This window comes from Sarcophilus harrisii, chromosome 5, assembly GCF_902635505.1.
Source record: "Sarcophilus harrisii chromosome 5, mSarHar1.11, whole genome shotgun sequence".
NCBI classification, from domain to species: Eukaryota; Metazoa; Chordata; class Mammalia; order Dasyuromorphia; family Dasyuridae; genus Sarcophilus; species Sarcophilus harrisii.
The window spans coordinates 269,004,739-269,076,827 of NC_045430.1; the positions used below are offsets into that span (position 1 = coordinate 269,004,739).

General features: G+C 40.7%; 1 protein-coding gene across 2 annotated transcripts; it reads right to left on the bottom strand.

Moving 5' to 3' along the window:
- Nucleotides 1–4,182: 4,182 nt before the first annotated feature.
- On the bottom strand, nt 4,183–32,995 carry ABHD5 (abhydrolase domain containing 5). Of its 2 annotated transcripts, none has more exons than XM_031940457.1 (7): nt 32,811–32,995; nt 18,224–18,309; nt 14,799–15,171; nt 10,880–11,034; nt 10,012–10,123; nt 7,764–7,950; nt 4,183–6,758 (listed from the first exon to the last, which is right to left on the bottom strand). In XM_031940457.1, the coding sequence occupies exons 1-7, from the start codon at nt 32,849–32,851 to the stop codon at nt 6,669–6,671; spliced, it is 1,044 nt and encodes a 347-aa protein (XP_031796317.1). In that variant the 5' UTR covers nt 32,852–32,995; the 3' UTR covers nt 4,183–6,668. The 2 variants fall into 2 exon arrangements, with proteins under 2 accessions (XP_031796317.1, XP_031796318.1); XM_031940458.1 differs by lacking the exon at nt 32,811–32,995 and adding an exon at nt 29,897–30,225.
- Nucleotides 32,996–72,089: the final 39,094 nt, after the last annotated feature.

Below are 72,089 nucleotides of genomic sequence, written 5' to 3' on the forward strand. Positions count from 1 at the left end.
TAAACCTCCCTGAATCTACTCCTGGAAGCCACGGTTTTCTATGGTTCGCCCTTTTAATGCTAAACTCTTTGGAAAATCCATTCCTTTGACTCCCTCTCCTTCCTGACCTCCACCATCTGGCTTCCAACTCATCATCCCACCCAAAGTTGACCATGACCAGTAACTGCCAGATCAATGGGCTCGCCTCTCCAATTTTCCCGTCCTTGTTCCTCTGGTCTTTCTCCTAACTACTCCTCCTCAATCGTTGCTTCATCCAGGCCCCTTCCCCAGGGGGGGTTTCCCAAGGTTCCTGACTGTCTAGTGTCAGGGATGCCGACTTAGCCTATTTACTTTACACATTGTAGTTCTAATGAGATAACATGCCCTGCAAACCTTCAAGTGTGAGCCTCCTATTTCACTTGGTGACTTCATCACCCTCCAGCCTCAATGAGCTCTAAGTGAACAGCTGCCAAATGGACTTATCCAGCCCTAACTAGTGCCCTGACCTCAAGTCTCACATCACTATGACTTGAACTGGACATCACGCCCCCCCCCCCCATCTTATTCTTGACAGGCCATCAACTGGCCTCTGAGCCACCTTGGCTCCCAGGCTTGCTGCCTTCCTCATCCCCTCACGCTCTCTGACCACTCTGGGCCTGCTCTGTTGCCAAATCTCACTGATTTCCCTTTACACGCTCTCCTACAGGACATGGGCTTTTTCATGGCCATTGCAGGTCCATCCCATGGACCCGACTCCTGTGTGGGCGACCAGAGGGCCTATCTGCCTCTAGTCTCCCCCTATTCCATCATCTTCTGTCAGGGATCTTCCCAAGGGCAACCTGGCTCGCTTATAGACCCAGTAGAAAATCCTGTTGGTCTTTTTTTTTTTTTTTAAATAGTTTTTTATTTACAAGACATATGCATGGGTAATTTTTCCGCACTGACAATTGCAAAACTTTTTGTTCCAACTTTTCCCCTCCCATTGGTCTTTTTAAAATCCTTCCTCTCCTTCCAGTCTTCCTCCTTACACCACATATGATCCAAAGCCTGTGACAGCCTTGCTTTTTTTCATACAGAATCTTTTCCAGGACCAGCTCGGTGACATAGTGGAGAGAGCAGCAGCTCTGAAGTCAGGAGGACCTGGGTTCAAATCTGGTCTCAGACACTTAATACTTCCTGGCTGTGTGATCCTGGGCAAGTCACTGAACCCTGATTGTCTCAGGAAAAAAAAAGGGGGCGACAGAATCTCTCCCAAACCTGGGACTTCTCAGCAGCTCTCCCCTAAGCACAGAATGCCTCCTTCCTCGGCTCTCCCAAATTTCTTCTGCCAAACGAGCTCGACTCCAACCTTCTACAAGAGACCTTTAGGATGTGGGCTCCTTGAGGCACTTGTCAGTAGCACTGGGCACACTGTCGGTGGATACACTGTGAATACTGGCTGCTTGTTGACCTGGGACTAGACGCCTAGCACTATCACTAAACTGATTTAATCAACTGAATGTGAGCAGAGGATTTTTCTTCTGCTGCTTCTTTTTGTCCTTATGATAGTACTACATTTCATCCAAAGATGTTCCTTAATATGAAGTATTTTTCTTCTGTGGCTTCTTTTTGTCCTTTCTATATTACTATATTTCACCCAAAGATCTGCTCCTCAACACGAAGTATTTTTAAAACCACAAAGTCAGGAGCCACTTATATGCATTCTTCACATCTGCATTTCAGGGACAATTCCAGTTGTTTTCTTAAAGCCCTAGCTTCCACATCATCCACCTCGCTTTTTTATTGTCTGTGTGCCCAAGGACCAGCTTCAGGCTCTTCTCCTGGAACGTCCCCAGCCCCTACGATCCCAGATCTTACTTTCTGACCAGGTCCGGCTCACCAGCACTCACACAAGCACCAGGGGCGCCCCGCTTTGCCCCAGCCCCAGTTCCCGCAGGCCCCACGGCTGCTCTGCAGGACTTGTTCTAGGCCAACCCCAAGAAAGGTCAGTTGGCGCTCTCGAGGACATTAGAGATCCCTGACTGATAAGGGCAGCAGAGCTGTTAGCCAGTCTAAGCCTGGCTGCTGGGAGAAGGGCGTTACCTTAGGTTACAGAGGAAGTAGGGAGAGCCCCCGGGGCGGTCAGCAGGGCAACATGACTTGATGAGATTAAAAGCCTTCAAAGTGCCGCGCAGAAACAACCAGCATCAATTGGGAGACAGATAACATGGCCCACTAAAGCCCTCTCAGGGCTCCCAGGGGCAGGAAGCTCTAGTACTCGACGTCCTTTTGTCTAATCCACACAAAACAAGGAGCCAGACAGGCTGCTTGGGATGCAGCCCCTAAGGGGAAGCAGTCACCCCAACTGTACCTTCTGGGGGGCTGCAATCGGGCAGGTGGGCAAGTCTGTCCCTGCTTCTTCGCCTGCTTGTGGCACTGCATCCTGGGAGGGCAGGAACTTTCATCACACTTCCAGCACCCTTCTGGAGCCCTGGGCTCTTCCTGGGAGTGGGGGGTGGTGACTTATGGGCACAGGCATGGAAAGAACGGTGCCTTTCACCAAGGGGCCAGTCCTCAGGTCACCTCTGCCTGGCTTCAAACAGAGGGGGGCGTGGGGGAATTGGCCGGCCTCGGAGGGGATGCCCTCGCTGCAGTCTGGGAAAGGACTTCCAATTGTTCTCACTGGAACAGGTCTAGGAGCTTGTCTCTTAGTCACGTCCCATAAAGCACATGGACAGACAGCAGGTCACACCTAGGCCGTCAGCACATCACCGGCCCGAAGTCTTGTCCTGTACATCCTGACTTTACAAATGAGGCTCGGGAATAGTTATTAAACCACCTAGGGGGGGCTCTCACCACTTGTATGATGGGAATTAGAGCCCTCGGCCTTCAAGTTGCAAGACCCGCCGTCCGGCCTGCCAGAACACAGAAGCATCTCAAAGGGAACACGATCGATGTGCCTTTTTATAATGCTCTTCAGCCTTCAAAGATTTTCTAAAAGAAGTCTGAAAATACATCCGTCTCACAAACAACAAAAAACTGCTTCTTTCCTTTGAACCTTTTAAATGTACTGAGAAAGTTAGATTAGTTCTAATCATAGGACTTAGCAGCTTTCTAAGAGTGTCCTCTGTTAAGACTTCTAAAATCGATTTTTGGAACCCCAATCTAAGACTCAACATTTCTTTCTATTAAATCTAACTTAATATACTAGTCTGGAAAGACCTTTTTTGATCCTACCCACCAGGATCTCTCCCCTGCAAGTGGAATAATAAGCCCATTCTGTGTCTTTACCTTAGTCACTGTTGAAGGACAAGCTCCCAAGGATCCTTGTCTCTTGGCCAAGGTCAGCTCCCTGGGGCACTTCCAAGGGGCCAGCTTACATTATGACATGGATTCAATTATTGATATCTGGAATTTGGTCACGCAACCAGTTCCTAATTCTTGGTCATTCACTTTTCCCACAAGAAATGTGCTGCTAAAATCTAGATGAACTTCACTGATGGCATTCCCTGATCTACCAAATCCAAAAACCTCTCCCAAAGGGAAATGTGCTTAGTTTGGCACTAACTTCCTGATAAATGTGGCTTTATGTGGTTACAATTTCATCTTCAGGTGTCCAATAACTGCTTCTTTAAAAGTATTTTGCCAGGCTTGAAATCATGTTGTATAGCCTATGGTATACAAGACTCCCTTCTTTTTAAGAAATATGGACATTTCCAACCTGCCATCTGAGGGAGAGGGTGGGGGAAGGAGGGAAAAATTGGAACAAAACAAAAGGTTTGGCAATTGTCAGTGCTGTAAAATTACCCATGTATATATCTTGCAAATAAAAAGTTACAATAAAATTAAATTTAAAAAAAAAAGGAAATATGGACATTTCTCTTTCTCCTATCCTAAAGGGCATCCCCTATTGGCCACAATATTGCAAAGATCGATGTTAGCCACAATATTGCAAAGATTAATGTTAGCAGCTCAGGATTCACACTGGCTGATTACTTTAGTACCCTAATATACAGGTCAACTAGGCCTGGGGACTTCAACTTCTCAAGAAAAGTAAAGTGTTCTCTCAACTCCCCCTACTTATCTTGGGTAAGTTCCCTGATAGCTATGAACCATTACATATATGGGGCAAGTTCTAAATGTTTGGCACTACATCAAGTATTTTAAATAAATATTTTTTCGTTATACTTCAGACCAAAAAAGTATACAGTTTTAGATAAGTCATATCATATTTAATAAGGTAAATTTTACTTAATTTAATGAGACAAAATATATTAGAAAACCGGGACATTTCCACTTCCGGTCCTACATTCTTCACATTTTCCACAATCTGTCAAAAATCATTAGCACACAGAAGAAATTAAGGAAATCGAAGATGCCTTCTTCAGAAAAAGCATCTGTGTAACTGGTTATATATACATCAGCAAACAGGATAAGTTTAAAGTAACATTAAAAGGTTAAAACAGATTTAGCCAGTTTGCACATAATCACTTCCATTTAACAAGCAATCCAGGAAAAAAATAACCCCAATTGCTAAATAGTTCCTGGAACTCAAAGGCAATATGCAGCCTTGCTCCAAACTGTCAAAACTTTTAGAATATAGTTCTAACTAGTAAGAGATGTCACACAGTAAAGTTTAATAAAGTGAATTTTTTTTTTGGCACGTTCTTATGTCCTAAAAAAACCCCCAAAACCTTAAAAAAACAAACTCCCAAACCTTTCAAGATTGTAAATAGTAATCTGAAGATCTAAGATGATGCTTCAAAATAATAATCCTATATTAAATTTTTCTTGAAAACAAAACTTATCCTGTTCTAACCTTTTTTCACCCATTTTATTAGAAAGATGGAAGGAATCACTGATCATCATGTCACTCACTATATTTCAAATTAACCTACAAAGTTACTTGTTAATACTGAAAAACAGAATAATCTGTTTGCTAAGAGGTACAACCCAACATTTAATTATTATTAAAGGCTATAATCATTTATATGAAGGCATCACTTGTTATTTTTCAAGTCTTTATTTAAATGTGCCTTTCCTTAAGGTTTAATACCACATCTAAATAAAGTCCAAATATATGTCATCTAGTGTAACTCTTCCCCAGTTTTTTTTGTTTGTTTGTTTGTTTCCTTTAATAGGAATATTTTGGCAATCAGTTATTACATAGTCCTAGCCATCAGTTTCAATAAGATTTAAAAAAAAAAAAATCATAGCAAGAAAGTATGGCAGCTATTTTAAGATTTGGGGCATTAAAAATGCATGTTTTATTTGTGTGTGTGTGTGTGTGTGTGTGTGTGTGTGCTGAGAGAGAGATGTGCTCAGACATACACACACTAGGTACAGTTATACAAATTTTTCAAGTATTCCAATGCTACAATTACTAATTTTTAAAAAAAATTTAGACAGACCCTGGATTTTCACTACAGGAATCAAAGCTACACTAGAGGTTGCTGATGAAAATGTGATATCATTTATTATAATACTATAATTAGGCTGCAGTTCTAAGATGAATGCCTTGATTTTCCAAGTGAAGAAAACCTGTTTTGGGGACAGTTGTTGAAACATGGGCAATTTGGGCCCATTAATGAATACATTATCTTAAAAGAATCTATTATAACAAAGACAGGTCTGTACAGATAAATCATTTAGCCCTTCAAAACACTAAAGTATTAAAACCCCAGTTATTAGGGAAATGTAATAATAATAAAAATTTATATTGCACTTTCTAAGGTTTCTCAAACATTTTACACACTTTCTTATTTGATGGTCCTGGGAGGCAGGTGTTTTTATAATCTCCATTTTATAGATAAGAAAATTGAGACTCAAAGAAAATAAGTAAATTGTTTAATCACAGCTAGAAAATGGGATTTGAACCCAAAGTCCTCAAGGCTCTAAGTCCAGTGCTCTTTCCACTGTGCCACAGGGTCTTTCCTATGTGCTAGCTGGCATTAATGCCTTAAACAATGACTTTCAGGAGGAGTTAAGTAACAAATGACTGTGCTTAGAATGGGCTCAGCAAGTTTTAAAGAAACAGGCACTGGCAAAGTCCCTGATCTAGTGGCCTGTTAGCCTCAACTATTGTCTTCTTCCAGTCCAATGCTCCTTTCTTTTGGCCCCTTCCTTCTCTCCCTCCCCTCAGAAGCTTCCCAGCCTGTCACAACATCAAGGACTGTGTGAGAACTTTTGCTACAAAAATTTGTTATTTCTCAATTCATGTTGAGAAGGGACATGGCTAACCCAAAGGCAAACGCATGTTAATCATATGAAGACATAAATAAAATAAATTGCACCTTTATAATACATAACACAACGATAAAGCAATGTCTTTATGGTGGAAAAGTAGATTCCAATATAAAAAGTATTCAATATAGCAAAGTTATATCTGAAAAACATCTTCCAGTTAAAAAATTACAATATTTCCACTATGTCAGGGAGGCAAGAAAGCCTTTATTTAAAGGTAGTAGTTTCTGAGATTTCTGTAGTATTCAAAAGGACTTTCTATTTAAAAAGGAGATCCCCTCCAAAAAGGCACTATGTGGTGTAAGTGTGCAAGTGACTTCATGGAAGAAATGCCAAATGTGCAAAATCAGAGCCAAGAGGACTGCTCAGTTGCTTGTGTTGGTTTCCTGATTCTTCATCACATTTTCTAAGTTATCACTGAGAAGCCGAGTCCGTCACTAGGCCTTTCCATCCAGATCCGAAGGGGGTCAGTCCACAGAATCACAAATCTCCTTTACTTTCTGGTTGAATTCTTCCGGTTGGTCAGCATACACGTAATGTCCAGCACCAAGAATAGCCTGGGTGAGAACAGTGGAAGTCAGTGGGCATTTGATGGAATAAGGTCTCCTGAGCCCTGGCTTGGGGCAATACGCTAGCTGGCTACCAATCCCCTTAATAGAATCCTTGTTCTGTGTTCTGGCTAGAGGCAGCAATAAACTCCAGGGCTCTCTCTGTATCCAACTTAGTTATCTTTACCAGACCTGTACCTTCCTAGGTGCAGGGAGCTCCCAGGCAGGAAACAAAGACAAATCAACTACTGCCACTGGGCCGCTGCCTATTTCAGAGAGATGCCTGGGACAGAGACCAAAGGCTTCCAGTCCTCTGCCCATATGGACGTGCTGCCCTTCCAAAAAAGATGAGTTCCACTTAAATGTAATAAGGACAAAAGAGAACTCTTGCCAGATGTAAAACCACCCTGGGTACTGTACTAGAACCTTGAAAATCATGCCGAATGTGAAAGGGCTAGCAAGTCAGCCTCGAAGATGGACCAGATAGTCTCTATGGATGAGACAGGAGGAAACTTAACAGAACCATCCAATGGATACATTCCCAACAATAGGAACCCCTCTCGGTGAGACCACATATTCACTGAAGAAGTAAAGTATCGGTAAAGGTCTGTTTTTATGCAGTTGAAAAGTGGGTTTTGAAGTGGGTGAGTCCTAGAATAAGTGGATGAGTCCTAGAAAACTTTTTTTAAAGTCATCTTTTAGGTGTTCTTTTGAGTTCCAAAAAATAAGATTAGAAAAAGATCTTGGCAGAAGGATTCTCATATATAGATCCATAAAAGAAAAAGATATTTTTATGCCATTTCTTCATAATAGTGAGGGAAATGATGTCATCACTTCTTAGACCACAGTTTCCCCTTCCAATTAGAGTGAGTACCCCATAAAGGTTGCATCTGCCTCACTTCTGTACCTGGACCTTGACATGCAGCCTAATTAAGCCCCAGTAAGGATTTTTTAATGCTTGCTAATTGACCCATAACAATTATACATCACATATAAAAGAAACCAAACACTTACTATAGTCTTCACATATGAATGTGGCCGTAAGGACTGGATGGTATTGCCAGAATTGCCATCTATGCAAGATCGAGCTCCATAGATTACAGAAATTGGAATGTCCGGGTCCATCTTACCAATTCGCAGAAGCATTGGTCTTTTTGCCCATCCATAGGGAATAGTCATATTTCTAAAAGCAGTTTCACCACTTAAAAGTAAGGGAGAAAGGCACTAGATGTTAATTAAATAAATGTGAATAAAGGATCCCCCAAAGAGCATGAATTTAGCAAAGATAAAAGGCACATACTACTGGATAGACTTAAGTTACCTAGAATTTTATTAATTAAAAATCAGAGCTATCTCTTCTATTCTTTCTGAATTAAAGCAGCCTGTCAAGCTCCAGTAAATATCTATTTAACGAATTGCCATAGAGACAGAAGAAACATTTTTGATATATTAATTCTGAGCTAATTAAAAATGTGCAACTTTTCTAAGAACAACATAAAACATTGTAATTGGTATTCCAATCTGATAGAAAACCTGAAATAATGTCATTTACCTTTTGTTGTTAAGAAAGATAGCTCAGGGGCAGCTAGATGGTGCAGTGGATAGAGCACCAGCCCTGAAGTCAGAAGGACCCAAGTTCAAATCTGGTCTCAGACACTTAACACTTCCTGGCTATGTGACCCTGGGCAAGTCATTTAACCCCAAATGCCTCAACCAAAAAAAAAAAAAGATAGCTCATAGCATCACAGGATTTTGAGATAAAAAGGATATCAGGGATCATCCAGGACTGTCCAGATAAGGAAACTGAGTTCCGGGAAAGTAGTACAAGGGGCAAGCAACAGATAGAGCTGGGATCTGACCCCTACTGTTGACTCCAAATGCAAGACTCACACTCACTCTCTCTCTCTCTCGCTACCTTTCTACCATATAATTATATAACTTCCCCCTCTCTAGCAGAAGTGGCAGTTTGGTGGGACTGACAAACCTGAGTCCAAGGCAGAAGGGGACATGAGCCAAGATTGGCTGGGCATCTGCAGTGATGGGAAGGGGCACATAGAAAATAAAAGAAATGTTACCTCTCAATAAGGGGAAAAAGGGATTTATAGTGGGGCTCAAGCATTCCACCAAACCTTGAGACAGGGAGGAGGGGGGGGTCAAGGGAGAGGGTTAATGGTAGATAAATGTTAATAGAAGAGAAGTCCATCCCCATCCCAAAATGTGATCATTTAAAAAAGTCATGAATACATGGATACAAAGCTAACCCCACTACGAACTCCTGCTAAATGAAGTTTGTCAGTTCTTTTATTCTTACCTTCCACGATTCCCTTGAAAGAATTCTTTGCTATTCTCAAAACTCTCCCTCTTTTAAAATGTCTTACTGACAAGATCAAGGCTGCGCACTTGGGCCCCCTCTGTACACCCCCAGGATCTTTCTTTCCCTCTCTCCCAGAAGTCCCTCAAACAGCTGGCCTGCTCCCAAGAGGCAAAGAATTGGAGTCTTTGCCAGTTGTATGAGAATCGGGTCTTAGCTAGTTTGTAACTGCCTCAACTCATCAATGTTTGCAGACTGACTCATCCCATAATGTGGGATCTATGTGTCCCATTAGTGGGACTCTTTTGCCAACTACTTATCTACACAAACCAACTTTGGCCAAGATGCCTTGGCAGTATTTCAAGAAACCTACCAGTCTCCCTGCCTAGGTTCAGAGCAGTGCCCTCTTCCTATAATTCCTGTAATGCCCATTTAAATATCACCTATCTTTTCAGGACCAGAGAGCTTAAAAACTGACCTCTTCTATGAAGCTTTTTCAAACTATTCCCATCAGCAATGTTTCACTCCTCTGCAGTCCTAACCTTCTATACTACTCACCTGGAGACATTTAATCTATACATTACTCTTTAAACTTAGATTATAAACTCCAAAAAGGTAAGGAATATATCTTAATTCTATTTTTATTTTCCTTAGCATTCAAGACAATGTTTTACACATAAAGGCTTGAGAAATGATTGATAAAACTTTTTTTTATTCTGTTTTCTCTTCAATTAGATTATAAACTCTTTGAGGGTGTTCACTGTCATATAGAGCTGTGAAAAGTATTTTCCCTGTAGATCCTAGTGATATTTGTTGACTGATTTGAGCTAAGTTAAAGGTTATTAGATACTCTTGGAAATTTCCAACATTAGTCTGTGGTACTTATTTTTCTAGCATGGTTTCCAAAAAAATGTATGCAATCAAAATAAATTTAAGAAACATGAAGTTTACCTGGGTGTCTGAACATTACAGTGGTAGATATATTCTGTCACAGTATCATCTTCAAACATCGAAGCATACTTTCTCTTAAAATCAGGCCTTAAACGCTGTACAAGGCTTAAGCCTATGAAATAAAAAGAGAAACCATCAAGTTTATTTCAGATCTACCAAAAGATTAGAGTCTGAACACTAATTTGCATAGACTGCTTATGATAAATATACAGATGTCAACCTTAAGCATGAAAACAAACACAAAGTGGATCCCAGACGCCACTCTCCAAGTCACACAAAGTAGGGGCAACATAACCAGCATGGCCCATTTGGAATATCTGCTCTCCAGATGTCAATGTTATCTGATAATATTCAGTATGAGCCTCAGTACTAACTAGGGAAGGAAAAAGAGCAGCTGAGTGGTGTTTACTTTCCTGGGCCAGAGCAGGGGCCTGGATGTAAATGCACCCAAGACAAATCCTCTGAAACATAACATGTTAATCAGGAAACACAACATGTTAATCGGGAAACACGTCCAAGAAACGTGTTACTAAAATGGGTGTTAAGGTCTACAATTAGGCATCTGTATTATTAGCTACATAATGAAAATATTTTAGAATTTCCACATAAAGTAGATGAGAGATTTTGCCAGACCTTTAACTCTAGAATAATTTATAGAATGAACTATAATTATTATTATTCAATAGGCAATATCAGGGGGTCTATTTTTTCCAAAAAGCATGAAGTGAAAGCAACTTAAAGATATTACTGATGATTTCAAATAAAAACAATTTTTAAAAAGTGTGCTCCTTTTGTTTTGCTGAAGTCTAAAACCAAAATGTTTATATATGCATGTTCTTTACAAATTCCTTAGAATACAAGTACTTACCAAAGGGCCCTGCAATTCTGAGACCAGCTAGTGGGTTAAAAGGAGTCAGCACAGCCCCCAGGGCTTTGATCCACACTGGAATTGGCCTATCTTGATCAGCATTATCAGGTCTCTCTGGAAAACCCCATGGTTCCACTAAGATAAGATGCTTTACCCTATTGAGAAAACAAGATGTTTTAGGATATAATGGGTTTGTTGGAAGCAGATCCAACATCAATTTGCTCTAGAATCACCTATGTCACTTAAATTCTTTGGGCTGTGCTTTTCTCATCCAAAAAAGGGGGACAGTGATATCTATAAGACCACAACCTCACCAGACGTCATGGAGAAGCAAATAGAGAATGTACAATTGGTCAACAAGCTTTCATTATATGTTTATTATGTGAAAGGCAAGTGGTAAGTGCTGAAGATACAAAGACAAAAACCCGATCCCTGCCCTTAAAGATTTCACATCCTAATTGCAGAGATTGAAAGCAAACGACTGTACATTCAAAAACTGCGTGTATACAGAAACAAATAGGGGAGGAGGAAAGGACTAGAAAAAGGGGCCTGGAAAACCTTATAAATGTCACATATGGCAAACTGAAAGTGCATTCAAGTAGAGAACATTTGGGAAATAAGAAAAAAGAATTTACAAAAGAAGCTACGAAAATGTTCTTAATGTACATTCCATGCACAGGGAGGGGACTGACATGAATCTTGCAGGGAAATGGTGCTCTGATCTAACTTACAAGGCACATCACTAATCAGCTCTGGATTCCTGCTGATTTGGACAACCCCCAGAAGGAAAAACAGCCATACTATTAATAAGCCATACAAGTAGCACAGCTTATAAAGCTCACCCTCTGCAACTACTCTGAAGGCTCAAAGTAGCAGCCAACAGATCTCCTGAGCAGGCCAGTGCTCAAATCTTGGACCTTCTCGCTCAGCCCCTTTTCCCACTGCTGCTCTCAGATTGTCTTTTTTCAATCAGTTCAACACCCGCCTCAGTCCTAAGTCTCCAAAGCCACACTTACACCTGGGGTCCGACTGGTGAAAGCTCCCTATGAGGCCGGCCTTCAGATACCCTCCTAGCTGGCACTGCCTAAGTTTCCATGGTGTCTGGAGAGGGCCTGTACATGCCAGGCCCAACCGCCCTTCTCAGCACAGGGGTTTTCTCCAGACTCTGCTCTCTGCGCTTCAGATGCCTTCTTCCCCAAGAACATCCATCCATCTATCCTCCAACCCCATTGGGCCTCCTCCCACTGCTAAATTCTTCTTGGAATCTCCAAAGCGAGAAAGGCTCCATCCCACTTCAGCCTCTCCCATCTCTGCTCCTAGTTCTCCAGATCCCTGCCCCCTACTCCTTCTACTGGGTTCTCCTTTCCCCTCCATCGCCAACAAATTTAAAGTTTTGCAGCTCTCTGGCTAGTTTATTACATGATAGTCAATGTCTATCAGTTAAGAGAAAACATGAACAAATTTTATTACTCCTAGCTTTTGCTTTTTTAAGAGTGATGTTCCATGGGTCACTGACATTAGAGAAGGTATATTAACACTTGCATTACTAAAATGTTTTTCCTTATAATTATATAATTATAATATACTTGAGGTGAAAGAACAAGGAGGAATATAAGGCTCTGAGCTCAAGTAAGTTGGTAAGCAAAGATAAATCAAGTTTATAAGCCAAGGTAAGAAATTAAGTTAGTAAGAACAAGTCTGTTAGGTGAGTTAGGAAGAGGTGACGTCAGGAAGAAGAGGGGAAGAAAGCCAAGGGTGGTTGGCAGAGATCTCAGTGATGAGAGGGCAATGAAAGACAATGGTTGTCCTGGGGATTGAGTGTCAAATACAAAGGACTAATAATCTCACTTCCAACAAGCATGACAAGGGGAACTGCTCAGCCCACTTGTATCTTCAGAGTGTACAATGTTTATTATTTCTACACTGACTATTTCGACACTGACTTCCTTATATTCAAAGTCCTAATTGCTCTCCTTCCTGGAAGGAGGCAAAGAAAGTGTTTCATGCAATTGGGTTTAGGGAAGTCCCAGGGCAAATAAAGAAAAATTGGAAAAGATGAAACAGGAAAAAAGCATTTTTTTTTGAAAGAGAAAAGGTTATTATAAATAAAATGAAAACTAGAGAAAAATAGCACAAGAGAAATGAGGTACAAAAGTCTTCTTGCCCAAGTAACCAACTCCTGAAAAGTTTAAATAAACCAAACAGAATCAAAGATTCCAAGAGGCACTAGAAATATAAGATAAAATTCAAGAAGACTGAGAAAAATGGAGAAAATGTAAGGCATCTCCCATCAAAAACAACTAGCCTCGAAATAGAAAAGAGATAGTCTAAGAACCATCTGGCTACCTGAAAAACACAAAGAAAAGAGGCCTGGAACAAGAAAGTTTAAATGAGAGCTGCTCAGATACAAAATCAGAAGCTCCATTTCTCTTGGGAAACTACAAATAGTGTTTTCTGAAAAGTCAAGGTGTTTTTTCCCTTTGCCTTTACATTCTATTCCTATCAAATTCATTCATGAATCTCAGAAGCTACATCATCCCTTCCAACACTTTTTATGTTCTGGAAAGAATGGTGGAACAGTGAGACAGCGGCTTTCAGTAAAGACTTGCACAGACTTTGTAAGGTGTGCCCGGTATCTTGCATGGGTCAACAGCCCTGTGCAGACTTAAGCCTATCACTTTCATTGTACCAGAGGAGAAAAAGGAGGCTGAGGAGCAGATCAGTGACTAGCCCAGGGCTAGGCAGGGGCTGACCCCAGCTTTCCCTCACTCCCAGTCCAGCATCCTAATCCCTCAGCCGGCCAGAGAGAACTCAGACAGAAGAATATCCCATTCTCTATCCTTCAGATTATCCCCCAACCATCTTCAAGCTGACAGCGAACCTAGAAATCTCTCTCCCCCCAAAGCTTCACAATTCGCCATGTTTCCTTCCATGGCCCAGATGGATTACATATAATCTGACCATCTTTTTGGAAACCATTTTAACAATGAATACAAACACAGCAAACATCCCAGCCTCATCTCTTCAGCATTAATTCAACTTATCAATGGAATGCTTCTTATTGTTGAAAGTTGCAATTCATAAAATGTCCTAACAAGTCAATTGGGATACAAATAATCTATCAGGTCAGCCATTTGATTTTTTACATAATTGTTGATAACATCTAAAATTAATCTTCTTTTCTTCTTCATTAAAATGTTGACAAATAAATATGGCATAATAAAATGACTCAGAGACTAGTTAAATAAGGATGAAGAACAAGGAAATTTACCACCAAATCAATATTTTTCATGTTAAAATGTCTAATCAAGGATTTTACAGTATGTACAAGAAACATTTCTCATAAATGGGCAAGTCCTTTCCTAATTCCTACATTGAATATATTGTCTGTTTTGAAGTTGTTACATACTGCCCAACTGATTATAGAGTTAATTAGAACTGCAAATGCAACAAAGCTAAGGTGAATATACTCACAGTCAAGAAGAAATGCCATGTAATATCTAAACTCAAGATTACTTCTCTGGCTTCTAGCTTATACATTCAGAACCCAGGCATATACGTCCTAACCTGTTCTAGAAAAAAGACAGTCCTTTTTTCAAGCTTCCTATATGGAATTTGAGCTGACAACTGGAAGCGACTATAACCTTTTGAAAGACTCTAGAAGGGTAACATGCACATTGTGTTTCTCTGGGAAAAAAATTTTTTTAAATGATAAGCAGCTACTTTAGCTCACACATTTCCTTGTGATCTCATGATGGTTTTGTTACTAATATGCAATTATGTTTATAATTTTCATAATACTGAAGCAGTCCTGCATTGCTAGTACAAATCAGGTCTGAAAAACAAATGTATCAGGTTCTCCTCTAGCTTTATGATTCTATAATTAAAATTTCATTTGCTCCCGCTGACCTCACTTTACCTTGATGGATACTTCAGTGAATATGCCGCAGCCAAGAATCCACCTAGATTGTGTCCAAGCAAGATCACTGTGTCCAAACCTAGAGAACATCTCCATTCTTCAATTGTTTCCACAAACTGGTCCTCGGCTTCTACTGCATCACCACCAAACTGGGGTCTACTACTCCGCCCAAATCCCAGCAGGTCCAAAGCATATACGGGTCTATTTTCACAAAGATCTCCAAAGTTGAGTGCCCAGAGTCCGACACCACCTCCAAAGCCATGCAGGAGGACAAGTGGAGTCTTACATTCAATATCATGAGAAAATTTTAGTGTCCATATTTTATTTCCATTGGATATACAAACAGATTCTTTTTTGTATGGACAGGGCACACCTGAAGAAAACAAAAGAGAAGTTTTGCTTAATTTAACCACACTATTATTGGGGAGGAGAATATACTCTTAATTAACATCTAAAAATATGCATACCATGTCAGATCAGTGGTTTACACACATACACACACACACTCATTCTCTCTCTCTCTCTCATATACATACACACACACACACACACACATACAAAGAGATAGATAAACCTGTACAAGAGCTAGTAGCTGCAACAATGTACAACTGAAAAAAGTCTAAACATGAAATGAGACAGGTCTACATGTTCTCTTGTTCATCCCTAGAGTGCTATGTTTTGACCACAAAATCTGGTTGAGTCTCTAGACTTAGATGATGTTTGTTATGCTTTGGTTCAGAGAAAAATCAACAAGCATTTAAAAAGTAGCTATTATGCGCCAGACAGTGGGCCCTTAAATAAAACCAGACTGTTTTGTTTTGTTTTGTTTTTTAAAGACAGGAGAATCTTCATAAAAAGATGGAGGGAGAATAGAAAATGAAACAGACTAAAATCTAACTGAGGAGTTTATGTATTTTAAAAGTAGAGATCAAATTTAGAGATCAAGGATAAAGAACAATAGTGACCATACACCTGGAGTCCAGCTTTCAGCTCAGCTACTAACTTACTATATGTGTCCTTAGGGTAAATTACAATCTCATCTATAAAATGGCAGGGATATACAGGCTAGCAGAGCTTTAAGGCCCCTTTGGGCTCTAAAATCCTGTGATTCTGAATCTGTACATATATCTCACAAATTGAAAATTATAAGAGGAGTTACCAACATTCTAAGTGGGAGGGCAGAGAATCTTCAGGTGTGTCCCACCTATCAGATGCTCAGGGAGATACACACCAGGGAAAAAACAGTGGTGACAACAGGAACCACAGAAATTTCACACAAACTCCAAGAAAATCCGAAGGTGGGAGGCATAAAATAAAACAAAGGACTGGAGGGCACCTAAGCGGTTTCAGTCTCCCAGTAAAGAATCCTATAATCTAAAAAGGCCTAGGTGACACTCCCTGAAGACGGGCTAAAAAAAAAGATACCCAAGTAGCTGGGAGTGAGCAGCACTGCAAGCATCAAGCCTTTGAGAGGTAGCAAACCCAAGGGAAAGGACACTACTGTCCCTCTGAGACTGTGGCACATTCACCATCCCCCTCTCCCCTCCAACCTTTTGTCCTTAAAGGAAGGCCAGTGGGAATAGGAGTTAAAACTAACTAAACCCAGAGCAGCAACCTCATGGGGCACACTCTGTGCCAGGAGATCCCCCACTGTACATTGTATGTCTTTCCCGGGGGTGAAAGGGGTGAGAGAAAAGGGAGAAGGGAAGCAAGAGAACAGGGAAGATGGCTGGCCCAGGCCCTCAGCCTCTTCTTAAATAAGGTGCTATGTCCCATTTTATCACACAAATCAAAGTAAACTTCTATTCAGAAACCCAAACAATTGTACTGGATTAAAGGAAGGACATTTGTTTTCTTCAGTCAATTTTTTTCCTTTCCCTTTCCAAGCCACTGACTTTCTCATTTCTCTTCTCATTTTTTCTTTTACCTCTCTTATTTGCCTTTTAAAATCTTCCAAGAAGCCTCTTTGGGCTTGAGACCATGTAATATCACCTTTTGAGATTTCCCCTGTGGACATTTTGGTGTTCTGGTCTTCCCTGTCACCACTTTCTCTGGTCAAGGTTCTTTTCTGTTTCTTGTTCATTTTCTTTCCTTCTCTTTCCCCTCCTTTCTGTGCTTTTTCTGGTCTACTTCTGCCCCTGGGGCACAGGGGCCCCTGTCCCAAGAGGCCCCTTATGTTTGGTGTCTTGCTCACAGCAGGGGACAGCCCTATCTGCACTCTCCAGGAAACAGCCTGGTTTCCCTAGCTGGCAGTTTGCCTTCCAAGCTGGGACTGGAGGCTGCCCCACTGCTCTGTTCCACTACTGAGCCAGGGCTGGGGGGTCTCAGTTGCTGATTTGCTGGGATTAAGACCCTTTCACTGGTTGACACCATTTGAGCACCCCCTTTCACTCCAGTGAGAATGATCTTTCTTGAAGTCCTTAAAGGAAGGACACTGAACAGAGCAGGTGAGCCCACATTTTCAGGTCTAGAGCTAAAGCAATTTGAGCAGAAGACCACCTTGGATGTCAAACAAGCAAGTTGAGATTAAGCAGTAGCATTTGCAACAAAACCATTTAACACATGAGATATAGCATAATCTGAGTTTTTACCAGACTCCCTCTCTGATGCCTTATTATTGGGGGGCAGTGGCCCTAAACTCTCCAAGGCCATGCCAGCAGACTAGAACTCTCTCAGGTGTCCTGGCAATCAGAGAGCTCCAAAGATGGCCCTGCACCTGACTACATCTGCCAAGGGGGACAAGCCTAGCTAAATCTGGAGAGTTTTATCACCAGAATACTAGTGACAAACAATGAACATCTGCAAGAACACTAAGACAGTCTACAAAGCGAGAAGGAATTACACATGTTGCTGCACTTGAGGAATCACGTCAACTTCATCCCTGAAAGCAATTCGGGATCACCGAGCAAGTGTTAGAAGAGAGAGGTGGGAATTAACTTTGTGAATGGATAACCAGAAAGTGCTTCCCAGCACAGCCACCAAAACAGCCCCTTCCTTGAGTACAGCTGCCCCACAGGACATGTATGGGAAGGCTCAGCAAAGCTCACGCCACCCCCAGGGCCCTTCTGGGGCGGAAGGAATCTCCTCTGTTTGACTAAGTGCCTCTTCAGCCCTCATATTGCTAATTACAGTCTCCCATCTTGGTCTCAATTTTGCATCATTAGACCAGGAGTTCCTTGAGAGTAAGGAGAGTGTTTGCCAAACCTTGCATCTCCTCCAGGGTCTAACACCCCTGCACACAGCAGTTACTCCACAAATATCTGAAAAGGACTTTCATTCTTCTTTTAACTGATGGAAAAGGGAAGCCCAAACAAGGAGAGAATTTATCTAAAATCTCACTGTTCCGGAGAGCATCGTACTCCTTCCCGCTATCCCTCTACCTAAAATCCTTTAGGTGTGTATCCCAAGAGAGCCAAAAAACTCACACTTCAAGATCTTTTCCTCAGCTGCTTTCAGCAAAGACAAAGATGTAGGACACCAAGTAGGGAGCCACCCTGTCAGCCATCCGGACCTGAAAACAGAACAGAGATGCATGTTACAAGTTAGAAGGAAGTAGCTCCAAAAGTGGTGAAGAAGCCAGCCTGATCCCCAGGGGAGAAGGCTGGCCTTAGATTCAGAAAGGTCCGGTTTCCAGGACAGCTACTTCAGGCAAGTGACCAGACAGATCAGCCCTCTGGACAGAGGAGGGTGTCCAGTTCTGTGCTGGTGGAGAAGGTGTCCTCCTTGGAAACTGTCCCGTTTGCCAGTCAGGTCACAGATCCAGACTTCACACAGCACATATGGTTGCATATGACCAACACCATCACACCTAGCCCTGGCTCCATGTAATGACAATGTAAAGGAGGACAAAGGCACTTACAAAACCCCCCTGATAGGGGTCTGCAGAGTGATTGTACCCACCCCTATCCCTCATATTATAATATGATGCCAAAGGTCCCACGGCCACTAAACAAGCACTCGGGATGCAGACCCAAACTTATTACTCTTAGACCCAGCCTCTTTCTAGTCTGCCCTGTTTCTTCACTAAAGACAGCCAAAAGGAGACAGTGAAAAAAAAGGTTTCCTCTGCTCTGGACAAACAATCCTTCAATGTGCAAAATTACTTATCAGAGCCACATCAGTAAAGGGGAAAAAAACAAAACCGGAGAGTCAAGCAATGAGGGGACTGCCTGATGGTCAAGCAGATGCTCAGCAGGGGAGAGAAAGCCTGCTGTGGAAATCATAATTATGAATGATAATAATGGCTAGCATTTCTATAGTACTAGAAGCCATGATGTAATAGGAAGAGCTTTGGAGACAGAGACCTGAACTCCATCTAATTCTTCCCTTGACAATTATAAGCCCTGGGCCAACCCAAAGGTCTAGATTAACCGAAGGTGCCATATTACTCTTACTAGAACAAATGACCAATGAACACATCCAAAATCTGCATTCAAGGTGAAAGTTAAGAAATTCTGCAAACCTTTCTATTTAAAAATAAGCAACAAATGCAAAACAAAATCTATGTGGAGACAAGTAGGTTGTAGAGATGGGCAAGGAGTCTGATTCAGGCCTTAACTAATTTGTTAAAAATTCTGCTTCTTTCTGCTTAGTTGAAAAAAACACTACTCTGAAAACAATCAAGTGAATAAGTTTCACCTCTTTTTTTTCCTGCTCTTAAGAATATGCTCTAGTTATTTTCTGAGTACAAATGTTCTTTGTGCCCTTGTCCAGAGAAGCACATGAGACCACTTCTCATGTTAGACCATATAAACAAGGAGTTCTACCAAGAAGAAGGTATTTACAATTCTATCTCAACTGCTTTCTTTAGCAAATAAGCTTCAAATCATAGCAAACTTCTTTGCCAAGGAGTACCAGAGGTCAGTACAGATCAAAATTAAAGTGAAAGAATAAAATGTAATTTATTATTGCTCCACTGATCTGCAACCAAGAAATTACTGCAAAGAAAAGCCTAGTACAATCTTTGTTCCAGTCTAAAACCATTAAACTAACTTTTTTTTCAACATTGCTCTCTAATACGGGAAAGATTTACCTATCCAGTCACATGGATGCTCTGAGCATAAAAGAGATTAATATTTTAGAAGAGCAAAAACATTATCATCTCCAAAATATTTTGCTGTGTCATGACTGACAACTTAAAAGTATTTCTGCATATTCCAGACTAACATTTTATTAAAACAAATGCTAAAGGAAAATTAGATGTTAGCCATTAATAAGCATTATACAGAAATTGCATTTGTAGTCAAACAAATCTCTTTTTAATAAAAATTAATCAAATATTGAATTTTTTACTTTAATTCTTTCCCCAAACCTTCAGGTTAAAAAAAACCTGATTTTTTTTTTAAAGTATTTAGCCTCTAGATCATAAAGTCACTTGGATGGCTGACTCTCTGCTGGACTCCTTTTAGGGCCTTGTTTTCCATAAGGTCCTCCTCCTTTCTATCTCTGTTGCTTCCTCAACTTCTTTCCCTACCAACTTTGCCTCAGTTTTTCTCAATCTCTCTTAACCACTAGTACTGATTTCCTTTGCTGTATTTTCTATGTAGGTAGCCAAATGAAAACAATCATTCAGGGTCCAGATGTGAGACAAACCTAATACAGATCCTGAAATTCTTTTAAGAGCACAAAATCCACAAAAGCAAATAAATCTCATTTGAAGGAAACTATGGCTTCAAGAATGTATTAAAAAAGATCTCTGAAGGGCTCTTCTAAGCCTACCATTCAAGTATTATGCAGAAGATGTAAGGTCCACATGTTACAGATTTGGAAGTAAAATTGATTCTGTTATATTTAGGCAGACAGCTAGAAATACTTAAAGCATTCTCATTCACAACTCTGTCTCTGGGTCTGTCCATCCACAAAAGAAAGAGGTAATACCTGCAAGAGAAAGAGCATTAATCAAGAGTACACAATCTCCAACAAGCAAACGCTCATGGGAAAATTACGTTTTACACGGGCCATAGGATCAGCCTCACCAACTGAACAGCGAGCGACGTCCAAGTCCATAGTAATGAGGATTTTTAAAGACATGAACTATCTTTATGATCACTGAAAGAGGTATAATTAGATGGAAGGATTCTGTATTCACGTAACAGTAAGATGGTATATACAAGCAATTATTTACATTCAAGTGACTATGCTGAAAATGTTTCTTCTAGGGGAAAAAAAAAAGTTCTCCTACAAAAGGAATTGCTACTAAATATAATTTTTAAAGTAATTTAATATTCATATCTCTTCCCTAGTAATTTCTTTGTTTTGTTCAGTAAAGCTATTCAAAAAGCTAGAGTGTTACTAAATCTGAATTACATAATCCATAGATATTATGAAAGACTCAAAGATTTCAAAATGTTCACTCAGCAGGCTGGCTTATTTGCACAAAAAGCTCTTAAAGAACATATTTCTAATTATTTTATGAAATTTTTAGTACATTGATTTTATTCTGAATGACTGCACTATCTTTGGAATAATGCTGCTAATATTCACTGCAAGTCTTTCTACAGCCTTTCAGAGCAGTTATTTACACTTGGGTTTCAAGACTAAGCTATTCCACAATTTACATTTATCACCACCAGCAGGAACATAAAGCTTTAAAAGGTGGGCTTTCATGGCAGTGAGTCAGCATTCAGCCAATCAGTCAGCTAGCATTTATCAATCACTTATTATCTGTCAGTTACTGTGGCAGATGCTGGGGGATACAAAAAAGGGGAAAAATGCTGTCTCTGCCCCCCAAAAAGCTTACGGTTGCTGTGGGAGAAAACATGCACATTACTAGGTGTGTATACAAGACATAGAGAGCAGCCTGGAAAACAATCTCAGGGAAAGAGGAACGGAAAGGCGGGGTGACGGCAGGCATGGCGCTGCCAGTGAAGTGGCCCAGAGAACGGAGACGGAGTTCGTCATCCTCCAAGAACTACAAGGTAGCCAATGGAACTAGATCAGAGAGCGCAAAGTAGGAGGCAGCCGGGACAGACAAGGAGCCCATGAAGGACGCCATGGACTAGCCTTCCCCGCAGAGGAACTTCTACTGAAGGAGATCTGCTGCCATGGACGACAGGACGCCTGATGACAACAGGTACCCTGAGTTCTAGGGGGCACTGAGGATGGCATTGAAGCTGGGAGCCTAGCAGCTAGGAGAATAGTGGCAGCCTGGGGGAGAGGTCAGGTAAGACAAGCCCCTGTGGTGGGAGAGCAGCTCCTTCCCCTTCAGCATCCACCTGATCCCCCAACTCTCACCAAGAAGCTATAGCAGGCCCAGCAGCCACAGCCCGGGATCACATACAAAAAGATAACTAAGCCCATAGGAACTTAAAATACTGCTAGAGGAGACTCAGTCTAGAGGGGAAGAGAGAAGGGCCCAAAACAGGGTTTGTTAATGGGCACAACTTGGATGAAAAGGGAGAGGGAGGCGGGAGAAGGGGAACAACCACAAAACTCCAGCAAGGGAAAACAAGGATGAAAAGGTAGGGAGGAGAGGAAATTCAAAAGGTGATCAATAGTATTAAAAGTTCCAGAGAGTTCACCAAAGATGAGGAATGTGCAGCCTAAGTATGGAAATCTGGGCAGAAGAATTGCACATGTTTAACCTATTTTGGATTTCTTGCTGTCTAGGCGAGGGGAGAAAGAGGGAGGAAAATTTGGAACACAAGGTTTTACAGGGGTGAATAATGAAAACGATCTCTGAATATACTCTGAAAATAAAAAGCTCATTTTTATTTAAAAAAAAAAAAGGATGAGATATGAAAAATGGGCATTAAGTTCAGATGTCTGATAACTTTGGAGAAAGGTCAGAAGCCAGAAAGCAGGAAGTTTGAAAGTATGCAAGAAAAGGAACCGAAGATCCAGGCTACACAAGTTTCTCAACAAATCTAGCTGAGAAGAGGGTCACAAATGAACTAAGTTCAATTTCTCCAAACCTGGCCCGATCCAATTCTCTTGCCTACTCATTTCTCCCTGTGCACATGGAGCATCTGTCCAATACATACTCAGTGAGGGGCCAGTTATTCCCTGGCCATTAAAAGTTCTGCTTCATAGATGACCAAGCAGATCTCAAATAGCCACAGAAACTATAAACAGGATTCTTTTTTGTTACCTAAAGTACCAGAGGTAAGTGGAGCTGTCAGTGTCTTTCACAAAAAGATCTGTTTTTTTTTTCCTATAGTAAAGCCAGATTTCTTTAAAAACCTGTAACACTTGAGTGAATGAACCATTTATTAAGCATTTATTGTGTGCAAAGTCCTATGTTAATCACTAGGGATATAAATGTCAGACAGAGCCTGCTCACGTTTACTTGGGGGCCAAGGTTTAACTGGACATGTCATTCTCTGCTTAAATGCTTTTCCTTTCAAGACTCAGCTAAGGAGCTCCCTTCTCTTTCTTCCTCAGTAAAGTTTCCTACCTTTCCTCAGTCAACAGTAATAGCTCCCTCCTCAAGTACCTCTAAAGAACTCTGCCTCAGTTTTTCCTTCATCCCCATCACTCCCTACCTTTGATTATACTTATATGTGTACATGGGATAGCCCTCCTTCAGTGGAACGTGCTTCTTGAAGACAGGGAATTTGTCAGAAAACCTTGGGACAAAAGTAGTTGACTAACTAACCAAGGTTGAGCTTACTAATTTCTGAAGTCTATTTTATCCTAGGCAAAAAGGAAAAAGCCAGCCCCAAGTGCATTTACCTTTGACTGCGTGGGCAGGGGACCTTGTGTTTTAGCCACACAGGAAACTTTCAGTCTGCAAACTCTCTTCTCTGCCAAAACTTTGGCAATGGATCTGCAATCTACAGGCATAGGACTGCCCGGGACACTGCAAGATAAAATGCCTTGGCCCATGATTACAGAGCTCAGGGCTGGAGAAGAGACAGTACCCGAGCCTTCTTGTCTCCAAGGCCAGGCTTGCAATAATATGGTTGACATTTACATGTGATCCTTTTAAGATCTGCAGTGAACTGTATGTAGGTGATTTCACTTAATTTTTAAAGATCTTGTCCATTAAAGTGAACATGTTATGGATTCTCCTTCAGACAAGGGTACTCACAAGTTTGGAGTTACATTCGTACTCCTCATCAGGGCTTCTTAACACTCTTACCACTGGCAGTGCTTTTTAGCCTCAAAATTTTACAAGACACCAGGTATGTAAGTATATTATAAAGACATACAAGGGGCAGTTAGATGGCGCAGGGGATAGAGCACCAGCCCTGAAAGAGGACCCAAGTCCAAATCCGGTCTCAGACAGCTGTGTGATCCTGGGCAAGTCATTTAACCCCAACTGACTTGACCAAAAAAAAAAAAAGTATAGAAACCATTTACTGATAATAATGAAGAATTCTATTTGAAACAATTCTCTGGTATACAGGTAATTTTACCATTCAAGATGAAGGCAAATTTGCATGTTAATGGGATGGACATGCTTGTTTATTTTTTGGATAAAGAATTAAATCTTGGCAGAATACTTGAAACTTTTTACTGCTGCCAAATTTTTCATGACCTCCACATTCAAGTACTCGACCTCATATGGGGTATCATGACACATTGTTTAAAAAACTTTGGTTTGGGGCAGTTAGGTGGCCCAGTAGATAGAGTACTGGCCCTGAAGACAGGAGGACCTGAGTTCAAATCTGACCTCAGACACTTAACACTTCCTGGCTGTGTGACCCTGGGCAAGTCACTTAACCCCAATTGCCTCAGCCAAAAAAAAAAAAAAAAAAAAAAAAAAAAAAGCTTTGGTTTACAGAACCAATATAGAAATTGGTTGCAAATAAAAACATCTCAAGCTAGAATGCTACAGTATGAACATTAAATCTGTTTTAGGGTGTTCTGTTGGAACTATGTTCCCCTCCTTCATTGCTCAGTTTTGCTCTCATCACTGACAACCATTCTGGAACTAGACACTTAAAACAGTGTGTTACCCAACCACGCATCATGATGACATGTACATTTTTTAGGATTAAGTTGCTTAATGAGCCATGACATTTCTATGGGTTAGTTTTGGAAAAAAGTTTCAACTGTATGGGTTGGTAACAGGATAAAAACATATAGGCCAAAAGCTCAAGTCTCATATGCTAAGCATCTATCATAAGTAATCATTCATTAAAATTCAGAAGGAAGGCTTCTTGCTAACGCAATAGTAATGAGTCAGAGAACCAGAAAATAAGACTGAACCAAAAACTGGATGCAGGACCAATTCCATGTTTTAAAAGACCAGCAATTCTTAACTCGTTAGCTCACTGAACTTGTTAGCTCTTTCTCCGCTACAAAGAATCTGGAACGACTGGCATTTTTCTGCCATCCCATAACCTCCATTTTCTATGTTGAACCCATTTTTTAGGCCCTTTCTCTGTAGAAGGGAACTCTCCTGACTGAGGATCAATCACCATATGTAGCCACCTGTTTTCCACCTTCTCCTCTGGAGGAAAAATGAGATCTCCATGGCCATTCCTGGAAATGGTGTTGACACAATTTGCCCTATGACTCCATTTGCTATCCCAATGACCTCTCTCTGCAAAACACCATCTCTCTCCCTTCTTTATGTTTACATTTCTCCTTGAGAGCAAGGGCTCCTATCTGAATTTCACCACTTCCTTCTTAAGCTCTGTGCCTGGCACAAAGTAAAAACTTAATAAATGTGTTTTGGGGGGTTTAAAATTATTTTTATTCATACTCGGGAGCCAACAAAACAATTGTGGCAAAACTCTACAAAGATACAGCCTTCAAAAATCATTCCAAAACAATTTCCCCAAGTTATATAGATCAAAGCTTAACTTGATGAATTCATATTCCACTGAAATTTAGTTGTACTGAAATTCTTTCTACCAGACTGTTCCAAATAAGAAGGCAAACTAAAAGTTGGTGATCCTTTCATTTACAAAGGCCTTTTCATTACATAATGAAATCTGATCTACACTTCTTTGAGATCAATTAAAATTGTAAAAGACAGGTGCAATGGTCAATTCAGTCAACAATCACTCACTACCTCCCAATTACTGTATTTAGTGCTGAAGATACAAAGAAAGGCAAAAACATAACCCCATCCTCAAGAAACTTAGTTTAATGGGAGAGAAAATTTGTAAATAACTAGATCATAGAGGATATTATTCAAGATTACAGGTGGAGGGAAACAATAGAAAGAATCTCCTGCTAAAGAAAAGCTCTGAAATGAATTTTGAAGGAACCCAAGGGGAAGGGTAAAGAGAGAAATTATAGCGAGTCCAGAGGCACAGATTTGGAAGGGAAATTTTAGAACGGTGGGAAAGATGCCTACTATGTGCCAGACATGGGTTAATGTGCTTTATGACCTCATAAGGTAGGATAATCTTGCTCTTTGGGATGGGCTAGAGGTTAAGTGACCTGCCCAGGCTCACCCAGCCAATAAGAGTCAGAGGCTAGGTTCAAGCTCAGGACCTCCTGACCTCTGTCCGGCTTTGAGTCCTGATCTGTTGTCCTTAGTTCTTGGCATAGGCACTAGAGCAGTTTGCCATTTCCTTCAGGGATCTGCCCAGGTTTCCTGCAGTAACTTGCCCAGGTTTCCTGCAGTGACCTGCCCACAGTTCCTTCGTTTTCTTTGGTGACCTGCCCACAGTTTCCTTTGGTGACTTGCCCACGTTTTCCTTTGGTGACCTGCCCATGGTTTCCTTTGGTATCCTGCCCACGGTTTTCTTCAGTGACCTGCCCAAGTTTTCTTCAGTGACTTGCCCAGTTTTCTTCAGTAACTTACCCAGGTTTTCTTTGGTGACTTGCTAGGTTTCCTGCAGTGACTTGCCCACAGTTTCCTTCGGTGACCTGCCCACAGTTTCCTTCAGTGACCTGCCCACGGTTTCCTTCGGTGACCTGCCCACGGTTTCCTTCGGTGGCCTGCCCACGGTTTCCTTCAGTGGCCTGCCCACGGTTTCCTTCGGTGACTTGCCCACGGTTTCCTTCGATGACCTGTCCACGGTTTCCTTCAGTGACTTGCCCACGGTTTCCTTTGGTGACTTGCCCACGGTTTTCTTCGGTGACCTGCCCAAGTTTTCTTCAGTGACTTGCCCAATTTCCTTTGGTGACTTACCCAGGTTTTCTTCGGTGACTTGCCCACGGTTTCCTTCGGTGACTTGCCAGGTTTCCTGCAGTGACTTGCCCAGGTTTCCTGCAGTGACTTGCCCAGGTTTCCTGCAGTAACTTGCCCCATTTCCTTCAGTGACCTGCCCATGTTTTCCTTCGGTGACCTGCCCAAGGTTTCCTTCGGTGACCTGCCCAAGGTTTCCTTCGGTGACTTGCCCACAGTTTTCTTCAGTGACCTGCCCAAGTTTTCCTTCAGTGACTTGCCCACGGTTTTCTTCAGTGACCTGCCCAGGGTTTCCTGAAGTGACAGGCCCAGGTTTCCTGCAGTGACAACCCTAGGTTTCCTGCAGTGACCTGCCTAGGGTCCCACAGCAAGTGTTTTAGGTCTCCACGACTATAGACGCAGTGCTTTATCCCCTGGGCCACCTAAAGATGACAGAATGGATGGGCAGCAAGCTCAGCAGATCTGCCGATGTCACTGACACTCTATAACACAGTCAGAATCCAAAAGGACCTTCCTCTCTTTAACAAGATGAAATCTAAAAGGGATAAATGGCAAGTCTTGCATCTGAGTATAAAAACTCTAATTTTACTATAGTATAGGTGAGGCTTTAAAGATAGTAAAGTTTTAACAAGAGGCCTGCAAGCTCAGGCTGTCAGTAACATGATGGAGTAGCCAAAAAAAGCTAATGAAGTCAAAGTCTCCATTGGAACCACAGCTTACAGAAATAGCAAGGTGAAAATCCCATGTACCATGGTCTGGGACCTCAAGGGCTGGGCCCAGTTCTGGGCACCAGTCAGGAGGCCAGAGAGAAGCTGCGCCATATGCCGGAGGCCAGCCTGGATGGGGAGAGCAGTGAACCCTCTGTTCCTTCTCTGTACATTTCCCTTGCCAATATAAACTTGGAGGCCATCCAGGTGGCACGGAGGAAAAAACATCAGCTCTAGAATCAGGGGGACTTGAATTCAAATCCACTTCAGACCTCTACTAGCTGTGTGACTCTGGGTTAAGTCATTTCACCCTACCCACAAATAAATAAGATTTAAAAAAAAAAAAAAAAACCCAATCTAAATCTAGAGTACATCTGAGGAAAAGTCTGGCTTTTCTCTTCTCTCCATATATTTTCCACTGGAGTTGTCTTCCACTGAGAGTCAGATCAAGAACCAAATTTCTTCTTATTTAATCTTCCATCTTTTGAAAGATGTTATCAATTCTCTGCTTTCAGCAGAGAAACCTCCAGCAGACAACCTCATCCCCTAATATGTCCCAACTAAATGTGATCTATTTCCAACATTCCCAAGTTCTTCTCTCCAGGGGTTTTGTAGGATTTAATGAGAACGTTGATTTTTTTCCCTTAAAGCTCCCACTTCTAGACCCTTAGATCTCAAGAATCTATACCCCTTGCACCCCCTACTTATTTTCTAATTATGTCACCTCCCAACAAATCTCAGCATCTTGAGTTTATCCTACTTGTGTATTTGTGTGCAGATGAAGTCATGTTTGCTCCTGAGTGTGTTCTCTTAGAATTAATAGATGTCTCTGGTTATGATTCCCTATACGTTGTAGCTACTCTTGATGACATCTAGTTGGTGGCTATGTCATTTTCCTTTTTCCCCTTTCTTTTCAATTTACAGCCCCTTGACTATATTTGCAAGATCCAGACAGACATTCTCAGCAGCCTTTACTAGGTACACCCTGTCTCTGGCCAGGAGCACAGCATCCTTATACTTTAGGCCACGGTCCAGAAATTCAAATCCCATTTAATTCAAATCCCATTTCTCAGATCTCACCTTCTTAAACAGTTACTTCATAAATCTATTTTTGTCTTCTGAAGCTCTTGCCTTTGATTGAGCTAGATCCTTGAAGATATAAATGGTTGCATTTTTGTCTTCCCATCCTTCTAAGTCCTCGGAGAGAGTAGGCTATCAATAAATGCTTGCTGAATGCTAGAAGTGCTATGCTACCAAGACGAAAACACCATGAACTCCTCCAAGTTCTTCAGTTTCTTCCTCATGAATCTGCGATGTTGTCTAGATTCCTTTAGGCAGCATCACTTATACCCAAGTGAGTCACCAGGATGAAAGAATCACCTGGTTTGACAAGTCTTGGGAGATTCCCCATCACATCCTAAACATGTCCCTGATCTTTATTATGGTTATCAAAGGAGAAAAGAGCTTTTACCATTTTTTTTCTGGAGCAAGGGGCTCCTTTCATGCTGACTCTTGGTGATCAAAAGGCCCCATAGCCCTAGTGGATCACTGTAGTGCCTTCCCTTTCGAAGTCCAATATCATTTTTCTTCTTTAAGAATCTTTTATTTCTTATTTCTAAGTGTTTACTTGTTTTTCCTTCTTTCCTTTCTCCTTTGTTACTTTGTTCTATTCCCCAATTTCCTCAAATAAGACAAGAGTATTTTATGTCTCTTCAGAACCTTTTACTTCTTGTTTTTCACATTGAACATTTTTATTTTTTAAAAGAAATCCTAAATTCTTCCTAATGGCTTGGTGAGTAGAGAGTCATTCCTAAAGAAGCTTTACCTTTTTTCTACAAGAGAGACTACTTTCCACTTCAAATATAAATAAGTGGTCACTTGGCTATGACAGAAATATAAAAAGCACATGCTGTGCAAATATGGTCTATTTTCCATACCTGCTTAGAAATGAGATTTATATAGCACTTTGAAGTCTACTTAGCACTTTTCTTCACAACAAGCCTATGAATGAGAGAGAAAAATTATGAAAGAAAAAGTATTTTAAAATGTTAAAATTAATCTAGTTTCCAAGTCATTAAGTGCAAAAGTGCAAAATGAAACCATTCTGTTATCACTTCATATCCAGCAAATCATCTGAAGACAAAAGATGGAAACAGTTAATGCTAGAGGGGTTGAAGAAGTCAAGGAGTCAAGCACCACTGGTAGAAAACCTCAGTTGGAAAGCATAGTAGTTATTTGGGGGATGAGAGGGAGAAGCACATACTTCAAAGTAGTTAAAGAAAGAAAGATCCCTTATACAGCATAGTATTTATAGCAGAACATTTTTGTAGCAAGAAATTGTAAAGAAAAGTAGATACCTATTAATTGGGGGATGACTAAACAAATGTTGGCACATGAGCACAAGAGAAGCGATTCCTGTAATACCTGTAAGAAACAAGGAATGTTTGGTGAATCATGGGAAAACTTACCTAAGATGATGCAGAGTGAATTAAAATAGGACCAAGAAAACAATGCACACCATTACAAGAATGCAAAATTTAAAGAGGAAAATAAAGAACATGAGATAATTATAATGAAAGTTTGAACAAATGTACTTCCCTCTAACTATATGGGGAGGATATGGGATAGGATAGTATATGTACTAGAAGACAGGTCATTATGATGATCTGTTTTGCTGAAATGGCCTTTCCCCCCTTTTTAAATATTTCTGTTCCAAGAGATTCATTGGGTAGAAAAGGAAAACATCTGAAAATGAATGTGATGCAATAACATAAGATAGGAATAATAGGATAAAATGTTAAAATGATAATGCCTGTAAGCTACATGAGGGCAAGGACAATTTCTTAGTCTTTGCATCTTTCCCGTCTTTCCCCAGGGGCTGATTCCACTTTGCACATTTTAAGCATCTAGAATTTCACAGTCCTGGAGGTATTCCCCATCCCCATACCACTCTGTAGGCTTGTAAATGGACTTTGATAGGCACTGTTGCTGAAAGCTCTAACAAATCAAACAATGATATTCTATCCAGATTTAGTTGATCTGATTCTCATAATGCCACAGCCTATCACCAACCTCAAATCCAAACTGGAATATATTATGAGGAAAAAATATGCACTTCTCTAGCATAACCTTCAAAAATTTAAGGGAAACAACACTAACAAGATTTAATGTTAGCTAGACTACAAACAATTACAATTAAGTTACTACACTTCATGGGTTTGTAAATATAAAGTGCTTTCATAAGCTATCTCATTTCAAGACAAAACTACATTAGATAGAAGTATAGAATCACAATTTCAGAGTTGGAAATGACCTCAATGATTGTCTAATTCAACCAATTTCAGAGTTGGAAATGACCTCAATGATTGTCTAATTCAATGTATTCATAAAAAAATCCCTACAACACATGGGGCAAATGGCCATCCAGTTTCTGCTTTATTCTAAGACTTACTGATATTTCTATAACCGTGCCTTTCTAAATATACTAGTCTTCACAACACTCAAAATCATCTTAGCAATTGTGATTGTAAATTGTAAAATTACAAAGGGATCTCTGCAGGCCTTTGAAAGAAGTCACAGAAAGCTTCAACAAACACTTGAAATATACATATGCACGTATATACATATATATGCCTGTAAAAGTGCAATTAATGTTGAGAAATAATACAAAACTTTTATCATATTAATTCCTTAGTAAACTGATCATATTAATTTAACTATCAAAGAGCTTGAATTTAAACGAAGGTTAAATAATTCTAGTCCTTTATTTCTAATCTAGACTATTAAAAATGTTTTCATACTAGACTATCTCCAAGCTGCAATTAAAAATAAACCAAGAAAATGTGCTAAAATAAATATACCTAAAAGAATCTGGAACCCCAAGAAACAAACCAACAGCTCCAACTGATGATTTTGGGGCACTCACATCCACAGAAATGATTTGGGGGTTTTTTTTGGTCACAAAACTTAAGCCAAAAGTTCCCCCAAACTCAAGTCTATATACCATGTGCCCTAAATCTCATTCAAAAGTTCACCTTTCTACAGTGTCTGGGGGGAAATGAAGCTCCACCAAATATAATTTTCAGGGATTAAGTTAGTTCTCAGTTGATTGGAATATTTAGGACAAAATCTAGTCCTTTGATGGGTTCATGAATTCAAATGAGATGTGTATGAGATGTGTTTACAATCACCATCCCTATACTCCTTCAAAAGGACAGGGCGACACTAAAAATCCACAAGAAACTGTCGCCGCCAGACTTGGGGCAAGTCTCAGAAACGTAGAAAACAGAGAGATCTAAGTTTTAGTCCCATTTTGCGGATGAGAAAACCAAGCTTCGGGTTAAGCGACTTGCATGAAGAGATGCTCTTCTCGAAACATTACAACCGCGCACGGAGTCTGTGCGGGGAGCGAAGCCCCTGCCCCGCGAGCCTGCGGGCTCCTTGGGCCGGGATCTCCGGGTTGGGGGGCCCTCCCCTAAGGATGGCCAGAGAGCACCTCCCCAGGCTCGGAAACCGAGTTTCCGGAAGGAACGAGCGGCCAGTCACAATAGGCCCCGCAAATATGCGGACAAACGGCCACGCCCGGGAGGCCCCAAAGGTCCCCACGCCCACGGAACGGCCCGGTCACCCGTCCAGGGAGGAGCGCCCATCCGGGAGCGAAGTGCCCACAGAGGGCAAGAGCTGACTCCAGGGAACCAAGTCTCACCAAGCGCCCCAGTCACCGGCTAGGATAACCACGCCCCCAAAGACCGCCCGGTCGGCTAGGGCCAATCCCCGGCCGCCCCCGGGTTCTGGCTCCGCCCCCAGCTCCCAACCTCCCGCCGCACCCTCTTCTCTCAATGCCCCTCCTCCTAGCCTTTCGCGGCTCGGGCCAATCCCCGCCAGCTCACGAGGTCCCAGCCCCGCCCCAAGCCCCCGCTCCCAACGTTCTATTCTCCCCCCGCCCGTCACACACAACGCCCCCCCCAACGTTCTCACGCTCACTCCTCCGCCCCCCCGCCGGCTCAAGCCAATCCCAGGCCGCTCCCGATGTTCCGGCCCCGCCCCCCTCCCAGCGCTCCAGCCCCACAACTATCAGCCTGGCGCCGGCTCCTCGCGGGGTCACCACCACCTGTCCGACCCATTCCCACGTCCCCCTCCAGCCCTCGCGCCAGGCCCCGGCATCTCCTCGTCACCCCCGCCCCGCTCCCCCGGCCCTCAACGTTCCCTCCCTTCCCCGCCCGGACAGTTCCCGGCGTCCGACTCCCGGTCCGAGCCGGCCCGGCCGCTCACCTCTCGGGGGTCTCCACAGAATCAGCCTCTTCCTCCGCCATCCCCGCCCTCCCTTCGCTCGCCCCAGCCTGGCCCGCGCTCCGGGCGTCCCCGAACAAATAACCCAGCCTCGTCCGAGGCCGCACGCCACCATACAAGGAGGCTGACAGGCCGACTGAGGAGGCGCCGCCGCCCGCGGCCGCGAGTCCTTAAGGACGCGCGCCACCGGGGCCCGGCCCCGCACGTGCCCCTGCGTCATCCCGCTCGCGGCGCGCGGCCGAGAGCGACTCTAGGGTTGGCGCGCGTGCGCGGAGGGGGGCGGAGTCGGGCTCCAGCTGGGTTGGGGGGGCGGGGCGCTGGACCGTGTCCTGGAGTAAATCGCGCAGGAAGGTCCTCAGGTCTTTTAGTGTGACCCCCGTGCCTTTTCCGAGGGGGAAACTGAGGCCCGGGGAAGTGGAGCCCAGATCTGGGACAAGCAGAGGAAGGGCAGCGGCCCTTATTTATGATCAGAATGACATGCTAGTAGTGTTCCTGGGCTCCTTATTGTGACCGGCACCCAGGAGGCGAGGAGCCCGGTCAGGTTCTTTTCCGCCCCAAGACCTGCCCCAAGGAACTAAATAAAGCCGTGTCCGAAGGGGCAGGGGGGGGGGGCAGGGGGGGGAGGGGGCAGACGTGGGGGGGCAGTCGGGGGCGGGGAGCAGAGAGAGAGGTGAAGATGAAGGTTCTGGGCTGGGGGGATGGTATGGGAGCGAATATTGTCCTGAGAAATAAATGAGATGGGGGAGGGCAGAGAAGAAGATGAAGTCGGAGGCAAGCCTGAGCACCAGAAGCGGGGCCTTCCTGGGTGTGAATTAGGATGCGCGCGGTAAAGCCGCGGAGGAAGAGCCCGGGCCTGGGTAACCCGGGGGAGGGCCAGAAGCGGGATCGGAGGCTGTGGCGGGAGTCCTGGGCTTCAGGGTTAGATCCGCATCAAGGCACCTGCACAATGCCCTTTGTTCTCTGCTGGGTCTGCATTCTGGAAAGCCCTGAAAGGGGGAAGGGCCCACATGCTTTGCTGGGTCTGCATTTGGAAAAGGTCCTAAAAGGGGGAAGGGCCCACATGTTTCTGCTGGGTCTGTATTCTGGAAAGATCCTAAAAGGGGAAAGGACCCACATGTTTCTGCTGGGTCTGCATTCTGGAAAGATCCTAAAAGGGGGAAGGACCCACATGTTTCTGCTGGGTCTGTATTCTGGAAAGATCCTAAAAGGGGGAAGGGCCCACATGCTTCTGCTGGGTCTGTATTCTGGAAAGTCCTAAAAGGAAAGGAACTTTTTGTGGGTATTCTGGAAAAGATCCTGGGGAAGGCCCCAATGTTTTCTGGGTCTGATTGGAAAAGGTCCTAAAAAAAGGACCCACATGTTTCGCGGGTCTGATTCTGGAAAAGATCCTGGGGGGACCCATGTTTCTGCTGGGGTCTTTCTGGAAAGATCCTGGGGAAGGGACTTTCTGGGTCTTTTGGGAAAAGGTCCTAAGGGGAGGACCCACAGCCTCTGGTCTGTATTTGGAAAAAGGTCCTAAAAGGGGAAGGACCCCATTTTTCTCTTCTCTGGAAAAGATCTAAAGGGAAGGCCCATGTTCTTGGGTCTGTTTTGGAAAGATCCTAAAGGGGAAGGGCCCCATGCTTTGCTGGGTCTGCATTGGAAAAGGTCTAAAGGGAAGGACCCACATTTTCTGGGTCTGCATTCTGGAAAAGATCCTAAAGGGGAAGGGCCCTCTTCTGCTGGGTTTGCATTTGGAAAAATCCCTAAAGGGAAAGCCCACATTTCTGCTGGGTCTCATTTGGAAAAAGGCCAAAGGGGCAGGGCCCTTCGCTTCTGTATTCTGGAAAGACCAAAGGGGAAGGACCCATGTTTCTTGGGGTCTGTATTGGAAAAGGTCTAAAGGGGAGGGATGTTTTGGGTCTGTACTGGAAAAGATCTAAAAGGGGAAACCCACATGTTTCTGCTGGGTCTGTATTCTGGAAAGATCCTAAAAGGGGGAAGGACCCACATGTTTCTGCTGGGTCTGTATTCTGGAAAGATCCTAAAAGGGGGAAGGGCCCACCTTTGGGGTTTGCATTTGGAAAAAGGTCCTAAAAGGGGAAGGGCCCACATGTTTCTGCTGGGTCTTATTTGGAAAGTCCCTAAAGGGGAAGGGCCCCATGCTTCTGCTGGGTCTGCATTTGGAAAAGGTCCTAAAGGGAAGGGCCCCTGCTTCTCGGGTCTTATTCTGGAAAGTCCTAAAAGGGGGCCCAATGCTTCTGGGGTCTGTTTCTGGAAAGATCCCTAAAGGGAAGGGCCCACTCTTCTCTGGTTTATTCTGGAAAACCTAAAAGGAAGGGCCCCAGCTTCTGGGTTGTATTCTGAAAGCTAAAAGGGAAGGGCCCGCTTCTGCGGGTCTATTCTGGAAAGATCCTAAAAGGGGGAAGGACTCACATGTTTCTGCTGGGTCTGTATTCAGAAAAGGTCCTAAAAGGGGGAAAGGACCCACATGTTTCTGCTGGGTCTGTATTCTGGAAAGTCCTAAAAGGGGGAAGGGCCCACATGCTTCTGCTGGGTCTGTATTTGGAAAAGGTCCTAAAAGGGGGAAGGACCCACATGTTTCTGCTGGGTCTGTATTCTGGAAAGATCCTAAAAGGGGGAAGGGCCCACATGCTTCTGCTGGGTCTGTATTCTGGAAAGTCCTAAAAGGGGGAAGGGCCCACATGTTGTGGCAGCCCTTTTTGAAGTGACAAGGAACTGGAAAGTGAGGGGCTGCCCATCAACTGGAGAATGATTGCTATGGAATATTATTATGCTATAAGAAATGATCAGTGGGGTGAATTCCGAGACTGACAGGAACTGATGCCAAGTGAAATGGGCACAACCAGGAAAATATTATATACGGCAAGATTATGAGGTGATCCACTATGATAAACTTAGTTCTTCTCAGCAAGAGAATGGGACTTCTCTTGGTAATCCAAGACAGTAATAATAGCCCTGAGATGCAAAATGCCATCTGCATCCAGAGAGAGAACTGGAGGTTGAATGTAGATTGAAGCATACTATTTTAACCTTTTTGTTTGCTTTTTCTTTCTCGTTTTTCTTTCTGTTTTGTTCTGATTTTCCCTGACAGATGTGGAAATACGTTTAAAAATACTGTACGTGTATAACCTAGGATTGCTTGCTGTCTTGAGAGGGAGGGACAGGCAGGAGTGAGAGGGAGAAAAGGTGTGGAACACAGGGTTTTGCTGGAATGAATGTGAAAACTATCTTTACATATATTTGGAAAAATAGAAGGCCACTGAGTCCAACCCAAGACTCCCCCTCTCTTTTCCTGTTCTTGTAATTTCATCAGCCTGGGATCCCCTGTGGAGACACCTTCTCTGCCAGGACGGCACCAAAGCAGCCGTTAGACCCAGATTTTCGTAAATCAGAAGCCAGCTCCTGGAAGCTCTGTTCCTCTGCCTCTCTCCTCTCAGCCAGAATCCTGGGAAAGCCCTCCAGGCAGGGCCTGCTCCTTCCTGGAGCTACTCCGTCCCACTGGGGTCCGTTTAGTGCCGAGAGTGCTTTATATAAAGTTGCCTCTCTGTGGGTTAGTTTTGCCTGGCAGGGCCCTGGTTCCCCTCCTGGCCCTGGTACTCTCCACGTATGAGGCACTGGGCGGTCACAGGACTTCCCTGGGCCTCCGTCTCATTACCCATGATCTCATGTCTTTCACTCCCCAACCTGATCCTACAAATTCAGCTTCCCTGATGCAAATGAGGGTCAGCAATGACTGGAGCATTGCCCCATCACAAAAGACAAGCTTTTCTTAAAAGGCATGAGAGTGGAGCTGGAGGATTGGGCAGGACTAGAAATGGATGTAGCACAGCCTGAAGGCTTGTGGGTAGGGGGAGAGGAGTAGCAGGTGATTGAACAACATTCCTCCCATAATGGAGTTGTCGGAGGTCAGGCAGGTGATGATGAGGTCATTGTTATTAAGTGCCCGACACCTTTATCAGGAGGGCTACAATTTCTATTTCCTGTTGATGACACATAAGCTCGTACATCTAATCACACAGGTGGATGCCCGAGCAAGGAGACTATTCCAAGGAAGAACTCGTGTGTCATTGTCCATCCTGGCAGCCTTGGTCATCAAACACTTTGCACAAATAAAACCTCATCTTCAGTACTAATTTGAGAGGCAGTGTGGCCGAGAAAAGTCTCCCCAACTGCATACTACAACCAGTTACCTCGTTTTTTTTTTTTAATTTAATATTTTTAGAGACCTTTGAGGTCACTTCCCTCATTTTAGAGATGAGTCAATTGAGCCTCAAAGTAGCTAAGTGACTCTATCTACCATGTTATCCTGCAGCAAAGCCAGGACTGGAACTCACATCCTGACTCCAAATCCCAGACAACCTTTCCCCAGCTCTGTGCTGCCTCCTGTAATTCAGTCAACAGTCATTTGTTAAGTACTTACCTGCGTCAAGCAAGCATTGTACTAAGTACTAGAGATACAGAGAAAGACAAAAGACAATTCCTGCTCTTACAGAGCTTACAGTCTAAAGGAGAAGATGACATGCAAACAACTTTGTACAGACAGATATTTACAGGATAAATGGAGAAAATCAACAATAAAGGATCCAGCATTTTTAATACACATTGTTTTATGAATTATGTTGGGAGAGAAAAATCAGAGCAAATAGGAAAAACCATGGGAGAGATTTTAAAAAAAAAAACAGAAATGAGAAGTGAACATTGCATGTGTTGATTTACATTCTCAGTTCTCTTTCTGGTTGCAGATGGCATTTTCTGTCCAAAGTCTATTGGGATTCCTTTGGATCATGGAACTACTGAGAAAAACCAAGGCTTTCATAGAAAAAGGACCAGCATTAAGGGGATCAGGAAAGGGACTTGAGGGAAGCCAGGAGGCATAATGAAGAGGGAGAGAATTCTAGACATGGGAATAGTGAGTGAAAAATTCCTGGAATCAGGAGCTGGAGTTTCTGAGAGGACTAGCAAGGAGGCCAGTGTCACTGCTGGCAAAGAAAATGGGGTGTGAAATGGAAGACTTGAAAGGTAAAAATGAGTTAGATTACAGGTGGTGTAAAAAAACCAGATAGAGGATTTTTTATTTTATCCTAAAGATAATAGAGAGCTTCTGTAGCTGATTGAATATAGATGGGGATGAGATGGCTGTTTTGGGGCTTTAGGAATACTGATTTCCCAGTTGAGTGGAGGTTGAATGGGAGTGGAAAAAGGCTTGAGACAGGGAGACTAGCCAGCAACTTTGTAATGGGCCAGGCATGAGGAGATAAGGGGGCCAGACAGGCAGGGGCATATGTGAGATATGATAAAGGTTAAAATGGCAGGACCAGGCAACTGATTGGATATGGGACTAAGAAAGCGTAGTTAAGGAAGACAACTATTTCAAGCAGAGTGACTGGGAGAAAGCTGGTACTTTCCATAGTTACAGGGCAGTTAGAAAAGAGGGGAGAATCTGTGCAGCAGCTAATGACCCAAAAAAACAATAATTCTCAAAGACTAGTTTTTTTTCAGCAAGTATTTCCTCCTTCCTACCTCTTGCCAACTCCTTCATTAGTGGAAAAAACAAAAACAGAACCCCAAATCTTTGTAATAGATGCTTGGTCAAGCAAAACAAATCCTCATATTGATCGTGTCTAAAGTGTGTCTCATTTTGCACATTTATTCCTAGGAATATTTCAAAAAAGGCAGCTTTCAAAAAATTTTAAATGGCCCATAGGGCAACCAACTTCAATAAAATGATCCCAAATCATGCAGATGAGACAAAGCTAAGGTCTTAGAATGCAACTAAAATAAATGTAAAACTATATTTTGCCCCAATGTAGGAAACTTTTCTTAACAATAAGAGATGTCCAAAATGAGATGGGCCTTTTCAGCAGGTATGACTTCCCTATCTCTGGAAGTTACCAAACAGTAATTAGCTGACTATTTGCTATATGTTTGAGATAGTCAATGAGCTCATTTATGAAGTGCTTACTCGGTGCCAAGTACTGTGCAAATACAAAGAAGGCCAGGGTGGGTGGAGGAAAAGTGGTAGGTTGGGGGCAGCCCCTCACCCGAACTCTCTCAACATTGGTCCAAGAGTCAGGAGTATGTGAGTTCAAATATGGTTCCAGATACTTGACACTAGCTGTGTGACTCTGGGCAAGTCATTAACTCCAATTGCCTCAAAAAAAAATAAGACCTTATTTATAAAAAGTTACAAGGAGACAATTTTTTCCCAGTCTAAAAAACTTAAGAGCTTGTCAGGAATCTATGACGCTGGGATTGAGGCCTGTCAGGGGCCCACACAAGTGGCAACAGCGGTTGCAGTAACAGCAGTTCCAGGAGCCCTCAATCCAGTGATAGGGGGTCAGACAACTGGGTCAGAAATAGATTATGGGACATTGGGGACAGCTGGCACTCAATGGCAGTTCCATTGGCCATACACAGTTCTGATTACAGTTCCTGGGCAGAGAGGATTGCTTGTTGTCAGTCACAAGGAAGCAGTGGCCTGGTCACACTAGCAAAGCTGAGAGAAACATTAGTGCTTGTGGCTGCAGGGAAGCAGGGACCCTTCCTGGATGATGATCAGAGCACCTACCAGGAGAACAGTGACCATACCTCTCCCAGGATCATACTACCTTGTAAATCTTATGAGCTCCCCAAAACTGAATAAGCAGCACAAAAAAGCTTGATGTTTGGGACACTCCCAGGGAAGCAGAATCCAAGTTCAATGTCAAGAAATGCCTGGGAAAAAATGAGCAAACAGCAAAAAATGAATTTGACAATAAAAAGTTGCTGACTCTGTGTCCATGAAGACCAAGACATACGCAAAAAAAAAAAAAAAAAAAGACAAAAATGTGAAAATAGTTACCAAAAAAGCCTCAAAGAAAAATGCTAATTGGATCCAAACCCAATAAGAATTTCTTAAAGAGTTAAAAAAAATGAATAGTAGATGAAAAATTGGAGAAAGAAATGAGAGTGATATAAGAAAATTATGATAAGAATAAACAAGCTAGTAAAAGAAGCAAAAAAAAAAAAAACAAAAAACAAAAAGAAAAGAAATACAGGAGAAAATAATACCTTAAAAAACAGATGTGGCCAAATGATTAAAAAAAAAAAAGATACCAAAATGCATTAAAGATTAAAAGCAGAGTTGACCAAATAGAAAAGAAGATACTAAAGAAAATAATTCCTTAATGAAGAGAAAAGCAAATGAAGGTGGCCTAGCTGTACCAGATCTAAAACTATATTATAAAGCAGGGGTCATCAAAACCATTTGGTACTGGCTAAGAAATAGAGAAGTTGATCAGTGGAATAGGTTAGGTTCACACAGGACAAAATAGCCAATAACTATAACAATCTGGTATCTGACAAATCCAAAGGCCCCAGCTTTTCAGATAAGAATTCACTATTTGACAAAAACTGCTGGGAAAACTGGAAACCAGTATGGCAGAAAGTAGGCATAGACCCACACCTAACACCGTATACTAAGATAAGGTCTAAATGGGTTCATGATCTAGACATAAAGAATGACATTATGAACAAATTAGAAAAACACAGGATAGTCTACCTCTCAAATTTGTGGAAGAGGAAGGAATTTATGACCAAAGAAGAACTAGAGATCATTATTGATCATAAAATAGATAATTTTGATTATATTAAGTTAAAAAGTTTTTGTACAAACAAAACTAATGCAGACAAGATTAGAAGGGAAGCAATAAATTGGGAAAACATTTTTACATCCAAAGAATCTGAAAAAGGCCTCATTTCTAAAATATATAGAGAATTGACTCAAATTTATAATAGTTCAAGCCATTCTCCAATTAATAAATGGTCAAAGGATAGGGACAATTTTCAGATAAAGAAATTGAAACTATTTGTAGCCACATGAAAAGGTATTCCAAATCACTATTGATCAGAGAAATGCAAATTAAGACAACTCTGAAGTACCACTAAACACCTATCAGATTGGCTAAGATGACAGGAAAAGATAATGACAAAAGTTAGAGGGGTTGTGGGAAAACTGGGACACTGATGCATTGTTGGTGGAACTGTGAACGGATCCAACCATTCTGGAGGACAATTTGGAACTATGCTCAGAACATTATCGAATTGTTCATAGCCTTTGATCCAGCAGTGTTTCTACTGGGCTTGTATCTCAAAGAGATCTTAAAGGAGGGAAAGGGACTCACATGTGCAAAAGTGTTTGTGGCAGCCCTCTTTGTAGTAGCAAGAAACTGGAAACTGAGTGGATGCCCATCATTAGAGAATGCCTGAATAAATTATGGTATATGAATGCTATAGAATACTATTGTTCTATAAAAAACGACCAGCGGCTAGCGGGATGATTTTAGAGAGACCTCCATGAGCTGATGCTAAATGAAATGAGCAAAACCAAGAGATCATCATACACGGCAACAACAATACTATATGATGATCAATTCTGATGGACATGGCCCTCTTTAACAATGAGATGATTCAAACCAGTTCCACTTGTTCAGTGATGAAGAGAGCCATCTACACCCAGAGAGAGGACCGTGGGAACTGAATGTGGAACACAACATACCATACTCATTCTCTCTGTTGTTATTTGCTTGCATTTTGTTTTCTTTCTCAGTTTTTTGTTCTTCCTTCTTGATCCGATTTTTCTTGTGCAGCAAGATAACTGTATAAATATGTATACATATATTGCTAACATGTATTTCAACATATTTAACATGTATTGGACTACCTGCCAGCTAGGGGAGGGGATGGGGAGAAGGAGGGGAAAATTTGTTCTTGCAAAAGTCAGTGTTGGAAAAATTAGCCATGCATATGCTTTGTTAATAAAAAGCTTTAAAAAAAAAAGAAAAGAAAAGAATTCCTTAAAAATTAGAACTGGGTAGTGAAAGCTAATGACTTCATGAAACACCAAAAAACAATAAGATAAAGCCAAAAGAAGGAAATATGAAAATCTCCACACAAAAACAAGTGATTTGAAAAACAGATTGTGGGCAGATAATTTTAAAAATTATTGAACTATCTAAAAGCCACAATCAAAGAAAGAACCTAGGTACCATATTGAAGAAATTATCAAAGAAAACTGCCATGATATTTTACATTGAGAGCAAAAAAGAAATTAAAGGAATTCTCAAATCATGTTCTGAAAGAGATCCCAAAATGAAAATTCTCAAGAATATTATAGTCAAATTCCAGAGTTCTCAGATCAAAGAGCAAAAGATATCAATGAAAAGGAAACTTATGAAGATTGTTGCAACAGTCCAGGTGAGATGTTATGAGAGTATGGGCCAAAGTTGTTTGATTTCTGGCTCAAAGTATTAGAAAATAGACATTCAAATGTCATGGAGCCACAGTCAGGAACACAAAAATTTAGGGGTTTTCACATTGGCAAGGGTTTGTAATAGGATATTCCAGAAGGCAAAGGAGCTGGAATTACAGCCAAGAATAACTTACCCAACAAAACTGAGTATAACCCTTCAGGGAAAAAAAGATCATGTTTAATGAATTAAAGGACTAGATATGACTTTTAAATAGAAGACTCAAGAAAATCATAAAAAGATAAGCCTGAAATATTAATCAATGAAATGATAACAAAAAATGTTAAAAACAAGTTTTTCTGCTAAAGGCCTCATATTTCAAATATATATTGAATATAGAACTGAGTTAAATTTATAAAATAGAGCCATTCACCAACTGATAAAGGTCAGGTAATTTTCAGAAAAAGAAATCAAAGCTACCTATAATCATATGGGAAAAAATGATCCAAATTACTGTTGGATCACCTCACACATTCTGGAGGACAATAATAACTATGCTTAAAGGTTTATAAAACGATTCATATCTCTTGACCCAGAAATACTACTATTAGATCTGTATCTCAAAAAGATCAAAGGAAAAGGGAACAGAGTTATAGGTATAAAATATTTCTAGCAGCTCTTTTTGTGGTGACAATTAAGAATTGAGGGGATGTCCTTCAATTAGGGAATGGCTAAGTAAATTGTGCTATATGATTTGTTTCTATTGTTGTTTGTTTTGTTTCAATGTTTTTGATTTCTCAATAGTATTTTATTTCTCCAAATACATAAAAAGACAGTTTTCAACATTCATCACTAAAAGACTCTCTTCTAAATGTTTTTCTTCCTCCTTCCCTTAACTCTTCCCTCCTCAAGACAGCAAGCCATCTGATATAGACTAAACATCCTTTTAAACGCATTTCCATAGTTGTCATGTTATACAAGAAAAATCATACCAAAAAGGTAAAAAAGCACAAGAAGGGAAAAACAAAAAAAGGTGAAAATACTATCCTTTGGTCCACATTGAGTCACTGTGGTTCTCTCTGGATGCAAATGGCATGTTCCATCCCAAGTCTAATAGAATTGTCTAAGATCACTGCATTGCTGAGAAGAGATAAGTCCATCACAGTTGCTCATCACATCTTGATGTTACTATGAACAATGATCTCCTGGTTCCTCACTTCACTCAGTGTTAGTTAATATAAGTCTCTCCAGGCTTTTCTGAAATCTCTGAAAGCCTGCTCATCATTTCTCACAGAACAAGAATATTCCATTATATTCATATGCCATAATGTATTCAGCCATCCCCCAACTGATGGGTGTTCACTCAATTTCCAGTTCCTGCCACTATAAAAAGAGCTGCTACAAACATTTTTGTACATCCTTTTCCCTCTTTTATGAGCTCCCTGGGATATCAGCCCAGTAGTCCCCAATTGCTCTTCAGAATGGTTGGATCATTTCACAACTTTACCAACAATGCATTGGTGTCCTAGTTTTCCCACATCCTTTTTAACATTTATCAACTTTTCCCATTATCTTAGTCTGGAGGTACAAAGTGGTACCAAAAAGGAAATAGTGCTCCAAAAGGGAATTCAGTCAATGCAGTGTGGCCATCCAAGTCCCAAGCTACTCTGTGCTGGTTCCATCCCTCTTCAGGGCTCAGTTCCCTGGCATTTTGACAAAGGATAGAAAAATTCTCCAAGAATTTTTAGATTTGACTTTACATAGAAAAAGGAAAATTGAGGGAATGTGTAGACAGCATATCTTAAAAGAAAGCCCCTTCTGATATTTTCATCTATATGAAAACTCCTCTTATCTTCATCCATGAGATAGTGTTTTACCTAGCCCTAGGGGTGTGTGGTTGCTAAAGGTAGTTTCTCTAGGCAATTTAACAAACAGTACATTAAGCTCAATCATTTATTAAGTGCCTACTGTGTTCCAGGCACAGTGCTAAGTGCTTTACAAAGATTACCTCATTTTGTCTTCACAACAATCCAGGGACATAGGTACTGCTACAAATAAGGTAACTGAGTAAGAGATTAAATAACTTGTTCAGGGTCACACAGCTAGTAAGTATATGGGGCTGGGCTTGAACTCAAGGCTCTATCCACTGTGCCACCCAGCTGCTCAAGGTGCAGCAGCCCACCCAGTCTGAGATGTATGAGTGCACTTAGCCATCCCTACTTTGAGCTGCCCATTCACTCACTCTAGACATGTGCTCGTGGGACCCCTCCTTATGATCTCATGTGTCTAGCAGTGAGATCTCTGAGTCAAAACAGGCATCTTAATCACTTTGAAAATTTATAATTCCAAATTGCTTTCCAGAATTGTGAGAGAATAATTCATTTGGATCCCTACTCTATTCTAATTAGTATTAATCAGTTTGATATGATTCTGTAGTGTTCTCTATAGTTCTCTGGAGGTCTTGGAGCAGCCTTGGTTTCAGTAGACTAATCACAAAAACAACCAGGTGTTAAAGTTGGAAGTCCAAATTCTTTTATGGTCTCCTTGCTTGGGGCTGAGCAGCTTTCTGGAGAGCTTTCAGACCCACCTTGGTCTCAGTGGGGGAAGCAGGAGGCCAGCCACCATGTGCTATGAGATGAAGTGAATGAATCTGGCTCTGAGTCCCCGGGCTTGTGCTTCAGCCTCCAGCCACCACAAAGGTGGACGATGGAATGAATCTGATTCTCAGTCCCTGCTGGCTGTTGTATACTCTCTTATAATTACATCATCATAGGTGTGAATCTTGTAGAACTATATTAAGTACTAAGTATACGTACTGAACTAGAGAACTATTAATCACCATGCTAAACTAGATAACCATTGTCTTTATCAATTCCACTGAATTAGCACCTTATAAGAATCTTTGTTTTAAGTACAAGAGTTCTGGCCCACAACATGATTCTGTAATGCCGGAGAAACTGAGGCAAGATAGAGATTAGAGAGTTTTTTAATATTTTATTTGAAAGGGAGAGATTAACTGGGACCAAATGGATCCATGGTTTGGTCCCAGGGCTGAATGAGATTATCATCTCCAATAATCCAGCATCCAGCAGCAAATGGAGTTCTCAATGACATATTTATACACAATAGCTAAACAAAAGCAATGGGGTGGAGTCCAAACTCCAGTGAGCAAGAATCTCTGGTTCTGACAGGTTGGGCTATAGGACCATGAATTCTAACAAACTGGGAAGTAAGAAAGTATCTGGCTAGAGACAAAAAGTCTGGACTCCTCCTTTTTGAGTTTAAACATTGACAATTTATAACCTTAGAGCAAGTAGCCCTGAGTTATATCGGTCTTAATGAACCAGAGGAGGGGTTTGCAACTAAGGGTATTGAGGTAGAACAGTTAGGGAAACTGAGGCAGAACAATTAGGGAAACTGAGTCAGGACAATAAAAGAGAATTTTGGCACAATTCCATAGGGGTAGTATTTATAGGTTCTGTATAGTAGGTCTCAGAGCGTGAGATGTAAATTCACTTGCTTAATTTTAAATTCCCTTGCTTAATCATGTTGATGGGGTGAATGGATCCTGTAATCCCTGTGTCTGTCCCTGGCTGTAATCCAGTGTTTGAGGGGGCCCCAGTGAGGAGCAAGCTGATCCTCTAGAATTGTCTTGTACTGACATTATCACGTACAGACAGAGTTACCCAGTACTGATGCCCATGATCACCTTATGCAATTTGGAAGTTAAGCTATAGACAATTCCCAAGGCTATCTTGTATTAACAGAACATTGGGACCTCCAGTAGATGTAAGCAATTAGCATGGTTAGCACACTTTAGGGTCCTTTCTCATCAAAGGTCTAACTTGAAATTGCAAATTCATTAGGAGCTTTACCCACTTGCTAAACATAATCAAGTCTTGACCCTGAGCTGGAAATGGCCCGAGCCTGGGAAGTTATCCCAGAAACTCACCACCTTCATGATTTGTACTTTCCTGACCTATTGGGCATCATCAATAGGAAGGTAACTAGAAGCCCCCACCCTTGTTTTTCCTTGTCATAGTGACCAAGTCCAGCATGATGGAGGTGACTCAGTGAAAAGGAAAGTTCCCCAACCTATTTCTGTACTTCCAGACCATTCTCCTTTGTCCAACACGAGCAAGTGGCCATCTTATGACCACTTAGTCACTGGAGATGCTGCACAATCACCCAACCGAACTGCTCCCCCCAGCCGACATGTCATTTCTAGCTGACGTGTCATTTATTGGCCTCCAAAGTGAGATCTATCAACCAATGGGATCCTGTATTTTGTATAACTTCTTTGGAATGTTCAGATATCAAATCTGATATCACCTTCTAAAATTAAGGCCCTGGAAAAAGGGGCTAGCTCAGATCAGGAGGAAGATCTAGGTCCACTTCATTAGAAGGGACACGGACCCCTTAGTAAAGGGCCACCGGGCTCAGAGGTCTGCCTCAGTCTTATTTGTACAGTGACGATCTCCACAGGTGATAGATCAATTCGCAGCTCTGCACACTGGATGCTAGTGTGCTTGTCTTTGAACGCCACCCTCCAACATTATTTTCATCCTTTGTCATCTTAACTAATGTTCTGGGTAGAAAGTGAGTTTTTTCATTCACATTTCTCTTATTATTAGAGATTTGAGACAGTTTTTCATATAGTTAATAGTTTGTGATTCTTCTTCTGAGACTTTTCTTTCATCGACTTTGATTACTTACCTATGGTGGCATGTTTCATGCTTTCACATATTTGTGTTAGTTCTTTGATGTTAGACCCTTACTGGAGATAGTTGATGCAAAGTTTTTTTTCCCCCAAAAAAACAACGTTTTCTTTACCCTTTCCTTCAAGTGTAATGCCGGAGAAACTGAGGCAAGACGGAGATTAGAGGTTTTAATATTTTAATAGTAGAGAAGTTGGACTAGCAGCTGAACAGGATCCATGTCCAACCCCACAGCTGGCTGAATGGAACTCTTGTCTCAAAGCATCTAGCAACTAGCAAGTGATTACAAAGACTTTTATAGGGCTCCAGCAATCAGGGAAACCAAGGCAACAGGGGGCAGAGCACTGGGTGAGTGGAAATTCTGGGAAGGCCCATAATTTTTTAATTCTGACAGGTTGGGGGTGAAGAAGAAGGATGAAGATGGTCTAGCAGGAAGTCTGGGCCAGGAAAGATGGAGAGTGCCATCTAGGTATTTGAGATAAGCCATCTGAAGTTTTATGACTCTTTGGAATGCCAGAGTAGTCAGTCTGTAGCCCTAATTATCTCAGTCCTAATGTCCAGGAAGGGGGGTGCCACCAGGGAAACTGAAGCATAACACAAGATTTGGATTGGTCAGATTTACAATCCTCCTTATCCATCCATTCCATATGTCAGAAAATGGAGGCTGTCTCCTCCCCTGGGGTGGATCAGTTAATATGTATGAGGTACTTGCAAAAAGCTTGTGCCCTATCATTAACCCTAACTGGTTTGGGTCAATGCGGGCGTGGGTCCTTTATCAGGAATTTTGCTGTTCAGCTGGTTTCTTGACTCACAAGGTGATTGCTTGGAGACATCTTAACAAGATCTTTTGCCCCTCCCTTCATCCTATGGAAGGAATATCTGTGGAAACCCAACTTTTCATACTCCTCACATTAATGATATAGACTAATAATGTCTGTCTCTTCTGGTTCCCATTTAAACATCCTGGTTTCCCCAGGGATTTGTAGGAACTTTATAATTTTCACTAAGAGGAAGTTGGATGTGTACCCTTTCTGACTTAGGCAAATGTGTAGGATGCAAAAAAAAACAATACAATTTGGTAAAGGGTGATCTCCCTTCAGTTTTGGGAAGATCACCTTTCACCAGTGAAAAACCTTTTACTTTGGTTTGGCTCCTTTACACCCCAAAAATAAAATGTAGCCCATTTACAATTAAGAAGGTCAGGAAAGCAGCTGAGTAGCTATGGAGACAACAAATTTGTCCCCGGGCATAATTGCTACCAAGACTTTTCTCCAGCCACACATTTGCAAGGATCAAACCTTAACATTTTACAACCTGGGGAACCCAGAACTGGTGAATTGTTATGATTATTGGGCAAGTGATTATAGCTTGGTTATGGCCCAACCTGCAGAGAGGAAAATTTAGCAAAAATATACTTGACAAAGTTGGGTTGGAGTTTCTCCCCTAGGAGACCCAGCCTTGTGATAGAGTCCCACAGCACCATGATTTCAGCAGCCTTATCACCAGATTGGCTGCTTAGGGATTAATTTTCCTATAATAGCAGTTCTAGAGGTTCTACCAAACTAGAGAAATCTGCTTTGGTGGAGAGAAGCTCCATACCAGCCAGTGAAATCACTCTTCCTTGTATTTTATCCTGTCTCATCACCTCTGTCCTTGATTTCTTTCCCTACACATAGCAATGAAACTCCTGCCTTTTTTAAATAATGGGATATTAAATTTGCAATCATATTTTGAGGTTAATTTGATGTAACATGGTGATCTAAAACCTAATTTCTGCCATCCCACATGGTTCAGCAGTTTTTGTCTAACAAGGAGTTCTTTTCTACATTTATGTTTGGGGATTGATCTAATACAGGATTACTGAATTCGATTGCTTCTGATTTTTCCTTATCAACTCTGTTCCAGTAATTTGCTTTTCTATTTTTTTTAAACTAGTACCAAAGAGTTTTGATGATGCTTGCTTGATAATATAGTCTGAGGTCCAGAAATGTTCTTGCAGAAGTCAAATGAGCATAGGGAAAACGCAGAAATTTTGGAGGTTTTAAAGTGCATGGATCTTATGAGTAGATATCAGTACCTGTGCATAGAACTAGCAGTCAGTTGGGTGGAGTTGATGCTACTTCAAACTGAATATAAGATGGGTAATTCCCGTAAGTCAAAAGTTCCTGGTGGGGAACCCTGCATAAGCAAATGATAGAGTCCATAGCTGGACCCTTCTAACGCCCTCATATTCTCAAATAATATACTGAAACCCAGAGATATGACTAAGATTATACTGCTAATAACAACAATGATAATAAGTTTTAATTTTACATAGTGCTTACTGAGTGCCAGGGACTATGCTAAGCTCTGGGGATACCAAAAAAAGTAAAAGACAGGCTCTAATCTCAAGCATTTTCCAGTCTAATGGTGGATACAACATGCAAACAACTAAGTACAGACAAGCTATAGAGAGGATTGATTGGAAATAATCAGCAGAGAGGAAGTACTAGAATTAATTGAGACATTCTCCTGATTGTCTGACATCCAAAGGCAGCTTTTGTTTAGTGTTGACTGGGGAAGAAGTTAGGGGAGGGAAGCCACAGACTCCTCTGGGTTGTGTTGCTCCAGTATTCTCCTCCCTGTGGTCGTTTCCCCCAAACTAGACTTCACATTTATAGGGGCCCATAAGTAGTGCACAATATGCATCTGTACTGGGAAGGATTACATCCTATTCCTTCATCCTTGCCCTCTATCCCAGAAACCTGTACAAAGTTTCACTCTGTTTACAAGGATATGATGAACACAAGTATATGATATGACTGTTGCTTTGTGTGGAAGAGAGCCAGGTCCATTGTATATTAAGAGTTCCTTTATGCTTTTTTTTTTCTTTGAAAGGCTGAGTACTTTAGCTTAACCAGAATACAATATCTTTGTACAATAATGATGTGACACGTTTATTTACTCTTTCAAGTTTACAAAAAAAATTTTTTTCTTACAAAAATCCTAATGAGATGGGTGGTCTGGGCATTATTAATTAGTCTGGGCATTAATAATTAATTATAATTAATAATATTAATTAATTAAAATAAAATTAATTATTTTTATGTAGCCTTTGATTGGCGAGAAGACTGATGGGAAGTATACCTGTTTTTCCATTGAAAAGAAGAGATGGAAAGATCATAGGAGGCAGAAGTCAAATGAGCATAGGGAAAACCCAGGAATTTTGGAGGTTTTAAAGTTCATGGATCTCATGAGTAGATATCAGTACCTGTGCATAGAACTAGCAGTCATTTGGGTGGAGGTGATGCTACTTCAAACTTAATATAATTATGAGCAATCTTGCCTGGCATACTGATCTGTATAAAGAGTGATCTTCATGGATAGGATTTGCTATTGGGCCCTGGTGAATTCATCCTCTCTTCAATTCCTTCTCCCTTCTCCCTTACCCCAAAATGCCCAGGAAACTGACATCTCATACCCTCTATCCTCAGTAAATTTTATTTGCTGTCTGTATTTTTATAATGGCCTTTGTCTCCAGATACAAAGAAGATGATTTTTACTCCTTTTTTGAGTGTTTGGAATAAATAAGTGGGTCATACCAAGGGAAGACAAAGAGAGATCCTCTAAACAAATAGCCTTTGATATAATTGTGAATTTATGTCGAAGTTCTCTCCCTTTCAATTTCCTTTTTTCTCTTCTCTTTTTCCCCATTTTTCTATCTCTCTTTTTCTTCTCTTTCTCTCCCCTTCTTCCCTGTCTTTAAATCCCTCCTTATCCTTGTGGTCAAAAGCATGCTCATTTCCTTTTGATTTTGTCATTCCTTACATCATCATCTGTTTACATTTTTCCTTTCTTTTACACCCAAACTCCTTAAGAAAGGTTCAATATAAGGAAAAGCTTTCTAGCAATTAGGTTTTCTAATACTGGAGTAGATCTTCTAGAAGGGTCAGGATTTCCTCCACCTTCCTCCAGGCAAACAGTTGTCCCACAGATGAGAAAGGATATGACTCAGGGGGCCAGAGAGCCATAGATGTTCTTCTAGGAGTCCGTGATGTAAGAAATTCTGCAAAGTCAGTTAAGGCAGGGTGATGTAACAGTTGGAACACTAGGCAGTTTCAAATCCCATCTCTAAGGCTGACTGGGGGACATGGGACCTGTCCTTCTGAGTGGTTTCCCCACCTATAGAAACAAGACAGCAATTTTACTGTTTGGCCCTGTGCCAATTACTCGAGTTACTTGCCTTTAGTTTCTTCACCTATAAAACCAAAAGTTTGGATCAGATAATCTCTGAATTTCCTTCTAGCTCTAATCTGTGATCCTGTGAACTAAGGCATACAGTTTAGAGAGAATTTAGAAAAGTAATCCTGTTATAAGGGACTTGGATCTGACTCCTTAGAATGATGAGCCATGAGTTGGTAGAGCACAAGATTCTAGGCTAAAAACTCATCTTTTTTAATGGACTCTTGATGTGGAGTTTCAGCTACATCACAGCAATTTTTTATTGATCTGTCTACTTCATAGAGTTATAAAAATTGTCTGTTTCTTTTTTAAAAATAAGTAAAAATATCATGTCATGTATTTAACTAATTCTTTATGAATAAATGTGAAATGGTATTAGTTCTTGCTATTACTATACTCATCAGAAAGGAAGTACTCAATAGCTGCTCATTGACTAATTATTCATTGCCACTGGGAATGTAATTTTATAGGACATTTAGATGGGCATTTTCTACTGCTTCTTGTGTTCAACTGTGGTCATTTTGGGTATTTGGATAGCTAGTAATACAACTAGCATGGCACTTTTGAGTAAAATGACCGATGTCACATTATCATAGAATAGATCGACTAGTGTTAATCTGTGCTCACTCTCTGGGATGCAAGCTTACTTGCAAGATAATTTGTTAATATTCTGGGAAAAATAATTATTTTTTCTGTTTCATAACAGTGAAGCTTTATAGGTATTTGGCTCTTAAAAGAGGCCCTAGTATAAGAAAATAACAACTTATTGCTATGTTGAAAGCCCATCTCAAGTCAATAATCTTGATTTCATGGAAAAATAAACAACTTTCTAATTTCTGATTTTCCAGTTCTTGCTTGACTTTGGAAATTAGTGTCTGAGTTAACTTACATCATACGTGACAGAACAAACAACGTGTACCCTTTTAGTGCTCCCATAAATACACTGTTCGACAAAACAGTTTTGTCGAACACTGTCCCAAAGCTATTTGTATGATGCAGTGGGAATTTCTTCTGGGTGACTAGAAAGACCAACTGTTTGGCATACATGGCCAAGCTATGCTCTGGCAGGGTTTTTCTTGGCTTTGTGAAGCTGCTATATTACATAATATTCTAAAACTTAGTACTATAAAAGTTATTTTGAAAATATAGGCACTAGACAGAAAAGAAAGGAAAAAGGAAAGAAGGAAAGAAAGAGAAAAGGACAGAAGGAAAGAAGGAAGACATAGAAGGAAAGAAAGGGAAGGAAGGGAAGAAAAAAAGGAAGGAAAAAATACTTATTAAGCATATATTACAGGCATTTATCACGGTAAGTGCTGAGGACATAGCTAGAAAAGAAAGTCCCAGCTCACAAAGAATTCTATGGAAGATGATACACATAGGATAGTTCAATTTGATGGGTGATGGAAAGGGGTGCTTTCTTAGGGCAGAATGACAAAGCATCTTCTATACTAACTTTTCCACTGATAAAATATGATCTGTTTCTGACATTGAGCCAAAGATTTTGCTGGGAAGATGTTACTTGTTGTTATTGTTGTTATTCTGGGTCTTCAGTAGTTATGCTAAGGTGTGAGGTCAATTCTCCTCAAGGCTTGCTCCCCACACACGCCAGGTGGCTGGGATGGGAAGAGGAAGGAAGACAGACTGGAAGCAGGCCCCTTGCTTGGAGAGAAATGTTTTTCATCCTGAACTGAAACTTGGGCTTATCCGGTTTGCTGGTTACAGCTGGTTGGTCCTGATGGTAGCAGGTAACACTTAACCCACTTTTTTCCTCTTTTTTTTCCCACTGTCAATCTCAGTGGATTCAATATTCATCTAGTCCAAGGGTATTTTGGTCTATAAACTTTAAAAATAGACCAATGGATACTTATTTCAATATCATGGATTTGGTTTGTTTTGGTTTGTTTTGTTTTTGGTGTATGTTATCCTGTGTATTTCATTTTATGCAATTAAAAACCATTCTGAGAAATTCATAGACTTTACCTGACAGCCCAAAGAGTTCACAATACAAAAATTTCAAGGACTCTTTTTCTGGGGGATCCTTTTGCTCCCTTGATGTAGCAAGCTCCTTGACTTTCTAGGCTCCACAAACCATCAGCTTAACCTCACATTAGTCATGCTACTTTGGAGTCTTCCTAGCTGTGGTTCTTGGGGCTAACTGTAAACAGGCAGAGGATGTGAATACATGCTTATGGTTTTGTAATGTGACTTGCAGTGGGCAGATGTAATGCTGGAGAAACTGAGGCAAGACAGAGATTAGGATTTTTAATATTTTAATAGTGGAGAAGTTGGGTTAGCCATACTAGCCATAGTGCGCTGGCTGGATTAGACTCTTGTCTCAAAGCATCCAGCATCTAGAAATTAATTCCAGAGACTTTTATAGGGCCCCAGCTATCAGGGAAACAAAGACAAGGGGGGAGAAACATCTAGTAAGTCATAATATCAGAAAGGACTATAAATTCTGATAAGCTGGGAGTGAAGCGGGTGGTCAAGCAGGAGACAGGAAGTCTGGGCCAGGAAAGGTGGAGGGTGCCATCTAGGTATTTGAGATAAGCCATCTGGAGTTTTATGAAATGTCAGAGTAGCCAGAGCTCCACAGCCCTAATTATCTCAGTCCTAATGGCCAGGAAGGGAGAGGGGAACATAACATACAAACTCAGGGAACCTGAAATATTATAATTCAGAGAAATTAATGCAGGAAAACTGAGGTATTACAATTTGGGGAAACTGAGGCATAACACAACACCTGGAAGGCAACTCTGTTCCTCTTTGTCATGTGCAGGTACTGCTGAGTATTTTATGGTCGAGAATGAGTAGCAGAATGTGGAGTTTGTGTTTAGAAAAAGGTAAAGACTAGGAAATAGAAAGAAATTAATACCCCTCATTCCCAAAGAGTCCCAAAAGTCTTTGTGCAGGAAGTAAAATCAAAGAATCCTTTCCATATAGAAATAGATCTGGTGAAGGAAAGGAGAGGTAGAAAGTACATGAGAGAGAGTGTTAAAATGAAAAGAAACTAGGTCAGGAAACAGGAGAATCCTGTGTCTAAATAAGTCTCAGCTCCAACATTTCTTAGCTGTGTGACTCAGGATAAGTCTATAACTTCCATGCCTCACTTTTTTCATCTGGAAAATGGATATAATAACACCTCTTTCATGAGATTGTAGTGAGAAAGGTATTTTAATAGCTTTAAAATAAAGGGGGATGGCACATAGGCAGAATACCTTTGGTATTCTGTTTGATGCTGCTTCCCAATGTGAGTTTTTACTATGAATTGTTCATGCTAATTTATAATATATTAAAAAGAATTTTTAATAAGTTGAAATTAAAGTAGTCGTCTAGTTGGTGAAGCTGAAAGGAAGTGAAAAAGCAAAGGATTCAGACAAACAGCATACTATTATGGAGTTACAAAGTGAGCATCTAAATCCAGCTTTTTTACCTGGATAAATTCAGCCACTGCACTCCTTGGATTTCTGGACAGGCTGGTCAAACTCCTTGATGAGCAGAAGAGAATCTTCTCTCTTATCTGTAGGTCAATGTTACATCACAGGAGACTTTTAATGAAATGAGGAGATTTCAGTTAGCCATTCATCCATTCAACAACAAGCATTTTATCAGACACCTAATATTACACACAATATATGCGAGGCGCTAGGGGAAATGTAAAAATGAAAAGGGACATGGTTGGTGCCTTCAAGGAATTTTTTAATTTAAGAGAGGTGATAAGACCTTTGTGCAAATAACTACAACACAAAATAGAATATAATGAGTGCATACAGTGAATACAAGGAGAGAGGAGGAAAAGAGAGAAAGAAAAGAGGATGGGGAAGGTGAGAAAGAGGAGGTCGGGGAGGGAGAATAAAAGAGGAGAAGGAAAGAGATAAGGGGGGAAGGTGAAGAAGAGACACAAGGAGAGAAAAAGAAGAAAAAAGAATGATGAAAAGAAAGAAATTTAAATAATGGAGAGGGGAGAGGGGAGAAAAAAAGAAAGAAAGGGGGAAGGGAAGAGAAAAACAAAGAGAACAATTATCTTGATTATTGGAGATAATCCACTGAGTACTGAATTTTCAGTCAGGATAGACCTGGGTAATAGGGGCAGTTAGACGGTGCAGTGGATAAAATGCCACACCTGAGTCAGGTGGACCTGAGTTCAGAACTGGCATCAGACACTTACTAGTTGACCTTGGATAAGAAACATTACCCTGTTTGCCTCAGTTTCCTCAGCTGGAGGACATGGCAAATCATTCCTTGCCCCAAAAAACCCAAATGAGGTCATAGAGGGTTGGACATGACTGAAATGACTTAACAATAACAAAAAAAGACATGGGTTTTGAATAACATCTCTACCTTATCTCCATAAACCTCTGTTTCCTCATCTTTAAATTTGGTATAATAAAACCCTTAGTATCTACTCCACAATGTTGTTGAAATACCTGAATGATGCAATATACGCAAATCTCTTTTCAAACCTGAAAGCTGTTATTGTTGAGTCATTCCAGCAATGTTCAACTCTTTGGTTTTTTTAATTAATTTTTTTTTCCAAATGAAAATCCTTTCTCCCTCCCACTACCCAGTCTCTTTGAGAAAACAGAAAAATAGGATCCTGTTACAAACATGTGTTGTCAAGGAAAACCAATTCCCACTAATGCACTTTCCATATCACAGTTGGACCAGATGACCACCATATATATTTTGCCCATTTTATTTTTCTGTATCTTGCAATCCTATGTTCAGGGAAGGCCAAAATAGGTTCCAATTAAATAGTGTCTTCCTCACCTTGCCCTATCCCGAGCTTTCTGGCCTTCTTTCACATCACTTGCCTTCATGCACTGTATGGTCCAGCCATAGAGATCTACTTGTTACTCATACATGGCCTTCCCATTTCCAGGCCTGACATGTTTTCCTTCCTCTTAGAATCTCTGGTTTTCTTTGAGATTCAGCTCAAGGGCTTCTTTTATCATGAGGCCTTTCTTGACCCCCTTACTAATAGTAAATTTCTCTTCAAATTAAACTTGTATCTGATTTATGTGTTTGATGTAACTAAAGCTCTATTATGTATATATTTATATATATATATATATATATATATATATATATGTTGCCTCTATCCTTAGAATATAAGTTTCTTCAGGGCAGGAATCATATTGCTTTTGTCTTTGAATCTATAATTTTTAGAGATGTGTCTGACACATAGTTGGCACTTAATAATTGCTTGCTTGATCTCTTACACTGTTATAATAGACACAAGATGCCCAAGTTATAGGACTTTGGGTTTTCTGGATCAAGAAACTGTCACTTTCATTGATGTGGGGGCAAATCAAGTTGTATAGTTTAGACATAGAGAATGGGAGAAATGAAAGTTTTGGAGCAAATTTGGGCTTCTCAATTTTGGTCCCTTTTAAAATCCTCCTCAAGAAGTCAACTGACACACTGGGAACCTTCCTCTACATCTCTTTAAAAGGCCATGAATTTGGCACCTAAGCATTCAGATTCAAATTCTGGTTCTGCCTGGACGGCCTGGAGCAAATTACAACTTCTCTGGGCCTCATTGATGAATGAGAAGGTTGGATTAGACATCCTTTGAGTCCCTTCTAGTTCTAGATCTAGTAAGATTCCTGTCCATAGGTCCTACTTGAGCCGAATGTTTCAAAACAGCTTTCAACAGTAAGTCCCTATTGATTATGAACTACCACCATGGTCAATGAAACAAAAAAAAAAAAAAAATGGTCCCACTACAAGATGGAGGAAAACAGGAGAATAGGCTAGGAGAGAATTTAGGGCAAGTGGAGAAAGAGTAATATTAAGTAAGGGGTAAATCCCCAGAAGGACTGAAGGCTGGCTGTGTGATGATCTTTCATAAGCTTTGACCTGCAGGCAGCCCAGAATGAGAAAGATAAACCCATGTCAATTCATATCTCTCTGCTGTCTACATTCAGGACCCATAAACCATCATTTTTAGATAGACTGTGATTTTATGATCTCATCTTCTGCTATATGATGGCTTCCACCATCTTTTTATAACTCTTTGGGAATTGAAGTGGGAGAAACAGTGAACTGGATTATAAAGATCAAGTGGAATCAGCTTCAAATTGCATTGCTTGGGATAATGAGGGAAAGTAAAATTAGGAAGTGGCAATTTTTAGTTCAATGGTCAAAGTTATCTAGCTCGAAATAATATGAAGGATTGTCAATTATTAGAAAAATTCACAGCATATCTCCTCTACTCTCCATTGTATGTTATTTCCAAGGTCTAGTTGGTGCCTTTCTGCTTGAGAATCAGTTATTGAATCTCACTAATGGAATTCTTGGGATCATGAAAACTTGGTCATTTAATCCAAACATTTACTCCTTTTCCTGAATAGAAATTCCCTCCATGATTTCCCTAAAAAGTGTTTATCCAGCCTCTACATGAAGAACTTTAGTGAGAGAAAACTCCTATCTTTCAAAGCAAACCATTCCACTGAAGAGCTCTAATTGTTCTCTTTACCTGAGTTAAAGTCTATCTCCATAAAACTTCCATCTTTATCCCTAATCCTGCCCTTGGAACCTGTCTAAACCCTTTCCTATACTTTTCAGATACTTTAAGAATAACAATCATGTTTCCTCTAAATCTTTTCTTTCTTTGTTTTTATTTCATTGTATTCTTTTTATTTTTATTTGTGTTTCTTTTTAATCTTGGCTGGATTAGTAAGGCAAGATAGTATCAACTCAAAATGTTGACATTGGAAGTAACAACTTCTCTATGTTTGAGCTTTAAAAAAAAAAAAGGAATCATCTACAGAGCTATTATTGAGATCATACATTTGGAGCAGTGTTTTTTTTTTATGCTTTTTACAGTAGCCAAGTGGAAATAATTCCCCCTGACATTAATGTCTCCTGATTATGCACCTTCTCACCATTTTGAAAACATTCCCTTCTGTCCAATACAACTTATTGAATAATCATTCAGTTTAGTCTGCACTTGCGGCAGAAAACAGCAATTGGTTCCTTGGCTCTATTACATTTCCTGACAAGCAAGAGATATATTTGTGATGCAATATTTTGTTCTGAGTGATTCAGCAAATGGGCCTGTTTCGCTTTTGCGCTGCAGGGGTGCACTGAGGGGACAGTGTTCCCCCATCATTGACTCTGCAGTGAAATATCTTCTGGGTTTGGTCACAGCCTGGAGAATTCTGCAGTAGAGCAGGAGGCAAAGAGCAGGTCACAGCATCAGGCTCTAAGTCTGTGTATGAGAGATCCCTGCCGGGCTGGGATCATCACAAAGACTTGGCCGGGAAGCTATAGATGAGGGGCTTGGAGCATCCTGGCTGGGAGAACAAGGTTCCGTGGGTCTAACAGCATGACTGGAAGTGATGGCAAATAAATGACCCCCTCCCACACTAATTCCCACTGAGAAGGGAATATTTGTAAGCAGAACTGTTTAGGCCTGGGAATAGTCGGGTGGGTGGTGTGTCTGCCCTCACTTGAGCTCCTGGAGGAGGCTTGGTGGAGAAGGGCAGCCCAGAGAAGGGTATCCCAGGAGAGACAGCGACATGAGATGTGTCTGGGAAGAGGTGGAGGAGGCTCCCTCCTTCAGGGGCGCAATATCCTTTTGTGACTTTGAACGCATTTTATTTTGTTTTCTTAGATGCTTGAGGTTTTCTTTAGCTTTGCTGCTAAATAGATGTTTAAGAGCTAAGTTTAGGTGTTCTTTTCTCATAATATTCCTTCTTGGGAGCATGAAGCCGTTGCTTAGCTACATTCTCTCATCTGGGAGGATGCCTTTGCTATAATCACACATCCCCTTCCTGCTGCAGGTGAGAGATATGAGCGGCCGTTATTAAATCTGACTTCCTCAGGTGCTTGGACAGTAAGCTGTGGTCTCACCTTTGGCATGTTAACTTCTCGGTCTTGGCCGGTATTTAAACTAGTATTTCACTTTTACATGAATAAACACAGCGCTGAGGGAAAAGTTCAGGTGAGCCCCAAAGAGTAATGAACATGGGACATATTGGATGGTGAAAGAGACCAGCATCTTCTCTGTGACTGAATCTTTGAGGAGAGAGGGATTAAGTGGCTTTCCTGATCACAGGGAGGATTTGAACCCAGGAAATCCTTACTCTAAATCCAACATTAACTCCATTATGCCAGGATGCCCCTCAAGTAACAAATGCTTTACTATTAACCCATCTTTGAGCTGTGGACAAGCCCCTTAGATTATCTCAACACAAATACTCTCATATGTGAAATTAGGGTATTGGACTAAATGATCTATGTGTGAATGAAAAAAGGGGGGGCTGGTCACATAGTGGGGGCAAGGAATGGACTGCTGGTGTGTTATGTTACTGTCCACAAGAAGGCAAAGGATTTTGATGAAGAGACTTTATGGTGTTTCTGTGGGAAGACAGAGCCAAGCCGTGAACAAAATGGTGGCTAGGTGCGAAGAGAGGTACTCATTGAGGAGGAATCTACATCTTCTGAGAGATCCCAGATCCATCAGAATTTCAAAGTATGACTATAAAGCTTCTACATAATATTTCGTAACATGGAATAATAAGGTAAAAGTATATATGATACTTATCAAATGTTTATTATTGGATTGAATATTAAGAATATTGTAAAGGCAAATGGGCTACATCAATCAAGTGTTTAAATTTTTTTTATGCAAAGATGCTATTTAAATAGCCAATGGTCCGATGGATTCTATTTATTATTTTATAGCTGGGTAGCTTTTTTTGTATAGATTCCAATAATGGTTTTTACCAATCACTATTGCTTTATTACCTCTTTGTCAACAAAAATATCTCTCCTTCATTTAAGGATCACCACCTGTATAACAACAACAACAACAAAAAACAATGTTTAGTATAAAAATTATCCATGGCTTAGCCATTTGATGTGGCCAGTTCAGTCTTCCATTTCAAGCAATTAGCCAGGCCAGAGACTGATCATTCCCATTTGTTTCAGAAAAAAGACAGTGCTTGTGTATTGCTATAATTAGGCTTTGGGCATCTTTTTCATCTGTATTGTTTCTATTTCTCCATTTAGATGATAATCTTCTTCCCAGTAAGAGCGGCTTCCTGTATTTTATTTGCAATTTCACGAGTGAATAAATAGATGAAAGAAAAAACATTTATTATTGTTATATTATATTAGGTGGTAGGCATTATGCTAAACATTGAAGAGACAAATGTAGAATTTCTTCTGGATTTGTTATTCCACTTCATATCCCACTGACAGACTGGGCAGGACTTACAGGGACAGGACCACTATTATTACTGAGGGTCTTAGTGATATAACTGAAGGGTTATAGTGTTAGTGCTATTATTCTGGAGCCCTGACCATCAAAAGCTAAGAAGTTGATTTTATTAGCTTTTAGGAAAGGGATTTAGTGAGAAACTAGTCTAAGAACAGCTGGTATAAAATATTCTCCTAAAATCTGGAGTGTACTCTCTCACAAATATGCACAAAATCAGTGGGTAAAGTGGGCATTAACTTGTGTCCTCAGTTTCCCAAAATGGACAGTAGGACATTATACCTATGTTTATGTGCCTTATTCTCAAGCCCATAGCTTGCTTCAAGCTTAGTGATTTGAATTTCCAATTTTAGCAAGCCTGAAAGAAAAAATCCAGGTTATCCTACCTCTGACATTTGACTTATGTCTCTCAATGACATGGAGGCGATGCTTCTAGGGACTTCTGATCATAGACCTTCCAGCACAAAAGGAGCTTGGGGGAAATTCTTGGCAACTATTTCTGCCTCATCTCCCTTACCAGACATGGGAAAATATTCCTCCACCATCCCTCTACCCATTCTTTTTGGGAAGCTTTGTAACACAAAGGAGTCCTATACAAAACCACCCATACAGAGATCAGAACAGACAATATCAATCAGCCCTGACCAGACCAGAGCTCGATAATGCTTCCTTAGAGACACTTGCCTCTTCTCTCCATCAACCAATTCATGTATTCTGGAGATTCCCTGGGAAGGCAAAAGAACCCAGTTCTCTCTCTGTGTATCCCTATCTTGGATCCTGGAACCAGGATGAGGAGATGGGCCAAGCTATGTTGCATCCAATCTAAAACTATCTTGGGATGAAGGGCAGATGGGAAGGAAAGAAGGGAGAAGGAAAATGAAGAGAAATTCCTCTTGAAATGTCTGGAGAAGTGACCTCTCCCCCTCAGACACCATTCATTCCTGCCATTCACCAGGTAAATTTCTGTTGTTTTTTTTTCCTGAGGCAATTGGGGTTATGTGATGTGCCCAGGGTCACACAGCCAGGAAGTGTTGTGTCCTGCTTTCTAGAGCCCCCAAGTTGGGGTGACATAATGTAACGTGCTTTCTAGAGCTCCCATGCCGGGGTGATTAAAGTACAGCATCCTAGTAGAGAAGTGATGAGGCGGGACTCCCGAGGATGGTGGGAAAATGGAGTCTGTTTATTCCAAGGATTTCCCCCTTTTTATATCCTCATACCATATGTAACAAAAATAACACTGGGCATGCACCAAGTATAGACTATGCACATGGGACCACATGAACAACTCGCTGTTGTGTGTACTTTGCCACCTGGTATTAATGACTGCTTCAATCACAACCCAGGTTGTCTCCCTCCCCTGACTTCTCAGGAAAGCAGAGAGCCCTTAGGGGAGATGGGGAGCCAGACCAGACGTTGTCAGCAGGTTCCCTCTGGGCTGAAGGGTCTTATGCCTCACCCAGAGTTCCCCCACTGACTGTGACCCTTCATAAGGGAGTATTAAGTGTCTGAGGTCATATTTGAACTCAAGTCCTCTGACTTCAGGGCTGGTGCTCCATCCACTGCACCTCCTAGCTGCCCTGGTAAATTTCTTTAGGATAATCCCATCAACAAACTGTAGCCTCAAAAGATCCAGTCTTATATAACAATAAAGTATTTATTTAGTGCCTCTTGTCTACCGACCACTGAGCTAAACCCTGGGGATACCAGAATAAAGAAACAATCCCAACTCAAAGAGACAAGCACATATATAGATATATACAGCAAAAGTGTTAGGAGAATAAACATAAAGATATGCAACTTTTAAAAAACTCGAAAGAGAATAAACTGGAGAGGGAGAGTCTTGTGCAATAATGCAGGCCTGAGGAGGTGAAGGGCAGCCAAGAAATTATGGCTCAGATCAGGCTGGAGAGTTGGATTTAACTTTGCCTCAAGGGAGGATTGATCTAGGACCCAGTTGGGAGTTCTGAGTCAGGTAAATTGAAGGAAGTTTCAATGACCAGGAAACCCTTTGATCCTCCTGCTTTTATTTTTCTGATCTGCTTTTTCAGCACCTTGAAGACTGCTTTTCAATACTTAGAGGTATTTCAATTATATACACATATATTTATTTTTAGAGGTATTTCAATTATATACACATATATTTATTTTTTTCCTTTCTTATTTTTTCCCTTTTTGATCTGATTTTTCTTCTGTAGCATGATAACTATGGAAACATGTATAGAGCAATTGCACAAGTTTAACATATATTGGATTGTTTGCCGTCTATGGGAGAGTGAAAGGAAAGGAGGGAGAAAAATTTGGAACACAAGGTTTTGCAAGGGTAAGAATTGAAAACTATCTTTGCATGTATTTTGAAAATAAAAAAAAAAACTTATTAAAATAAATTTTAAAAATCACATACATATCAAATGGATCCTTTGAATCTTTGACCTATGTGTAATCCATTGTAACACTGGTCATTTAAATACCTTTGCATCTTTGCATAGAAACTTTAACCATTGATAAATATACTTAATTCATCTTTACAATTCCATCCAACAATGTACTTTTGGTCTCTCCTATATACACAAGGCAGGATATTATGCTTCAGAGACAACTAGGTGAAAAATAATGTAGTCCCTCCTTTTAAATAAGTCTTCTAAGAGTCCTGACCTCCCTGGCTTCAAATCCCAATTAAAATCCCACCTTCTACAGGAAGCCTTTCTAGTCTCTCCTAATTCTAGTTGATGATTCCTCTGGTGGTGATTTCTTATTTATCCTGTATATAGTTTGTTTTATCCATATGTGTTTTCCCTGTTGGACTTTAAGCTCCTTGGGAGAGGGTTTTTGTCTCTTGCCTCTTTTTGTATCCCCAATACTTTTTTTTTATTTAATAGCCTTTTATTTACAGGATATATACATGGGTAACTTTACAGCATTAACAATTGCCAAACTTCTTCTTCCAATTTTTCACCTCTTATCCCCCCACCCCCTCCCCTAGATGGCAGGATGACCAGTAGATGTTAAATATATTAAAATATAAATTAGTGTATCCCCAATACTTAACTCAGTTCCTAGTATATGCTTAATAAATATTGATTGATTGATTGAGGAGGGATTTGTTTGTACACAGATAAATATAATGCAAAGCACAGTGTAATTAAGTCAAAGGAAATAAATAGTACTCTAGGAAAAATGTGAGGAAGCAAGTGAGATCACTTTCTCATCAAAATGGAAAAACAATAATAGAGAGATTAAATTACTTGATCAAATTTTACAGAACAAGAAGAAAACCAAATCCGGTGTTCAGGCTACTTCTATTCAGGCAGATGAACCCTAATTCCTGGACTCTAAGGACGTGGATGTGCTATCTTTCTTTGACTTCCAATATCACTGACAGAGAATTCCCATTCAAGGACATTTTCTCTACCAATGTAGGTTTACATGTTCTCTGTAACACAGAGTTGCTTAGAGTGCCAAGATACCCACTATATGTGAGAAGTAGGACCTGAATGCAGATCTTGCTACCTTCAAGACCAGTACCATTTGCCACATTGCACAGCTTCAAAGCCTACTGAATAGAGCAGGATCTCCACAAGATGATACTAACCCATCTGGCAAGTCAATCTTCCATGTACCTCCCACACAGGTAAAATCTCCTGGCCAGGTAAAATTACCCAATGTTCCTTTGGCTCCATGCTTTCTCATTTCCATACAGACAGTCACACTTTCACCCCTTTTGTTCTACCATCTATAGTTATTAGAATTCTACCCATGCCTGAAGTTGTCTCCCTCTTCATCTTTTCTTAGTCTTGCCGGGCTTCCTTCAACTCAAATCCAACTCCACCTTTTAGAGAAGGATATCCAAAAGATGCTAGAACATCCCTTTTTTACATGTATCTTTAAAAAATGCTCTCCTCCCATGACAATGTAAGCCTCTTCCCTTTTTTGGCCTTTTCTTACATCCTCGGTGCCTAAAATATAACAAGCACTTAATAAATGCTTATTTCCCAACTGACTGACTGACTGATGTCTCCTTCCATTCCCCCAATTAGATATTCTCTCTCTCTTCTCTGAATTACCTTAGACTTTTCTTTGTAGCTTTCTTAGATTTGTCATACTCTGTCTTTCCCTCCTAGAATCATAGATTCTTCAAAAACAGGGTCTTGTTCTTGTTTTTGATATGGCCCAAAGTGATTTACACATAGGAAATAATCAATAGTCTTTGTTGAAAAGGAATGAATGAACAATTTGACAATAACATGGTATGTATTGCCAAATCAAAATGAATATACATATTGATTTGATTCCAAAATTGACTAAGAGGAGGAGAGAGATTTGGATTGCCTTTGAGAAATTAATTATACTGCGCTTTAAATGACCCCAAACTTCTCCCTGAAACACAGTCTCATCTTTTAAACCCCAATATTCTGCTGCTACAAGTCATGAATCAGCACAGTCTCCAGCAACAATGGGGAGGTCAGCTGTGCTTGGGTAGGAATAGGTGACGGCATATTGCAAAGGACGGACAACTCAGGAAAAAGACCAGCTAGGATGTCATTGAAGAAAAATATGCCAGGTATAAAAACATGTGCCAATTAGCTAGCAAGAGCAAAGATACAAAGCAGCCCATAGGTCCCTTTGGATAGTCTCCTTGGATGTCCAAAGATCCAGAGAAAGTCCTCCCCTTGGAACTGATCTGCCAGAAAACAGGACAATAGTCACACAAGAAGAGAAACCAAAACTGGACCCCCATGTCTATCTCTTTAGGGAGGGACAACAAGGACCAGATAATAAATCAAGTGGTACAGGTACAATACAAACCTACTCTGCCTACAAACTAGCTAGAACTCTTTCCTGGAACAGTCCCCCATAAATACAAATTTTTGTCATCCTGTCACCTGAAATAATAAAGAATGACCTCCATTTGTAGCCTATGATTTTTTGTTTAAAATAAAAGGAAGAAATCAATGCTATGTTAATGATAGTAAAAAGAATCCCCATGGTTCCTTCTGTCCCTTAGTGATTTGTAGTAACAATGGAATTGTTCTGATCTGGTTGAATATAAAATCATTCACATTAAAGTTTACAATGTCATTCGGTCAGCAGTTCCCATTAATGAAAGCATTCAGGACTGATCTCTGAGATCCCAGATCCAGGATCCTGGATCACTGATCCAAGTAGCATGCTAAAAGCTCTCTGGATCTGTAATCATTTTGGGAACGTCATTGCCAGTGATTGATTACTTTTTGGTGCCAATCTAATTTCCAGGAAAGTCCCATAAGGTTTTTCTTTCCAAATAATTATAATTCTCAGTTTTGTCCGCTTTGAGTTTGGGAATTATTTGCATAATGCTTTGGATTATTATTGCTATCTGACCATTGTTTAGCTCAGAGACTTTTTATTCTTGGAGATGAAAAAAAGAACACAAAGGAATATCAGATATTTCCTTGGTACTAAGTTGAGCATTTGAAATAAGACTTTAATTTCAAAACAATCCTTGAACTTTGAAATGTCTTTACAAATTGGTAGTCAAATTAAGAACCCTGAATCTATGTGAGAAATTTAATATTATCTGAAATAAAATGTTTTCTATAATGTAAATTATTTTAAATTGCATTAATATTCTATGTGGTTTCTGTTTCTTCTCTCTGTTCTAATCTTTTGTAAGCAACAAAAGCACATTATAACCAAAAGCTATGAGAGTGTTTCATTATAATTGAATACTTAAATGCTCCGAAGTTGGGGAATGCAAAAGTAAAGATTTTCAGAGCCTCAGCCATACTCTTTATTGCATCCTGAGGCTGTTTTTATTTTTGCTCAGATTTGTGATTTTTATTACAGTGGGGGACTCCTGGTATGGTATAGAAACGCTCCCTACCAATGCTTAAGGGTCTTAGAGAGTCAACAGGGAGTATTACGAGGCTAAGGGACTTGTTTAGGGACACAACTAGTTTAAGTTGGAGACAAAACTTGAACCCAGCTTCTCCCAATTCCAAGGACAAACCTCCACCGACTCCACACTGATACGTTACATAAAACCTTCCTGGATTTTACCAGCTTTCTTGTCTCCCTCCCCACTCCCACCCCCACAGCTCCCCAGGAGCCTGGGCTGTTTCACATTTGTTTGAATCCCGAGGGCCCAGCCCATTTCCTGGCACATAGTAGGTCTTCAACAACAGTTTATTGGTTGATCTGTATGCAAATATAAAATCAGGTGAGAACATGCAGATATGATTTTATTTCTTTTTAACATATGGTTGTTTAAATAACATGAGAAGCTCTAACATACTAGGTCTATTAGAACAGCTCTTTACAAGGAAGTTGTGGTCTACTCACGGTCTACTGACTTCCCTATTGTTCAGTCATTTTCAGTCATGTCTGACTTTTTGTGTCCCTGTTTGGGGTTTTCTTGGCAAAAACAATGGAGAAGTTTGCCATTTCCTCCTCCAGATCACTTTACGGATGAGAAAACTAAGACAAATATGGTTAAATGGCTTGCCCAGGGTCTCTCAAGTATCAAGTATCTGAGGCTGAATTTGAACTCAGGTCTTCCTGACTGGTACTCTAGCCACTGCACCATCTGATTGCCTTCTGCCCTCTCTAGATTCCCAGAAACTAAAAACCCACCTTCTCCAGGAAGCCTTCTCCCAGCCCTTCTGGATTCTAATGCCTTCCCTCTCAATTATTTCCTATTTGTTTTGCATATAACTTGCATATATATTTGTATATATTTGTTTGAGTGTGTCTCCCCTATTAGATTGTAAATTCCTTGAGAGGGCAGGGTCTGTCTTTTACCTCTTTTTTTGTGTCCCCATGAATATTGTCTGGTTTGCCCAAGGAATTGAATATGTAAGAGGGAATACTGGAAAATAAGTCTGGAAAGCAAGGATGTATCAAGCTTCTATTTTATCTCAATAAAATGAGATAATGAAGAGGAATTTTCTTTGACATCCTATAGGATGACTTAGAGAGATGTGGAGAGAAAAAGACCAGGAAATCTATTTAAGATATTAATCCACCAAGACACACATGCTAATGATAACACTTTTTTCCCCTGAGGCAATTGGAGTTAAGTGACTTGCCCAGGGTCACACAGCCAGGAAGTGTTTAATGTCTGAGGTCATATTTGAACCCAGAACTGGTGCTCTATCCACTGTGCCATGTAACTGCCCCCATGATAATACATTTATATAATTAAGATTACAAAGTGAGACTTAGGAAAGACCTTAAATTAGGAAGGCCCCGGGGACCCGGGTCATTGTTGTCAAATTGATTTGTCTTGCCACTTGCCTCGGATGGCTCTGGAGGAAGCTGATGACTTTTACCAAACTTTGCATCTTAAACCCAATCAACATTATGACATCACTGATCCTCTGCTGGAAAGAAGGACAATATTTAGCCTAGTGCCTGGCACATAGATTATGCTTATTTATTCTTTTTTAAAATTTATTATTTATATATTATTTATTTTATATATATAAAGACAGAGTATGACAAATATATATTTTATATATCTACATAATAGATATATAATATAAATTATATATTATTTATAATAATGTTTATTATTTGATCGTACTCCCCTGGTGAGAAGTAATCTAATTTTTTTGGATGGGATGGGGGGAAAGAAGGGAATTCAAGAGGCAGTGGGATGGCTCATGAAGGGTAACTGATCCAGCTGGCTCTTTTTTTGCTTGCTGCTTAACACCATAATAGACATATATTTAACACTTAATAAATACTTCTTGACAATTATAATATATAAGTTGAATAACCACAGACTGGGAAATCAAGTTATTTCATAGAAGCAAAGAAATATTGGTTTTATATTAGCACATACAATCATCATCCTAGAGATTCTCAGCTCCAACCCTCTCCGTTTACAGATGAGGAAACTGAGGCAAAGTGAGTTGTTCCGCGTCCCACAGATGTAAGTTGTACGTGTCTGAGATGGGATGTGGAAATAAACCAGTTTGGCTGGAGCAAAAGATTTGCCTAGAAAAGCGGTTGAGGTTGAAAGTTGGAGAAGAGAGAAAATGAGAAGATTTCATCTCATCTCCAGACATGCAGGGGCTTGTTCTCTCCTAACACCTGCTTTGCATAATATTTATAAGTAGCATTTTATTCTGTCACGTGAGAGCACAGAGAAAATCTTTGCCCTGAATAGTTTGTCTGCGGAGATAATTAACAAGTAAAGACCCAGCTGGGTCAACGAGTAGCTGGGTGACAGAGCTAAAGGTCTCTTCTACTTTAGGGCCTCGGTTTTCTTAATTAAAAATTGAGAGGGCTAGAAAGGATCAAGGATCCTTAAAATCCCTCTGACCCTTAATATTCTGGGAGTCCATGACTTGCTAAGGGACCATAGGTATTATATAACTTGTGGTATCTTTCTATTCCTGTCCACGAATGTTTCAGAGAAGGAAAAAAGTGTTCATTCTAATAGAAGTTTCTTTATAAAAATTTTGTAATTTTGTTTTTCTAAGGGCTATTAAAAAGCTCTTTCTTTAACAATTCCAATGTGGCTTGGCTTTGTAATAGGCATTTCATGTTCTTTCCAAGAACTGTTTACACATTAAGGGACAAATCATAGGAAAAAAATTGTTCAGCATTCCAACAGTTGGGTGCTGTCATGACAGGCCTTGGCTGTGGGTTTCTGGAGGGAGGAGAAAGAAAGAATATTGCACAAGTTCACAGATATGGAGAGGAATCATTTACAAGCCTGGAAACAAACATCTAACTTTCCTAACTGAGCAAAGATCCTAGAAAAAAAAAGAACTAAGTTTTGTGCAATAAGTCGAGACCTTTGCTTCAACTTTTTTCATAGAACTATCGGGTTCGTGACCTAGTATACCCTAATCTATCAGACTGAATGGTGCTGTTCCCATTATTCCAATATGGGTTAGCATCTGTGGTTTGGAAAATAAAGGGTCTAGGACATAAAGGAGAAATCTCCTTCCAATAACAGTGACAACTTCTGATGTTATGGCCCCTTCATTCTTTGGATTTCTGTTCTTTTGGTTTTAAACTGTTCTGAGCCCTATCCTCTGGGCCTGGATCATTTTTGCTCCTGAACCTCCAGGTCAGATTAAAACCAGAATTAGGATTGTAAGAATCATGTATATATCAATGCACCTCTCAGAAAAGGAAGGATGAGGGAGGCTCTCACTGACTGTCCCTTTCACGGGGAAAGCTCCATCCAACGTGGCCATCAGATTTAGAGGAAGAGAGTGTCTACCTCTGATTGAGTTAGGAGCAGTATCAATTAATAAATCACCAAAAAATTATTAATTTATTAATAATTTATTACTGTATACCAGGAACTGTCCTAGGCACTGGGGATACTACAAAAATTAAACGGTCTTTGCCCGCTTGGAGCTTACATTCTGTCAGAAGAGGCCGTATATATACATATAAGTGTATAGTACTTTATAAAAATCACTTTGGCAGCTACATGGACTTTGGATTAAAGTAAAGAAGGAGGGAGGTTGGGAGACCACTTAGGAGGTTAATGCAGTAATCCAGGTGAGAAATGATAACAGCCTAAAAACAGGAGGAACAGTTACATAAGGAGAGAAAGAGAGGGGTTTGGAAGCAACAAGATATATCGAATGAGGGTATTTGAGGCATCAGGGCACATGTGAAGTTGCTAACCTGGGTAATCTGAAGGATGGTGGTATATTTAAAAATGGAAATTTACATGATATCTTTTTTATATATTTAAAATGAATAGCAAGTTATACAGAATAGATTTGTAGCTTCATGTCCAATCATCTTTTTATTATATTATATTATGAGAATGTTTATTTTATTCCATAAATTAAAAATAAAATAAATAATGTGGAAAAAAATTAGGCCTGAGATTAAAAAAAAGAAGAAGAAATAGGGAGCTTTGGAAGAGGATGAATTTTAGGGAAAATGAGTTCTTTTTGGCTTGGTTGAGTTTGAGATATCCAGGACATCCAGAGGGCAGCTGGTATTGAGAGAAAGTTGCCCAGGAGAGAAATTAGATCTGGAAATATAGATCTGAGGATCATCTGACAAGGGATTTTAGCCTCGGCTCTGATTCCTTACTACCTGTGAGACCCTGAATGTCATCCACTTTGTATAAGTCTTATTTTTCTCATTCGGAAATTTGGCCCATCATTTGTGATACAAGTCCCTCAGGACTGTGATGAGAAAAGAACTTCGCAAAGAATAGAGTTCTATGAAAATGTGAATGACTTGACTTGACTAGTCTCTGTGAACAGTCCTTGTTTTCAAAGATGGGGAGGTACTTGGGTTCCGGATGGGGCTACGATTAAAAGCCTCAACAGCAAGACTTCTCCCATTCCCCATTAGGTCTCAGTAGTCATAGGGTTCTCTTACTCAAGAGAGCAATGATTACAGAAATTCTTTTCTTGTTTAAATCAACTTTTCCAAACCCTGTGACTCATGAGCTAACTAGGATGTAAGGAATATACTTTTTGCTTCTTGAAAAACATATAAAAGGCTGTAAGAAGGGAACATGGGCCATAGCAGCAGCCCCGCTTGGTGGTACCACAGACTGGAATACCCTCAGCCTTTTGTTCATTCTAGCCTAGAAGTTTGTCAATATGTGGGTGGAAGGGAAAGCACCTCAATGCTGAAGTCCAAAGGGAGGAGCCGACATTTCGTTTCTGTCCTGTCCCTGTTCTGAGGCCCCAGAGAAATCAGTGTGAACCTAATAGACATCTACCAAGAAGACTAAAATAAGTTTAATATTTATCTTTCTGGATTGTTAACTCCCTGCTAGTTTGCTCTTTCGGGGAATCTTTTTTAAGTGAGCATGTGATACAGATAACTCTGCCCTTAGATCCACTTTGGTTAGTGATATGGGGATCAGAAGGAGGAGGTGAAGGGAGTAACTCTGCTAGGAGTGAGGTAGCATGATTTGGTGTGAAGGACAAACTTTTTCACTTCATTCTCTCCTCTAAGTCTTTTAAAGTTGTTATTAGTCTTCACTGTGTTATTGTTGTGGTAGAAAAGGTCTGTGTTCTCAACGTGGCTACCCCTTTCTGTGATTTGGAGAGGAGCCCATCTGTGATTCTTGCCATTTCTTCCTCAGGGAATCCACTGAACATTCTTGAGCCCTTTTTTGCTTTTTTGACATTGCATGAATACTCAGGAAGTAATTGGACACAGGCTACCCATTGTATTCACTCCGTGATCAGTCCACCTCCTTTTTTTTTTCATGTTCCCAGGGTTATCTGCCCAAGTCTATAGCATATACACATAGATGTTATTCATGTTCCCCCCATTTTCCTGCAGAGATAGGTCAACATTGTTAGTGTGGTATCTCTCTCATTTAGGAGTCTCTGCTATATTCCAACACTTGATAATTATCCACTAACAAAAGTCTTCTGTTTTAGGAAATCCCTTTTACCTTGCACTCTTTGTTGGATCCTTTTCTAAGAAAGTGAATACCTCTAACAAGCGTGTCCTCTGCCTTACGCTTTAATTTTATGAGTAATCAAAGAACCTAAACAAAATTATCTCTGTTGTTCTGCCTCTCAAGAAATCATGGGTTTGACCTATGCTTGAGAGACTCACGTTGGAGAAATCTTGAAAGCATCATTTTGTAAAAATGTAGAGGGTAGGGTAGACTCTATGTCATCGCTCCAAATATTTGGGACATGTGATTAGAGTTAAATAATAATGCTTGATGGTCACCAGCACAAACAAAATATTGTAGAGGTAGAAATAATAAATACTATGAACTTAAATGAAAATATTAACCAAACATTACATTTTTCCTGAAAAAGTTTATTACTTTCAAAGTGGCTATGATCAACTTGTGGAGTATTACTTCAAGGGTTTAGGTGATTCCTTAAGCTCTCAAAAATCATTTCAAAGAACATGAATC

Bases quoted from the DNA above. Each gene is read 5' to 3' on its own strand.
- ABHD5 (XM_031940457.1), bottom strand. From the start codon at position 32,851: ATGGCGGAGGAAGAGGCTGATTCTGTGGAGACCCCCGAGAG. The intron at 11,035-14,798 runs GTAAAGTGAGGT...TTTTCTCAATAG, and splicing joins TCACTGAAGTATCCATCAAG to GGTAAAGCATCTTATCTTAG. The intron at 6,759-7,763 runs GTAAGTGTTTGG...GTTCTCACCCAG, and splicing joins ATTCATATGTGAAGACTATA to GCTATTCTTGGTGCTGGACA.